At 36.5% G+C, this 72,089-nt stretch overlaps 1 non-coding gene and 1 pseudogene across 1 annotated transcript; both read left to right on the top strand.

Annotated features, from left to right (window-relative positions):
- Positions 1 to 16,647: 16,647 nt before the first annotated feature.
- LOC129026030 (U1 spliceosomal RNA) lies at positions 16,648 to 16,807 on the top strand. Its single transcript, XR_008497412.1, has one exon. It is a non-coding gene; the product is annotated as a U1 spliceosomal RNA (small nuclear RNA).
- Positions 16,808 to 46,119: 29,312 nt separating this feature from the next.
- On the top strand, positions 46,120 to 47,171 carry LOC129025969 (actin, cytoplasmic 1-like; annotated as a pseudogene).
- Positions 47,172 to 72,089: the final 24,918 nt, after the last annotated feature.

Genomic DNA, 72,089 nt, shown 5'->3' with positions numbered 1-72,089 from the left:
AAAACCCCATTGTCTCAGTCCAAAATCTCCTCAAGCTGATAAGCAACTTCAGCAAAGTCTCAGGATACAACATCAATGTACAAAAATCACAAGCATTCTTATACACAATAACAGACAGACAGCCAAATCATGAGTGAACTCCCATTCATAATTGCTTCAAAGAGAATAAAATACCTAGGAATCCAAATTACAAGGGACATGAAGGGCTTCTTCAAGGAGAACTACAAACCAATGCTCAATGAAATGAAAGAGGGTACAAACAAATGGAAGAATATTCCATGCTCATGGGTAGGAAGAATCAATATCATGAACATGGCCATACTGCCCAAGGTAATTTACAGATTCAATGCCATCCCAATGAAGCTACCAATGAACTTTCTTCACAGAATTTGGAAAAAGTACTTTAAAGTTCATATGGAACCAAAAAAGAATCCACAATGACAAGTCAATCCTAAGCCAAAAGAACAAAGCTGGAGGCATCATGCTACCTGACTTTGAACTATACTACAAAGCTACAGGAACCAAAACAGCATGGTACTGGTACCAAAACAGAGATATAGACCAATGGAACAGAACAGAGCCCTCAGAAAAAAATGCTGCATATCTAAAACTATCTGATCATTGACAAACCAGACAAAAACAAACAATGGGGAAAGTATTCCCTATTTAATAAATGGTGCTGGGAAAACTGGCTAGCCATATGGAGAAAGCTGAAAATTTATCCCTTCCTTAAACCTTATACAAAAATTAATTCAAGATGGATTAAAGACTTAATTGTTAAACCGAAAACCATAAAACCCTAGAAGAAAACCTAGGCAATACCATTCAGGACATAGCCATGAGTAAGAACTTCATGTCTAAAACACCAAAAGCAATGGCAGTAAAAGCCAAAATTGACAAATGAGATCTAATTAAACCATAAGCTTCTGCACAGCAAAAGAAACTACCATCAGAGTGAGCAGACAACCTACAGACTGGGAAACAATTTTTGCAACCTACTCATTTGACAAAAGGCTAATATCCAGAATCTACAATGAACTCAAACAAATTTACAAGAAAAAAACAAACAAACCCCATCAAAAAGTGGGTGGAGGATATGAACAGACACTTCTCAAAAGAAGACATTTATGCAGCCAAAACATTCATGAAAAAAGGCTCACCATCACTGGCCATCAGAGAAATGCAAATCAAAACCACAATGAGATACCATCTCACACCAGTTAGAATGGCAATCATTAAAAAGTCAGGAAACAACAGGTGCTGGAGAGGATGTGGAGAAATAGGAACACTTTTACACTGTTGGTGGGACTGTAAACTAGTTCAACCCTTGTGGAAGTCAGTGTGGCGATTCCTCAGGGATCTAGAACTAGAAATTCCATTCGACCCAACCATCCCATTACTGTGTATATACCCAAAGGATTATAAATCATACTGCTATAAAGACAAATGCACACGTGTTTTTTATAGTGGCACTATTCACAATAGCAAAGACTTGCAACCAATCTAAATGTCCAAATATGATAGACTGGATTAAGAAAATGTGGCACATATACACCATGGAGTAATATGCAGCCATAAAAAAAGATGAGTTGATATTCTTTGTAGGAACATGGATGTAACTGGAAACCATCATTCTCTGCAAGCTATCTCAAGGACAAAAAACCAAACACCGCATGTTTTCACTCATAAGTGGGAATTGAACAATGAGAACACAGGGACACAGTAAGGGAAGCATCACATGCCGGGGACAGTTGTGGGGTGGGGGGAGGAGGGAGGGAAAGCATTAAGAGTTATAACTAATGCTAAATGACGAGTTAATGGGTGCAGCTCAACAACATGGCTCACGTATACATACGTAACAAACCTGAACATTGTTCATATGTACCCTAAATCTTAAAATATAATAGTAATATAAAAAAAACTATCAGAGGGGTAACAATAGGCACTGTAACAAATTATTACAAATTTAGTGGCTTAATGCAAGACAAGTGTATCATCTTGCAATTCTGTAGCATTGGAGTCCAATTCAGGTCTTGTTTGGCTAAGATTGATGTGTGCACCGAACTGTGCTCCTCTTGGAGGCTCTGGAGCATAATTTGATTCCTTGTAAGTTCTAGCTTCTAGGGGCCTCCTGCATTCCTTAGCTAGAACCCCTTCCTCCATTTTCTAAGCCATCAACATCACATTGCTTTTAGCGTTCTTCTGTATTTTCCCTCTGACTTTTCTCTTTTCCTTCCATCTTCTACATTTAAGGCCGTTGTAACGGCATTAATCAAGCTGTATCATCCTGGGCCATCTTCCTACCTTAAGGTCAACTGCTGAACCACCTTAATTTCTCTTTGCCATGAGCCCTCAAATGCTCACAAGGTTTAGAGATTTGGATGAGGACATCTTAGAAGAGGTCATATTCTGTTTTGTCCCCTCAGCTGGACATTTGGAAACTATCCCAGATTCTCCTCTTGTCCTTATCTTCCCAATTTTATCTGTTATCTAACTCTGTGTAGCTACCTCATCAGGGCATCTGGCACAAGTGTTCCTTGGAGATTCTTCAAAAGCCCCTATTTAAAGCAATGGAAAAATCAAGCAGACCATGATTACACATTGATGCCAATGCAGGTATGTCAGTCATGGCAGTTGCTTTATTTGCATTATATATTGGAATACTAAGTAATACATGTTTTGTTGGTGAAGGGAAGTTGGAGGATGTCACAGAAATATTATATAAAAAAGTTGAAATTAGGTTGGGCATGGTGGCTCATGACTCTAATCTCAGTACTTTTGGGGCTCTAATCTCAGCACTTTACGATCTCATGACTCTAATCTCAGCACTGCTGGGGTCTGCTGATTCCTTGAGGCCAGGATTTCAAGACCAGCTTGGGCAATATGGCAAAACCCTGTCTCTACTAAAATTACAAAATTTACCGTGGCATAATGGTGCATGCCCTTAATCCCAGCTACTCAGGAGGCTGAGGCAGGAGAATCTCCTGATCCTGGGAGGTGGAGTTTGCAGTGAGCCAAGATCATGCCACTGGCTGGGAATCTTTGATCTAGACCTGTGCTGTCTATTACATAGCCAGCATCCACATGAGCCTATTTTTGTTTAATTAAAAATCAGTTCTATAATTACAGTAGCCACATCTCTAATACTCACTGGCTTTCATATTGGACAGCACAGAGGTAAAACATTTGCATCCTTGGAGAAAGTTCCACAGATTGCAAAGTGCAGAATAGTAATGTGTGTCTCACCTTTACCCAATACTCTCAACTGTTTGCTAAGTGATTGCAGCTATTGCCTTCCCTTCCTGTGGCAACGGGGCCATTTTCTCCCAGGGTTTCCAATTCTTCCACTTCACCTGTCAGTTTTCCTTTGTCAAAATTGAATGAAAAATTACAGCCTTCTTGCTTCTTCAGCTGTTTACAAAAGGAAAACAAAATTAGCAACTCACAATAAGTATGGAATGAATATAAAGTAAGCTCTGTCTTATCTTCTGCCCTTCTGTGTAGTTGGTAACAGCAACCTCATGTAATTTTTCTTTGAGTTCCCTTCTGTCTGTCCTCCTGCTGAGTTAGCACCATGCTGCTCACACATTTGTGGCTTTTCATATAGGGATTAGTGTGGGGATGCATGTTATCTCCCTTACACACACACTGACACAACCACACTAAACCACACACACCCAATCACACACACATTTGCCCACGCTTTTTCGGTGCTGTTGCTGCTTCAATGTTTGCACTGCTTTTGGATCTAAAATTTAGCCCAGCAATAATTCAAGACATCATTGTTTACTTTATTCAGTTTTCTACTGCCCATCTTTTCTCCCATCACATTCTCTGGAGAATTATTGCCAGTTCCTGTAGTTTTTCATGGCTTTTGTATCATTCCTTTGTTCCTTTTCTATCTTATCTGTTTTTCATCTCTTTTCTAAAGCAGGAGCTGAGGTTTTCTTGGGAAGACCACAGAGTGAATATTGTTGGCTCTGTGGGTAACCCTGATTGCAGATACTTAACTGTGCCATTGAAGGGTGAGTGCAGCTTAGATGGTAGTGAGGAAGTGGACAAGGCTATAGTCCCCCACATCTCAGTGTGCATTTGGCCTTTCCATGTTATTCTAGATAATATTAATTGAGCACATCCTGTGAGTCAGACATTGTGCTGGGTAATTTACCATGAAGTGATACAAAATTACTTCATAAAGGAAAAGACCAACAGTAGATTAAAGACTACCTCTGTGCACATTGCAGGTAAGTAGCAGAGGTAGACAGAACCCTACTTCGTTTGATTTCAAATCCCTTGTTAAGAATACACACAGTGGGGTTCCCATTGTGTATATCCAGCTATGTTCCCACTCATCAGTCATTCATCTGTATTTTAATTATCTGTGCTAGAAGCCATGGAATTGCTTATGTTTTTTCCCCAGTTTCTCATATGTTCATTTCTTTTGTGAATCTGTTGAAGTTTTTGTTTTTTTGTTTTGTTTTGTTTCGAGTCAGAATATTTCAGCTTACTGCCATGTCAGGTAATTCTCTCCTGTCAGCCTCCAATGTAGCTGGGACTACAGGCACACACCAACATGTTCAGAAAGGATTAGTATTTCTGTAGAGATGTATTTTTTGTAGAGAAGTATTTCTTTTTCCATGTTGTTGCCTTGGCTGGTCTCAAACTCCCAGGCTGAAGCAGGCTGCCTGCCTCAGCCCTCCAAAGTTCTGGCATTACAGGCCTGAGCCATTACACTTGCCCCAATCTGTGAAACTTCATTGTAAGGTCTCTCAGTACCTCAAAATGTCTTCCTTTACAGAATATTTCTTTCATCTCTTATAGCATACAAAACTTCCTTTCTTATAAATTGGTGTGTCTAAAGACATATCATAGTCTCTTTTATTTGCAAGGGCATATATTATAGCTCACATAGTTCAGGGAGAAAGAAGAAAAATAGAGCACAAAGTGCTACATTGCTTCTCTTTTCTAAGTGACATGAGGGAGACTTGGTTTTAGCTTCCCCCAATGGATACCTAATGGACATTTCTAAGGCAAGCTAATTAATTCCCTGATCTTCTCACCACTGTCTATGGTCCTTAACTTACTGTCTACCTCTGTTAAATCTTCTAAGTTTCAGTGCTGGTGCTAACTGCTCCAGTCCAACTAAAGCCTAGCTTACTCCACCAGACATTCAGGGCCCCGTGGGCTGAATGTGCCATACTTGCAAATCATGAGAATGTTGTCTGGGATTTTATGTTAGAGGTCTTCTAGTTTTCTTACAGAAATACATAGGATTCTACAAGAAATATCACAGTTATATCATTTGTTTATTCCAGAGGTCATTCATCTTCACTAGTATGTGGGAAATGGTGACAAGCTTACTGGCATCTTCCAAGTTTAAGTTAGAAAGCAAAACAAAAGAAGAATTATACACCTCTCATTAGTCATCTTTGAATTTCAATATTGACTGCTAAAAATATGCATTATTTTTTACTTCATCAGTAGGCACACATTTAAGACCATGTCTAGGAGCTTCTACTTTGTAATTGTTGGCCACCATGATAATCCAGTTTTTGAAATGGAGTTTTTGCCAGCTGGGAAAGCAGAATCCGAAGTGTATGTAGAAGCTTACATTTAATAAGAATTTTTATTATATTGTAACAATATAGTGTAATGTGATTTTAGAACTGGAAGATTGGAACAGAGGAGGTAAATGAAATCCAACACAATTAAATGAGGTTTCCTCTGGAGTTTCAGAGACTGATAAAAGCCAGCCAGTGAATATCCTGGGAGTTGTTTATTTATGCTTTAACTCAGCACAGACTAGCATAACCTCTGACTTTCCTATGATATTCAGTTCACTATGTCATCCACCCTGAAGTGTTGCCGCTTGAGCACTTAAAAGCCTAGTTCACCTGTAACAAGTTGGGGCCTTGAAATGTCATCCATGAGTGTTCAGGCAGTTTTCATGAATCACATTTTTCATCAGGACCTACTGGGGTTCATCCATTAAAATTCAGACAGTTTCCATGAATCATGTGTTTGATGAGGACCTACGGGGTTGAAAAAGACCCTCAGTGACCCCTATTGGCACTTCCTGGCTGGGACATACATGCATGCTTTCCTCCCCAGTGACCACCTTGGCCATGCACAGGAAGCTCAAAGCAACACCAAAGATGATGCCACCTGACTTTCTTGTCAAGAATGTTTCCAGAAACCAGGCTTGGCTCGAGAACATGTTGTCATTCAGAGTAAACAGGCCCATAGATTTTTGTCATAAGAAGAGCCCAGTCCTTTCCAATTTATGTTTCTAATACATTTCTGGAACATTTGCACTGTTTTCCTCAAGCATCCAAGTCAGCTTTAATGACTTTTGAGGAATTCATTTTGCAAGTTGCTTGTAATGTATAATGTTTAATTGTGTGATACTTTTCAACTATTCAGGACTTGTCACCAAAATATGATAGACAGGATTATGTGACAGGTGTTGTTTTGACATTATTTTCTCATATTATGAGAACAATACTCATTAAAAATTGTTTTGAGTACTTGTAGCAGTATTGCTTCCTGGGATGCAGCTAGTTGTGTATAGTTTCTGTGCACTCCACTGGCCCTGTGGTGGACAAAGGAGCACACATAAAAATAATTTGTTGCATACGTTGATTTTAATTCTTTCTCCTGCTACCATTCACCTTGTTAAGGCACTTTCACAATTTGTTCCTAAGCTTTCAGGATTGATCATCATTGTAAAAGAAACTACTGCTTGACTAGACACAAAAACATCCATTTATCTAAAGATTCACCTAGGTTTTTCATGACAACATGAGTGAAGTAAGAATGCTTTAGATGTCAGAGACATTTTGGGACAATGGGCCACCCTCCTCCAGCCCAGGATTGGGAACAGCTTCTTCAACAAAGAGGCTGTCTCTGTTTCCTGTGGCTGTTGTAACAAAGTACCAAAAATTTAGTGGCTTTGGATAGCAGAAATGTATTGCCTCATTTCTGAGAGCCACTGTCTACAATCAAGGTGTCAGTGGTGCCATGCTTCCTATGCAGGTCTTAAGGTAAGAACCTTTTTGGTTAATCTCCCAGCTTCTGGAAGTTCCCTGGCTTGCAGCCGTGTAACTCCTGTCTTCCTGTGTCATTTCTCTCCCTGTATGTATCTCCAAATGATCTTTTTTTCTAAATACACATGTGGTTTTGTTAGGGGCCCACCCTACTGTAAAATGAGATCATCTGGAATAACCATGTCTACATGTAACCTCTCCTTCCAAATGAAGACACATTCTGTGGCACTGTTCACTTGGGATGTCAACAAAGGAATTTTGGAGAGAACACACTTCAACCCATAACTGAGGTGTCATTTTAAAATGATATTTTGAAAGAAAGAATTAGATATAATGAGAAAACAGACCTCTTGTATGTCTCTTGAAAATAATAAAAAAAGCAAAGTCAAACTTTCCTTTTTCTGCACAAGAAAACCATCCATAGAATTTACAGAACTTATTGTTTACTTTCTTTATTCCTTGTGGGTAAGTTAATCTGTTGTTGCTCACACAGTCATTTATGAGTATCATCATCTGCACCAGTTCATAGCTCATGTTGCTCTTGACCGCATAGATGAGAACATGTGGCTTTTGATCAACATGTTCTTGAAAAGTAGGGGCAACACCAGCAAGTGGTTTGTGTCAGCATTCATTGCTTCAGGACATAACTTTACCAATTTAGTAAAGTTAAATAACTAATGTTTGGGTTCACAAACTAGAACATGATGGAAGACAGATGCCAGGCTCTGGGATTGTACACTACACAATATGTATGAATTTAAAAGTTTCCATTCATGGGACTACTTTTGTTTTGTTAAGGGAGAAAATATTTTGTTGGACAGCTAATTTTAAAACTAAGTCTCACATCAACCAAAAACTTTATCTGAATAATATCAAGGGTGATGCTACTTTATTTTGTAGTTATTTTCTCACTTACAATGCTTATGTTCTCTTTCTGGTAAAAGTAAGCTAATTTTAAACCCAGTTAATGTATTCAAATCTTCCATCATAAATACATGGCCTTTGACTAATTTGAGGAATATTGTATCAATGACCTGGTTGCTTTTTTAAATTATTATTTCTAAGAAAAGCATTGCCTTAAATATGTCACATATGAGAATTATTATTCTTCATGGCATAAGGCAAGAAGATGGAATAAATCACTTCTTTGCTGTTGTTGATGATTTACATATGAAAGTAAGGCATGTTCTATAATTTTAAAAATCTGATGATAGAAAAAATGATTTGATCTTTGTCAGGAAACTAGCCTTTTAAAGTAACTCCCTTAGGCTTCACAGCTTGACTTTCAGACCGCCTTTTCTCATCATGCAAGTAAACAGCCTATATAATAGAAAAGTAAATAAAAATGTCATCTGAAATGTTTCCATCTACTTTCAAATAAGTTGCTGTGCTACTACTAGAGATCGCGACCTGTCAGGAATTGAGTATTCTGTGATCAAATAGTCATTCAAGAAGAATGTTGCCAGTTGTTTATTTAGTATGGTTTTTTCTTTGTGATTTTATTGTTGTTGTTATGAAGTCTCACTCTGTTGTCCAGACGAGTTCAGTGGCATGATCCTGGCTCACTGCAACATTTTCCTCCAGGGATCAAGTGACTCTCCTGCCTCAGTCCCTGGAGTACCTGGGACTACAGGCCCAAACACCATGTGTGATGTGTTTCTGTATTTTTAGTAGAGACGGGGTCTCACTGTTTTCATGTTAGCCAGACGGGTCTCAAACTCCTGACCTTAGGTGATTTACCTGCCTTTGCTTTCCAAAGCCCTCAGATTACAGGCATGAGCCACAGCGACTGTCCCAGGTACTTGATTTTAAGGTAACAATCCAAAAATAAATGTCAGAGTCAAGATATGGCAGATAGATTTAAAACTAACATATTCTGCAGTTGGAAATGATATGTGATAGCACATACATTCACATTAATTCTTTTATACATTTAGAGATATTATAAAAATGTATAGGCCATGTACACAGGAGTACTCAAGAAGCCAAGGAAACACATGTGTGGTGCTAAGTGTTGCATATATGCTTCTGCCAGTGGCTAGGAATAGTGGTCCTGCTGATTAGTTCCTTTCCCTCAGAGAGTAAACCGCTGATACATATACTTGGAAAAAGTTGTAAGTCAGTTTTTAGGAGAGTTGTCAGAGAAAATCCAGGATTACATTAACATTTGTACTCATCTTTTTAGATGCATCAAAGGTCTCTGTTAAAGCAATAAAAAAATTGAACAGAGCATGGATACACACTCATATCAATGTAGTACTTTGGTCATGGCAGTGCTTTATTTGTATTATATATTGGAATTCTTAGTATTGCTTGTTTTGTGGGTGAAGGCAAGGTGGAGGAAGTCACAGAACTTTTATAATTCTAAGCTTTTGTCTTTTGTCCTTGTGTGAAATAGCTACCATCAATTTACCCCACTTATTTGATATTTACAATAAAGATATTTGTTCAAGATTGTGGTAATTTAATATTCATTTTTAAAGTGCTGTCAACCACAGCTTTTTTTGTTCTATTTCCCCTATAGGTAGTGTCCAAACTAATATGATGTCTTAACCTGTTAGGTAGCACTCATATTAAAACAAACTAAATCCCAGAGCTATGGGTGCAGAAAAAGGTAAAACTCATCTAGAATTCTGGGAGTAATTTCTGCAAGCACATATTTTTTAATATGGTTGTTCCTGCCCTCAATGAGCATACAATCCTGAGGATTATGATGAAATCCAACCAAGAGCAGCAGGGTGAGTGACAGCAGGAAGATATGGCCGAGCTGCATGACAGTGGCACTCTGAAAATAACCTTTCCTCCAGGCTAATGAACGTGAGGTAGGAACTAGTAATCCACCTCCGGGGTGTAAATTAGTAAAGTTAAGGGCCAAATTTCTTTGTGGCCAATTCTTTGAAGGAGCTGGAAGGAAAGTGGAGCATTAAGTGGGACCTCGTATGTTGGCTGCAGAGAACAGTATTACAGGTGTGAAGCTGTGAAGAAGAGCACTGGTGCACATGGGTAGAAATATCAGCTGATAGATAGGAGCTGATCATGAGGAAAAATAAGCTGGCAAAGCTTGGATCTAGTAGGCAATGTCCCGTGAAGGCTCTTGAACATGAGGAAAGAATGAAGTCAGTCTTAAAATCAGCCTCCCCTTAGCATATGTACATTAGCACTAAGTTTGTTTTCTGCTTCAGTGCTCCAAAAGTGATCCAGAAGAAATGTGCATATGGAGTTTCATTCTCTTGTCATAGCCAAAATTTCCTAGGATACTTCTTTTGGCATGGACATAGATACTGTTGATCTCTGTTTTCCTCATGCTGTACTTGTGATCTTTAACTTTTCAGTCACTTCAACACTTCCTGGTTGTTGGTCCAGAGTTCTAGAAAGCACTGACTGTCCAGACACCACCTTTCACTGGGAACCACATTGGGGCATTTCTCTAATTATCAATTTACTACTCGGTATGACATGTTTGGTGTAATAAAAGTTACATGGTGGTGTGTTCATATAAAAGTGAAAACTTAGGTTTATACAGAAACCTAAGTAGTTTTGTTCTAAGATAAGAAATGTGGGAATGTTTTGTCTTCAACTAGGAAACTTTCCCCAAAGATGAAAGTTAACAAAATTATTTATTTCATTGGAAAGCAATTGTTATATTTTATCCTCTACTCAGAACACTGTAATTATTAGTTATGTTATTAAATGCACATTTGTCTATTCTTCAATTTCTGTAGTTAGCCTTTTTCAATAAACTGAACACTCTCTATGGAAAATCTTTCCATTCTTAGCTTGCATCTAGCTGGAGATATGACAGACTGTATGGACCAACTTCTGTACCACCAGGAACCACACTTTGTTCAAACTGTGGAGCATCATCTATGGTTCTTCTGCCCAGGGTTGCTCTGCAGCTGCTTCTGACTGCTCCTGCTGCCACACTCACTGCCTGCTTTGTTCTGCCACCATTTTCTATTGTATTTTTTATCAAATGTTTCCAGATGGCAATATTGGGTGGGGCCAGGAAGAGAAATATTTGATGTAAGTTTTCAAATCTCCACTCCCTATGTGACAGCCAACTCCCCTCACCCATCATGTCCCTTGATACTTCCATCACTCCCCAGTGGTGGGTCTCATCCACATTCAGTCCAAGCTTCGATTAGCTTTCACAGAATCAGACAGTTACCGACTGCACAGAATGTGAACATCCACAAGAGGCCACCATTTGCTTTATCAAGTCTCATCATTGTGGCAAGGATTTTTTTTTGAAACAAACACAAAAATCCTTGAAAGCAAATCACTAAACAATGTTCAGTAATAGAGGAGACACTAAGTAAATAGGTGGCCTAATAAAGATGTCTTGATTTACCCTCTGACAAAGTACAATCCTTCTTAGTATTTCCTCTGAGAGTGATAAGGTTACCTTCTGTCTTGTGTGAAAAAGAAATGGTTTAACTTCAACTAGTAGACTTTCCACAAGGATGAAGAAAGTAGCACAAATATTAACTATCACATTAGTGGAATTGTAATTTTGTATCCTCTACACACACATTATATTTCTTAAATCAGCTATCAGAGGCAGATTTGTCTTTTCTCCAAGTTCAGTAGTTAACCTTTTTCTTAAAGCTGAATGCTGGCTATGGAAAGGCTTTTTATTCATGGTGAACTTGAATTTAGCAGGATGTGTGACACACTGTATGAAGCAACCCTTGTGCCACTGTTGGCCCTTCCTCATCCTGGGGCAGTGAAACATGATATATGTTGGAAGAAGTTCATTAATGGCATACAAATGATGGAGTAATTGCTAGTGAGAATAATTCTAATGCTATGTAGAATGAAAATAAAAAAGGTTAAGTCATTTTGAAAAGAACAATGAAGTAAATTAAATAAGAATGCATTGCAAAGGCAGTAGATTCTAATCTTTCATATCTAACATTATTGTTTTAGGAAATCATTTTCTTTCACCCAGAATACAATACTAATTGCATAAAAATCATGTACATATAAATAGTAGTATCTGATTTTTCCAGGAAAAAAATCCAAGTGTGAATTCTATAGGAGTCAAGTTTCTTATTTTAATTGTGATTAAAGTCTTGGTCATCTCATTTATTAGCTCTCTAATTTACATATGAAAATCAAAGAAACATTTTCAGAAAACCATTACAGTTTATAAATGTAAGGTGCCATTATTGAGCAAATATTTCCTCTATGAGTGGATTTGTCCCATCTCCCATCAACTAATGACGCAGCTATATACACTTGTTGCATTTTATTAGTAAGTAATACACTGTTACAAGCACTAATTCTCTTCTCCATGTCCATGTTGATTTTGTGTATACATGTGAGTTGGTTAGAATGTGTCTGCCTTATCTCTCACATTCAACAGAAAGATGAGCTAGAGGTCACATTTATATGAATGATTGACTCAGACATTTAGCAGATCATTTTAAGTAACTTGTTAAAATCACAAATATTTTACTACCTAAAATGAAGTTCTATGGTCACACATTTCTGTAATGAAAGTGTTTTTTGTATTATTAATATACACCTTCAGGAGAAAATAAATTTTACCATTTACTCTTCCTGCTCTGACCACCTCTGTACTTTCTTTTTCTCAGCCTAGCCTGACTACATCTAAGATGCTGGAATAATTTTAGTAGAGTAGGAGCATATATTATACAAACACAAACACAATATTTATTTTAAATGTAAACGTATCTAACTTAAGAACTCACAAAAACTTTGTTTTGCACAATTTAACTTGAGATTTTAGTTGCTCATACACAACATATGGTCGGTTTATGATATAACCTAAGTTTAATTTTAATTGCCAAGGTTCAGTATACATTTATACATCTTGAGGCATTTAAGTAGTGTGTTTTAGGTTTTAGGAATTCTTGCATTTGAGAAAACTGAGTCAACACATTTGCATCACTTTGTGTACCATTACCTGTAAGGTTCCCAAAAGTACTCAAGAATCAATCTTGCTAATGTCTCTATGAAGAGAAATGGATATTCTCTTTAAGGGTGAAGGATACATGAATGCAGACTGAAATAGCTTCCCTCAATTAAGTCTTTATTGCATCAGAAATTGAGTTACATACCAATCTTATTTTAAAAACTCTTGCTTAATTGAGCTTTTTCAATTTCAGATAAAGTATTTTGAATCTGTCTTAATTATGATATTGAAAATACAGTACTGAATAAACAGCTCAGGTGGGATACAAAGCATCATAACAAAAAAATACAATACAAAGAGATTTGCCTATTATAGGGTGTATGTGACTTAGATTTGGAGAGTAAAAAGCATCTTGCAGTTGAAAAGGGTTGCTTTGTTAAGTTGATTTTTTAAAGTATACAGTGGGTACAGACTTATTATTGACATAACTTGGCTTTTTAGCAATGTGAGATATTCAGTGTGACTTGATAAACCATCAGAGGACAACAAAGGGCATATATTAGTAACATCTCACTGGCTATAGCATAGAAAATTTCACAGTAGACCACAGTAAGGAAGTATTAAAAATTATCTGTAGAAAAAAATTGTGGGTGCTCTATATTGGAAAAGCTGGCAATGTAGAACATACGTGTGGACAGATTTATGAGCTCGTAATGAGTTAGAATAGGCAGTTGTTAGCAATTGGATATTTGAGAAAGTGGGGTAGGATAGAGATGTTAACACCTATGTCCTGGGTGTGATTTGATAAGCTGAGAGAATAGTAATGCAATTTACTGATAGAAAAAGTGAACCTCATTGAGCAGATTGCATTTTAGAAACATATGGGACACCAAATTAAAAATTGTAATGGGGAGTTGGATACATATGTCCAGAATTTGGAATCATCTAAAAGCATACATGTGTTACTACAGAAGTAACAATGAAAAACAGTCATAGAAAGTAATGTCCTAGAATGGAAACATTTTTGGAAAAGTTAATGTTATCATGGCAGACAACATTAATTTATCCAAAAGCAATCTGTAGCCTCTAAGTAGTTAGACTATCAGGATGTAAGAAAAAGAGCTTTTTTCCTTTTTTTATTTTTTATTACTATTATTTGTGTGTGTGTGTGTGTGCATGTATGTGTAAAAGGAATTCTCACTGTCTCACCCAGGCAGGAGTGCAGGAGTGGAATCTCAGCTCACTGAAACCTCTGCCTCCTGGGTTCAAGCAATTCTCTGCATCAGCCTCCTGAGCAGCTGGGATTACAAGTGCTTGCCACCATGCCTGGCTAATTTTTGTGTTTTTAGAAGAGATGGGGTTTCACAATAGTGGCCAGACTGGTTTGGAGAAAAATTATAATTTTAAAGAACTATGTTAATGCTCAACACAAATCTTTAGCATTCTTCTAGAATTCTTAGTTGTGTCATCTGCAATAAAATAAGCCAAAGAATTGCACCAGAATTAGTTGCCCAACTCTGCCAAGAGATTCGAAGTTTTATTGTTATAGGTTTCTAGAAACAATCAGACTATATACCTGGAAACCCTATACACACATGCCCACACACAAACACACAATTTTCACTCAATAGACCTTATAATAAGCACACTGAAAACCTGATAATAAAATAATTATAAAGCTGTAGAACACAATAATTAAAGGCAAAAGTTAATTTTAAATTTTAAACAACAGAAATATTAGATTTTAGCAATTAAAATTTTCTAATTGTTCTTTGGTACACCATCGTAGATTTCAAGGAGATAATTACTGTTGTACGAATGACACTGAGTTCCCTATCAATGGAATTTAATTTATACCATTTTAAAAATTGTTTGTAGTCATATATTGTTTATTAAGTAACTTCTTGTATTTGCTCTACAGTAAGGCTAGATCACATCTTAGCCTCATCTCATCCAAGGAGGTGTTTACAGTAAAGGTATACATGTTGACATAATGTGGAAATTATTTGCTGTGGATTAATGTGGGTTTCATGTATAAATTTATTATTCTCTTTATTAAGATAAGCTTGAAATGTTTTGTCTAACGAACATTTAGTCTATTCAATAGGCAGTATTCAACAGATATATATCAGCATCTGCTGAGTACCAACACTGTTCATGGCAGCACATAACAATATAGGCAAAGATAATATTAATCCAAATTTCACTTGAAAACTTTTGATACTATTAATAATGTGGCAAATGACATGATTTTCACTTTATTATAATTTTTAAGAGAATAAGATAATGAAATGTGTATTGTTTAAGTGTTAGAAGAAGCCTATCCATGTTATCCTTTACCTGAAATTAGATTATAAAAATTACTTTTTTCAAAATAAATATATATCATAAATGTTCCTATGGCAAAAAGAAAAAAAACCTGGCCTCTGACTTGGAATATAATATCATTTTACTAATTAAGATACATGGTAGAGAGAAAAAAACTATTTTATTTATCTGTCATTGTGATGACAAAACAGACAGGTCTTCTTTTTGTGATTTTTAATATTGACTCCTAAGAACATAAAACAGTTGGCAGTGTAAATATATTGCAATTTAGCCAGCTGTGAAAGAAAATGACTGATCATTAGTAAATCAGGCAATTTTTATTTTTGTTGTTGAAAATTGTTTTACTCATCATGTGTGTTCTTTTACTGTCAGAATTGAAATCAATTTTGTGCTGCCAATTAATATCACTGTTTTATTATCATGAGATTCTTGCTTTACATTCTAAAATGTTGTCTCTGAAAAATGAGTAAAAACCAAGTAAGTTTTGTTTTTTCTTTAAAAAGGTAGTCATAAAATGCTACTCATATTTAGTAAAAATAATGAGGTGAGTGGGACATGGTGGTGCATTTGTCTAATCCCAAGTAGTTGGAAGGCTGAGGCAGGAGTGTTCCTTGAACCCTGGAGTATGAAGACTCATTGAGCTGTGAGCTATCATCTTGTCCCTGTAGTCCAGCCTGGGCCATGGAGCATAATCCTAAGTATAGAATAAAAAATAGAACTATGAAAAGTAATATAACATTACAGTTTTTAATTCACTTGTAGTAATGCATGGATAGTATACTTAACCAAAATATTTTAAATTGGTAATACACAAAAAGGTCAGATGTTTGGGTCAGATTGCTAACTAGCTCCTCAACTGGCTAAATCTGTATTAATTGGTGAAGTATTTATTCTAACTGTAATTGATTTTTTATTGGTTAAATGGATTTACTAATGCTACCCGCTTAGGAAACTAACTGATATTAATTAGATTACCTCAAAAACTTGTTCTGAATGACACATATTAGGCAGTAAAATATTAGCTACTACATATTGTAAATTGTTTTCATCTGCTTATTTTTAAAGCTCATAATGCACATGATAAAATTCCAGAAGACCGAGAATGGCTGTTAGATACAATAGAACACTCTAAGAGTTAGTATCAAAAATGAGTATAGCAGTGCATAAAATGTATGGTAGTTTTATTTGGCAGTCATTTCATTGTTTATCATACTGTTTTTCCTTACAATTTTGTAGAAGCCTGTGTCAGAATTAAGAACTCTTTAAGAAAAGAATAATCACGGATGATTGAAATTAACATTTTCAGCTGATACTGAAAATTATTCTGAATTCTACTGCATTTATATTTGTATTTTCTTTCGAAGGCTAATGGAACTCTTAAAAAGGAAATGGATACTTCCCTGCCAGGGGAGACACCATGATCATGAATGTGGCTTTCCCAAGGAAAGGTGGATCTATTGCACTCTAGATGTGTTGACCCATGAGATTTCCCCAAATGTGGGAAACTCGACTGCATAATTTGTGGAAGTGAAGGACAGTGTTTGTGCTTTCACATGGGAAAAAAAGAAAGAAAATTGAGTCATTTAGTGTATATAGAAAATTGAAAGAAAACAATAAACTGGAAAGAATTAAATATGCCTACAAAAATTGTTGTCCGCCAGTAAAAAACAATAAAACATCAAATTGTTATTTATTAGAAAAATCAAATAGTGCTAGGATGACACTTGCAAATGCTTGAGAACTTTGTCTAGATGAGGTGGCTGAGGGAAGCCTCCAAAGGGCAGCAGATATATCTGGGAAAAAAGAGAAGTAATTTTTAAATGCATAAGCCAATGTTTATGTATTAATATTGCCCTTAAAAATATTTATTTTGTGAAATGATTAGCATTGGTTTGTTTGTTCTTAAAAAGTAGTTTCCTTTTGGAAGCAACTTGTGTGAAATGTCCTAAAAATTATGTAGCTAAAATAATTCAGAATTTTTCCCTAAATTATAAATCATTTGCAGGAATTGTAAAGATGTTATAGCTGTCAGCTTTCTTGCATTCCTTAAAAGTTTATTCTAATGAAGAAAATAAAATATAAGGTATAAAGTTACTTTTATAATCAAATTGTTAATATTTAAATATTTAGAATTTAGAGCCAGTTGACCATGATGCTTTAGATGGGCATAAGACCTCTCCAACAGAAGATGCTCCATTATATCCTCATTCAACAGGCTCTATGTATCAGCAGGTTAAATAATAATAATAATAATAATTTTCTTTTTCAAAACTCATTTTGATGATTTACTTATATGGTCTTCAATTATTATTTTATAACATATTTTGTAACTTATCTGCTGTGACTGCAAATTAAAAAAAAAATTTCTAGGACAGCTTTGGCAAGATGATCGGAGGAAGAATAGTTTAAGTGGGATCATGTTTTATTTTACCCTTGTGATATTTTCTTTGTAATTAGGTGCTACCTTGTCCTAGTTCATAAAAATGTGTGGTATTTCAATGAGTATAAAGTAATTTATTTAGTCTTTCTCAAATCCAGTGGCAGTAAAACTTAACAATTTTGCCAGCTTTAATATGAAATTTACTATAAAGAACAAATACTGACCAAAAATATAAATAAAATCCATTTATGAGCACTTCTATGTTAAAACAAATATTTGTGTTAAAATATTCTGGGAAGATTAGCCACAATGTGAGTAATGCAGATTTCTTTTCTCTTTTCTCTTTTCTTCCCTCTTTTCTCTTTTCTTCCCTTCCTTCCCTTTCCATTTCTTTTCCTTCCTACCTTCCTTCCTTTCTTTATTTCTTTCCTTTCCTTCTCCCTTTCTTCTTTTCTTTTATTTTTTCTTTCGATAGTTTCACTCTTGTTGCCTAGGCTGAAATGCAATGATTGTGATCTTGGCTCACTACAACTTCCACCTCCTGAGTTCAAGCGATTCTCCTGTATCATCCTCTGAAGTAGCTGGGATTACAGGCATGCATCTGGCTAATTTTGTATTTTTGGTAGAGACAGTGTTTCACTGTGTTAGTTAGGGTGGTCTGTATCTCCTGAGTTCACAATCCACCCACCTCCGCCTCGGTCTCTCACTTGTAATCCTGGGATTACAAGTGGTGGGTCATTGCACCCGGCCAGGTTAATCATTTAAAGTAACATTCAGCATGACTTCTCATCAAGTTCATGTAGCCAAGGGATGGAATTACCTAAATTACAACAGTTGCCCAGAATAACAGCTGTATTGCTCAGAAACCTTATTTTTTATCACCAGAAAAAATATAAAATGGGGAAAAATGTAAAAAACAAGAAGATTTTAATTATACACGTTCTTCACATTTAATGTTTGATAGTTTAATTTCTTGTTGAGATAAAGAATATGGATATATTTTAATAGAAATTCTAAAATATTAAAACTAATATGCACAATTTTCATATGTCACAATATGTGAAGCATAGTAGATTATATTTTTGTGCTTGGGGCACTTTTGTGGTAGAATTTATTAAGTGATGCTTCTAAAATTTGGTTTCATCTAATCCCAATGAAGTGCATATTATCAGAATCCACAGTACCTTGAATCACCATTGTGCCAAGATTTCTGACTGCTTTGCTAGCCAGTCACAATTTTCCTTGAAAGCAGTAAGTCTCCTAGTTTATTTCTATATTATTTTAAAGCTTTTGTTGTTAGATGTAGGGTTTACTGTGGATATAAGCGCCTTCTGATTCTAAATAATTCATATAATTTTTTATTTGATGTAATATCTCAATACCCATTGTTGGAAACTATAGGATATGAAGTGTGTTGCGTAGCTTGAGGAACAGCAATTTGTTTGTTCAAATTGGTTAGAATATACTATGTTTTTATCTTTTTATAGTACATAAGCAGTAGCATCAACCACTATGAATGCAACATGCAGTCTACCTTAGTCGAGACTTATAAATACACCATCAGGTCTACTGATATTTGTGCATTGTAATCCAACTATTTTATGGCCCTTCCTAGTTGGCCTATTGTTATTTGCCGTCTGTTTCTCTTGTGGCCTAGACTTAGATTTTGGAATTTCTGTTCCTTAGAGAGTGTAAGAGAAATATGTGTAGATTAATCTTATCTCTGTATTACTGCTGCATCTCTATAAGTTTGCTACCTCAAGTGAATGCATCATGTTGTCCTGGTTCTAATCACCTCCCAATCATCCTGGAGAGGATTCTTCAAATGGAAATCAACATGTCCTTCTTTAATGCACCCCTTAAATTATTACTGACATATTTGTGTAAACAGCTTTCCACATCTAAACTTCTATTTATTTTGAAATCTATAACAAATTATTCATACCTATATTCTCCCTCCTATACAACCAAACTTTAGAAACTATTCCTTCTAACTGTATTTTTTACCCATCAACTAACTCACTTATTTGTTTGCTCAATATCTTTCACAGCCTATAATAATCTGTCATTCTATTTTCTACCTCCATGAGATCAACTTTGTTATTTCTCACATATAAATAAAAAGATGCAATCTTTGTCTTTTATATTTCCTGGCTAATTTCACTTAACATAATGTCCTTTGTATGAAGCCTTTTTCTGAGTAATGTTTAGTCAATGTATTGAGGTTTTTATGAAACTGAAATAATCACTTACATGAAATTTACCTTAACTGTGACCAAAATTCCTTGGGTACATAGGACTGTAGTTTGGAAACAGCTAAATGAACAAAGATGTCTTGAAGCTGTCTTAGGACACTAATATTGTACCCTTTTCTATCTCTTGTCTTACTTAACTTTGGTTTGTCTTCAAATTAATAAAACAATTCTAGTAAATTATCTTGAGTACTAACATTAAAGATCAAAAGAAATCAGTAATGCACTAATTTAACTTCATAAATACAAGGAAAGTAGTTACAACAAATACCAAAAGTTACTGAATAAGGTGATATACTGATTATGCTCCTAATTTTCAAAACACTTAATTTATTTTTAAGTTTTATGATTATTGCTTATTTCAAACATGGACTGTTATAACTGAGTTCACAGAGAAGTTATCATTAAAGAGCAATAAAATAATAATATACACTGGACGTAATACAGTAAAGTTTGCTCAAGTAGGCAGGAGTAAAGACAAGTGAGTCCTCTGCCTTGAGTAACTTTGGGGGAATAAGTACAGTTTGGGGAGTAAGTTAATTAGTCTTTCTAGGATTCAGAATCTTCTTTTGAGAATAATGCATTTTCCAAATTACATAAGATTATTTACATGATTAAATCAGAATTATTAACACTCAATAAATATGCGTATTAACCATAGTTGTGGAAGGAAGGGGAGCATAGACAGAAGCTCCAAATGTCAAAACATGTCAGTAGCCATATAGCAAAATACTCTTTGTTTACAAGTATCTAAGAAATTTCTGTATGCTTTTAATTGTGTCTTAGGTTTGTGACAAAGAAAGAAACAATATCCACGTCCTGCCCTGGAGAAGCTGATTGCATAGAAAAAGAAACAAGGCAGACATATGTGCCACAGTATGTTGCTGAGACAACATAAAGCCAAAGCAACCAAGTACAAAGGTGAGATATCTAATTTGCAATTTTATATTTTGTCTGTTTCATTTGCTTCTTGCTGGTATGATTAACCATCACTATATGTGTTAAATTCCACACCCTAGGGGGCATACGGGCTATAGTATCGGAACTTACATTACAATTTTTCTTCCAATAGTGGCTGTTAAAGAAGTATTGGTGAACATCCCATATGAAGACTCTACTAAAAGTAAAGCTACCACGACTGCGATGTTTGGATGATATAATTTACTGGATCTAGCAAAGAGAAAGAAAGTGTGTGTTTTGTAATCCTTTATATGATAAGTGCCGAGAAGCTAGTAGCTAAAAGACAAACTATTTCTGCCCACTGAAAGGAAAAAAAGAAGAAATTGTAGAACCATTTACTACAGTTAAAATATTCTAATTTTTAAATTTAGTTTCTATCAATATCTGTACAGAAAGGTAAAAAAATTAACAATAATAAAGATCTTGAGTATAGACATTACCAAAATTTAGGTATCCCATATTCTCTTATTTGGAGATGTATCCTAAATAGGTGACCTACCACTATGATCTAACTTTTTTACCACTTTATATTCAGATGAATACCTTTCATAGGCAGTTTCATGATAATTCTTAACTAATATTTTTTACAAGTTCACATAACATAATTTGAAGAAGAAATTTGTTTCTTTAGCAGAAAAAGCTCTCACTTGAGAAAAATATAGAGAGAATTTTAGAAAAAGCACAGCTTATGAAACAGATAACATAAATATATCAGTCATAGTATCTCAGAGATTTTAGCCATATTATGAAGAAGATCTTCCCTCATAATTCTTTTAAAGTACCGTAATTTCTGAGAGAAAAACAGTAGCTGCTATCAGAATCTTCAAAGTAATAATTTATAATTAGAATTTACCTAACTGTTCTGCTTCTCGTCTTTGAAAACTCATTGTCTATATTTTCACCTATGCATTCAATTGCAAGAATACTGTTCCTGGTGGAAACTATACATATATATATATATATATACACACATAAATTATATATATATTATATATAGTTTATACTATATAAAAACTATATATAATATATAATTATATAATACTATATATAGATTTATATATAATATATGGATTTACATAACAATATATTATATAATTATATATTATAAATAAATTATATATAATGTATATATAGTATATTATATGTGGCTGTTGGATCACAGAATTCATGTGACAAGTAGCACCAGTATTTTTGAGTCCCACAAGTTTTCTGGTGGGTGAGATCTAACAGAGAGCAGATATTCCCACTCAAAAGTGCTCACAACCTGAGATAAGAAGAAAAAATAATGCTTGTAGTATGAAAATAATTCTATCCACTTGTCTGTTCATCAAGTGACAAATTAATATCAACAACAATTCATTTATCAATACAGCCATCTTTGAAGGAGTATTTTAAATTTTGATATTAACAACAAATCCAGTAGCTATACAGATTTTTAACTACAGATCCCTTAGGTCCATATTTTAATGACATTATCTGTTTGTTTTTTTAAAAAAAAATTGTTTGTTTAAAAAAAATCTTCTGAATATATACATTTTCTATGTCAATGCAACTGTAGATAAATTAACAAAAAAAAGTGTTTTTATGGAGGAAACTCTTCTTTCTACATAGATCCTACAAGACAAATAAAGATCTGACCTTTTAAGCAGTGAGTTTAGCTAGAAAATTCTGCAATGTGCTAGAAAATACACTCACACAGATAAAAACATAAACAAATATAACTTCACATTTTCCAATTAAAGATCTGTAAAGAATGTGTTGTGAACTGTATTCTTAAACCTCAGTTTTCTCTTGAAATGAACTAAATTTTGTTATCATTTGTTAATTTACTTATATGACTTCCCACCCTGAGTTTCAGTTCTGTGTAAGATTTGAACATTACTACTTACTTTGTTGGACAGAGGTGGATATTTAGAAGTAATACAGTGCACTAAAAATTTTTCGTCTCACATTATGATTTTTAAAGCCATACCTCTCTTAGAATTTAAATAAAATAACATTAAGCAACTTCAAGGCTTGGTTTATTAAAATATTTCTCATGAACACATTTTAAATACAAACATTTTGTACCATTAAATGTGGCTTCTTTTTACACTAAGGTTTCAGTGTTTTTTAACATATGATTCAATAAAACTCAGTTTAGTTATCAACACCAAGTATAGGGGAACACTTAAGAAATACATAAATTTTTAATTTAATATTGTCTGACATAAATTATTTTAAATATATAGCTAATAAAATGTTAAACTAGTTGATCAAAAACAAACTAAAAAAAGAGTTATTTTTTTTTCTAAATGAAAATACACTTTCAAAGTCAACTCCTATTAATGATCAAAAACAGCTTTATAATTTAAAAACTCCCTAGGTATTCCTTTGTCTATATAATATATTGCATTTAAATTCAGGAGTTTGAGATCAGCCTAGCCAACATGGCAAAACTCAGTCTGTACTAAAAATGTCAAAAAAAAAAAAAAAACTGCCATTTAAGCTGGCAGGTGCCTGAGGTACCAGCTACTCAGGAGGCTGACTCAGGAGAATTGCTTGAACCTGAGAGGCAGAGGTTGCAGTGAACTGAGATCCTGCCACTCCAGGTTGAGCAGCAGAGAAAGATTTAATCACACCCCACTCACATGCCAAAAATAAAAAATAAATAAATAAGAAAAGATCAAATTAACTGTGAATACATCAGGTATTGTTTATGTCAGTTCACCTGAGCAAAGACAAAAATCCATTTACTGATGGAACTTATATTTTTGCTTTAGTGGAAAGTAGTAACAATATCTAATGATTTTATTTTTATGTAAGAAAGATAAGGATTTTGGGTTCATTTATAAGCAGGTGAATAGCATAAGCTCAAAGGAGATTTGAGCAAACTTCTTGAAACCAAAAGGAGTGCAAAACCTCTGAAATCACAGTGTATACTGAGGCTCTGAACAAGAAAGAGGATGGTAGAAGAAGATATGCAAAAGAGAATAATAAGAAAATAATATATGGTTTTTTGTGACATTATAGAGACCATGGTTTTAGCTTAGGAAAAAGGGAAGCTGGTATTGAATGTTCATAGGTAGAGTTACTTTTTAAAGTAAGGGCAACATTCTATACTTAAATAATAGTGATGGTTTCATAACATTGGGAATATCCTGCAAATCACTGAACGTGTACTTTAAAATGGTTAATTTTATAGTATCTGAGATATAATTCACCTAGTTGTAATAGTAGTGATAGTGTAATACTTGTAATAGTGGAAGGTAGGAGATCAGTAAAGAGGCTGAGTTAATCAGATGAGAAATGTGGATAACCTGTATCTGGGTGACAGCAAGAAAAATAGGGAAAAGTGGTTAGATTCTGGACCTGTTTTAAAAGGAAAACATGCAGAATTTGAGGATTAATAGAAATAAGGAGATGTAAAGAAAAGCATCAAGGATGACCTTACAGTTTTAGGCCTGTGCAACAGGATGTAATTACTGTCAGGTGAAACGGGATACACTTGGGGGAAGTTGTTTGGAAGGAGCACCAGAATTCAGTGTATAGCCTTGAGATCAAATTGCCTGTTAAACATGAGTATGTGCAATAGAGCCCTATATGATTTGGTCTTTGGTAAGAGACTGGCAGGAGATTACCATTTGGGACTCATAGTACCATTCAGAAATCCATCGTACAGGAAGAGATAACTGGGAGATTGAGAGCAAATTTATCAGGAATAGTTCAAGGAAGAGGGTGAATAAGAAGTAACTTATATTTGGCCAGGCCTGGTGGCTTGCATCTCCAATGCTAGCACTTTGAGAGCTTGAGGCAGGAAGATGGCTTGATCCTAGAAACTCAAGTCCAGGCTGCGATGCATGGGAGAGACACCATTTCTACCAAAATTAGCTAGTCTGTGTGCCTGTAGTCACAGTCACCCAGGAGGCTGATGTGGAAATATCACCTGAGCATGGGAGTTTGAGGCTGCAGTGAGTTCTTGATGGCACCACTGCACTCCAGCTTGGACAACAGAGACAGACCCTGTCTCAGTAAACAAACAAACAACAAAGACAAGAAATTAAAAAATATATATATATATTATATTTGGCAAAAAAAAATGGTGATTATTTTAATTATAGTATATTTGGTAGACTGTTGGGGATGAGTGCCTGACTGGTAAGGTAAGTCTAATTTTCAAGTGAGAGCACATTATCAATAGAAAAAAAATTCACCTGAAATTCAAGATAACATTTTAAATTTAGCAATTAGGGTGTCACTGATGGTCTTTGAGAAAAGACTGTGACTTCATTGTTGTGGGATAAAACGTGAGACAGAACATGAACTGATGGAAAGAAAATACCTAATAGAAATTCTCTGTTGAAATTAAAAGCAGAGAAAAGTGTCAGTACCAAAAGAGACAGTTTCTGTTGTGGATCGTAAAATATGGAGTTTTTATATATGTGTGATAAGAAAATCAGGGCAGTGAAGAAGAGAATAAAAGAAATTACGTGAAAGAGGAAAAGATCAATCACATTGATGGGTTGGGTCCAGGAGGATGTATTTTAAAATGTGATAAAGCTTTTTGTCTTTGAATAAACACATGCATATAGTTAAAGGTGTGATTTAGATCAGAATAATAAACAACAGAAGTTGAGGAATTTAATACTCTACAGTAAAACCTTAACAAATTGAAGGAAACGATGTTTATGATAAGTTATGAGAATAAAAGCAATGCAAGGAAAGTTCAGGAAATGAACTTCTTATCAAATAAAAATAAAATAGGTAATTTCTTGATTCTTCCCTCCCCCTTTTTTAAACTACTACTTCTATTTTTCCCATTGATATATTTTAACAAATGACCAACATCTTCTGGGGAAATATTATGTTCTGTCTCTGCTAATTTGCATTATATTCTTACACATTTCATGTCTTTTTATTATATTAATAGAATTTTTAGTCAGAAAAGTTTTCTGTCTAAATTCCATTCCAATATTTATTTGACTTAAAAGTAAGTCAAGGAGTTTACTTTTAAAAGTACTGTTGCCTTTTATCTTCCTTTCTATTCACTTTTGTTGAATATTGCTTCCCACCCATAATGACTAATTGATCTTCACAATGTATCATTAATTTCTCTTATAGTTTGTCCAGAAAGAACCTAATATGAGCTTCTTCATACCCTGCCCCAACAAAATAGAATTTACACCTTCTATAACCATGCGAAGTCTGGATTTCCTTTCTATTTAAAGTGAAGCTTTACTTGATTAATAACTTCATAGCATCAAGCCAAGAAATAGTATTTTAAATGCAAAATGACCAACATCTAACAATAAGCGGAACTTAAAGGGCCCACTGTTTTTTAGTCCTTTCCAAATTAGAAATACCTGCTAGATAGTTTTCTTAGTGTCATCACGGTTGGATTGGCTTAGACCTTGTACGGTTTTGTTTTAGTCAATGTCAGCGGCAGACACTGGCTGCAGAGCACAAAAAGAAAACTTCTGAGAAATATATCCCTTTCTTCTTACTACTTGAAGACAGGACAATCATCTTGATGTTAAGAGGTAGTTAAGTCCTCATAGTACTTTTGTTGTCTATTTCCTTGAAACAATGTTTGCTGAGGAAATAGTATGTCAAGTTATTTGACATATTGACTAAATTATGTCAAATGCTTTAATTGACTGCTTTATGTCAAATGGTGGTTCAATATTTCCTAAACCAGATATATATATTTTTATTGTGATTAGTGATCCATATTTACCTTTTTACATTTTCCATGAATAGTGAATTATACGGAATCTTGTTTTCTTCTATTTGGATTTGATACGGAACTATACTGGATTCACTGAAAAGAAGAGTTTGAATTAGCAGCATGCTAAGAATGGACACCGTGTTTGAAGAGACTGATAAAGAAATTACAAGAGGAGTTTCATGTTTGGAAGAAAAAATGGTCCTTGGGCACACACACCATATGAGCTTTACTTTCAGTATTCTCTGCACAACTGTTCGGTGCTATGGTGAGGCACCTATGCATTGTATATATTTGAAATTAATTGAAAAGCCATTGACAGATTCTGATGTCATTTGCCATGAACTTTATTACTGTGTAAGTACTTTTGGATCAAATTACCCTAAAGTTTTTCAAAAAAGACTTTAGAAGAAATAAAGTTGCATTACTTTTTTTGGCACGTTTTTCCTTTAGGATCTACAGTGAGGTAAGTGACACAAATCTCTCTCATTCTGTTTCCAACAAGTAAATAGAATACAAATAGTTCACTAACAAGATTAAGGATCAGGTAATCATTGTTCCTCTAAGTGAAATGCATCCCTGTTTAGTTTTATTTAGTTTTCACAATTTTGAAAGTTTTCCTATTCAATTTTTATCAGTCATAAGATAATGATAGTTTTTAAAAAATGAAAATGGGATTTAGTTAGTGGTTTTTTCTGCTCCCTTTAATATTATTCTCATTCAACCTAACAGGCATTCTAAATAGCAATGAGGGATATGAATATAACCTTAAATTAAGGAATGAGGGTAGAGTGAGAGAGAAGAGAGTATGGCTCAAAAATAATCTCACAAGATTTATTTGTCAACTCATGTGATTTAACATGTTAGTAGTAGATTTTCTACTCATCCTTAAATTCAGAGCTGTGACTTAGAATATAAAAATGTAGCTAAACTATTCATTCCCATATGACTTCTGTCTGCTACTATACTGATTTTCACGAGTTCTATAAATTTTGTAAGAACTAATTTCATTCAGATCTGCATTTAGACTTCCAAGATAGTAAAATGTATAAAAAATATATACATTTTATAGAATTAGGAGTCATTGGGGATAAGTATTACCTTTCTTTAAAAGGTAAGTGCAGAAGTTTATAAACACATGCAAAAATGTGCAATCTCACGATTTAATCTATTCAAATAAAAATTAGTAATAGCTAGACCATTAGTGACACTAGCAGGGCGATAAACCCTCCTGCAAAGCCAAAGCATTAATACCAGCGATAATACATTAAGTGGTTTTGGGCCATAATCTGGAGAAAATTTAAGTTTAATTGACTGAATCTCCTGAAAGTGAAGGACTTAGGCAGAAACAAAAAAAAATGAACAATACATTAGCCAGAAAACTCAACAAATAAATAAGACACCTGAAAATATTAGAACCAATAAATCTCCATGTAGTAAAAACACACCTAGTTTTGTTGCTGTAGTTGTCGTTGTTTAGAGACAGTGTCTGTCACCCAGGCTGTGGGGCAATGGTGTGATCTCACCTCCCTGCAACCTCCAACTCCCAGGTTCAAGGGATTCTCCTGCCTGAGCCTCCCAAATAGCTGGGACTACAGGCACACACCACCAAGCCCAGCTCATTTTTTTGTTTTTAGTAGAGATGGCGTTTCACTATATTGGCCTGGATAGTCTCAAGCTCCTGACCTCGTGTTCCACCGAACTTGGCCTCCCAAAGTGTTGGGATTACAGGCATGTGCAATCATGCCTGGCAAGTGTTTTCTTTGTTACAATGTTTATTTAAGAAACTTTATACATTTCTTAAATTTCTTGCAATAGGCTGAGCATGGTGGCTCACACCTCTAGTCCCAGCACATTTAAAGGCCAAGGCATACAGATCATCTGAGGGTGGCAGTTTGAGGCCAGCTTAGATGACATGGTGAAACCACCCCTACCACAAATACAAAAGTAGCTGGGTGTGGTGGCATGCCCTTGTAATCCCAGATACTTAGGAGGTTGAGGCAGTAGAATCACTTGAACCTGGAAGGTAGAGGTTGCAATTCTGTGATGATGAGAAATGTTGAAATATTTATATATATTATGTGTGTGTATATATATATATACACACAGCCACAGAACACACACACACACTACACCTGTTAGCTGTGTATATGTATTCTTTGGTAAACAGAAGATACATATTTTTAATTGGGTTATTATTTTCTTGTTCTTTTGAATCTGTTTTTATTTCCTTGTACATTTTGATTAACCCCTCATCTAATGGACAGTTTGCAAATATTTGCTCTCATTATATTAGTCTGGTGATTTATTTTATTTTATTATTTTTTCTGTAAAGAATTTTTCTTGTATGATGTAACCTCACTTTTCTGTTTGTGCATTTTTTTTTGTTTGCGTTGTTGAAGTCTTATCCAAAAAATATTCTTGCCCAGACCAAGGTCATTAAATGTGTTTTGTGATTTATTCTACTAGTTTCACAGCTTGGTGTTGTCATTACATCTTTAATTTTAAATATTTTTAAATATATATTCTTATAGGTCAGGTCTCACTATATTACCTAGTGTAGAGCTCAGTGGCGTAAGTGTTTCATGCTATAGCTTTGAAAAGTTAGGCTCAGGTGATCCTCCCTGCTGGAACCCCTGAGTAGCTAAAATTATAGGGACACTCCACTGTACTAGGCTTTTTAATCCATTTGAGTTAATTTTTGTATTTGGTGAGAGATAGGGTTCTAATTATGTTCTTCTGCATATAGCTGTCTTGTTTTCCCAGCACCACTTATTGAAGAGACTGACATTTCCTCATTTTGTTTTCTTGGCACCTCTGCAGAATATCAGTTGGCTATACTGGTGTAGATTTATTTTTGCTCGGTGTGTTCTATTGTATTGGTTTATAACATTGTGACATCCCCAGTTCTGTGGATTCAATCCCCAACCCCATTGAGATCTTCAGGATAGCTCTGGCTATTCACAATTTTTGTGGTTTCATATTTACTTAGGATTTGTTTTCAATTTCTGTGAAAAATGCCATTGGTGTTTTGATAGAGACTGCATTCAACTTGTGCACTTCTTTGGATCATATAAACATTTTAACCACATTACTTTTGCCAATCAATGAACATAAATATCTTTCCATTTATGTATGTCATTTTAACATTTTATTAGTGTTTCATAGGTTTCAGAAAGCAGATTTTTTTTATCTCTTTGGTTAAATTTACTCCCTTTTATCCCCCATACCTATTGTGAATGACACTGTGTTCTTAAACTTTTGGTTTTTTTTTTTTTTTTGTTATTTTGCTGTTAGTGAATGGAAATGCTGTGCAATTTTATATGTTGATTTTGTAAACTGAAATTTTACTGACCTTCTGTATTAGTTCTGACTACTTTTTACTTGTGTTTTTAAGCATTTCCATAGTATTTCATTAGCATATATGTACAATTTCACTCCTTTCTTTCTAATTTGGGTAGCTTTTCTTACTTTCTCTTGTCTAATTGTTCTGGCTAAGGACTTTTATTATTACATTAATAGAAGTAGTGAAAATGAACATCCTGGTCTTCCTTCAGATCTTCACAGAAATGCTTTCAACTTTTAATTCCCTTTGAGTGTGATATTAGATAAAGGTTTGTATACATGGCGTTATCTGGTTATTTGGGTCTATGTCTTTTGTTGTGTTGAGTTACAGTTGTTCCATGCAAAATTTGTTAAGAAATTTTATTGTGAAAATGTTGAATTTTGTCAAAAAGTTTTTTAACTTATTGAAATGACCACACAGAACTCGTTCTTTATTTTGTTGATATGATGTATGACATTTAATGATTCCAGTATATTAAACCATTCCTTCATCCCTGTAATGTCACTTGATCACGGTGAATGATTTTCTAAGTGGTCATTATAAGTCATTTTCCCAGTATTTTATTGAGGATTTTTACAGTACGTTTAACAGATATATTAGCCCATAGTTTTTCTCTTTTTTCTTGAATCCTTGCCTGGTTTTGTAATCAGCATAATGCCATCCCAATGGAATGAGTTGGAACAGTTCCCATATCTTCCTTTTTGTTTTATGTTTTGACTAGGTTAAAAAAAAGTGGCAGTAGTTTCTTTTTTGTGGCAGATGGAATGCAGCAGTGAATACATCAGGTCCTGGGCTTTTCTTTAATAGGTGACCTTTTATTGCTGATTTGATTTCTTAACATTAATTTGTTTCTGGGTATCAATGATGGTATCTGTTTTATGACCCTGATTTCCTTTATTAGGGGCTTTGTTGTTTTTTTTTGTTTGTTTTTTGTTTTTTGTTTTTTACTTTTGAGTTTAGATTTTTGTTTTTCTGACTCCTTCATTGAAACATCAAGTTGTGTATTTGATATCTTCTTGTAGTTGAGGGCATTTATTGCCATAACTTCCCTCTTAAAACTGCTTTGGTTGAACGTCATAGGTTTTGGTGTGTTATGTTTCTATTTTAGCCTCAAAAATATGGTGATTTCTCTTTAATGTCTTCACTGACTCATTGGTTATTCAGAAGCATGTTGTTTAATTTTGATGTAATTATGAATTAGTGATTTCAGAAGAGATACTTGATATGACTTTGATCTTTCCAAATTCATTAAGATGTGATTTTTTACCTAATGTATGACATATCCTGGAAGATGTCTCATGTATGCAGTGGAGAAGAATGTTGATTCTATAGCTCTTGGATGGATAGTTCAGTAACTGTTTTTAGCATTTTTCCTACCCGGCATTTTCATCCAATGTTTACTTATTAATTCTGTCTGCATTATCTATTCATTGCTGAAAGTAAGATGCTGAAGTTTTCTAGTATTATCTTGCATTTTTTTCTTCCTTTGGATGTATTAACATTTGTATTATATATATGCATATATTACTTGTACAGATATATTCCTGTTACAATATGTTTTTTTTTTCTGCTGGTTAATTCTGTATCCTCTCTTTGTCTTTGATGTTTGGTGGTTTGATTATATTAAGTCATAGGGATATTTTTATTGAAGTTGAATGTGATTGTAAGCCTTTGATATTCCTATAGCAGAATATTTATATTTTATTTAAGTTTGAAAAGGCTTCTGTTATTATTTCTCTAAATAAGCTTTCTACTCTTTTTTTATACATTTTTTTGAGATGGAGTTTGCTCTTTTCTCTCAGGTTGCAGTGCAATGGTGTGATTGTGGCTCACTGCAACACCCACTTTCTGGATTCCAGTGATTCTCCTGAGTTCCAGTGATTCTCCTGACTCAGCTTTCTGAGTGGCTGGGATTACAGATGTCCAACAATACACACAGCTTATTTTTGTATTATAATAGATAAACTGTTTCACCATATTGTCCAGGCTACTCTCAAGCTCCTGACAACATATGATCCACCTGCCTTGGCCTGCCAAAGTGCTAAGGATACAGTCATGAGCCATCACACCCAGCTCTACCACACTCTTAAATGCCAGTGTCTGATACATTTGCTCTTTGGATGTTATCCCATTAATCTCATGAATCTTATTTATGTTTTCTCCCCTGACTGTATATTTTGAATTGACTTGTCTTTGAGTTTTGCTGCTTGACCACTTCTATTGTCACTTCTGTCAATTGTATTTTTTATTTTGTTGTGTTTTTTCTTCAAGATTTCTGTTTGTTTTTTCCTCCCATTTTTTAATCTCTTGTGTAAGTTCTCTGTGTAAATTCTCTGTGTAAAATCTCTTATGTAAATTCTCTGATAAATTTCAGAATTCTTTGTGTTTTGCTGAAGTTCACTGCATTGTCTTAAAACAACTATTTTGAATTCCTTGTCAGGCCATGTGTCCATGCCCATCTCTTTTGGGTCAGTCACCACCACCGCTTTATTTTAACCACTTGATGCCATCATGTTTCTCTCATCGATCCTAATGCTTGTGACTGCATCAATATCTGTGCAGTGATGTATGTGACTAATTCAGTGTTTGTAGTTTGTCTTTGTTTGGAAGCTTTCTTCCACAGTAAGACTGTTCAGAGATTCAGGGCAATGAGAAGAAGGAAATTAAGGCCTTTAAGCCTACTATAGCTTCAGCCCTGGTAGCATGAGGGCAAACATTAATGAGCAGACTTTCATGGCAGGAGTAATTTGACCGACAATGTTGACTCAGTGCCAGGTTGCACCTGCATCACACAGTTAAGCACTGGGTGCACTCAAGGCCTGTAGCTTCCATGGTCTGCCCTCTGAACTTTATTCAGTGCCTGAGGTTACTGTAGTCAATCAGCAGGAATATTGACTGGAACTCAGCTACATTCAGCTGAGGTCATAGTTTCTAATCTGTTGCCGGGGTTGGTCTACATGATTACCCCTGAGTTTCAACCTCCCAAAATGCTGGGGTAAGGGGACAGGCAAATAAAAGTACTATGCATACTTCCTTTGCCCAAGCAAGCCTCCCGCCTCCGCCTCCAGAATAGTTAACACTACAGGAATGTGCCACCATGTTTGGCTAAAATTTTGGTGTTTTGTGGTTGTTTTTGTTGGGCTCAAGTGATCTACTCACCTCAGTCTGCTAAAGTGCTAGGGTTACAGGTATGAGTCACTGCACCCAGCTAAAATTTACTTTCTGAAATTTAACTTTTAGGTCATTTCCTTTTATTCAGTCTTATTCCTCATAAATGCAGTTAAGAATGTTATTGCTTTAGAGTTTCTCTTTGGGTATTCCTGAAGGAATAAATGGACTCGATAGTAATTTTCTAAATGGTGTTAGAAAATGAATAATTACTTTAGTTGAGTAAAGTCTATTTGGCCTTTTTTTGTTATCTGTCTTCATTTCATTGTGTATAAAGATTGTATTATTTTAACCCTCCTGTATATGTGAAATGAATTTTTACTCTTTCAACTGAATGTAGTAGAAGATTGTTTAAACTGATTATTCAACTACTATATAATTTTGGTTTTCTTCTTTGTGCATATTAGTCTAATTATTGGGATAACAATGTCAAAATTAAATTAATTTTCTTCTTAAAACTTTCTGATAAAATTACCTAAATACACACAAACAAAAATGTGCCCACACATATCACTTAATTTCTAAAACTTTTAATTTTTCTGCTTCTCTAGTACCTTGTATTCCATCACTCAGCAAAATCTGGCAGCTCCACTTCCAGAATTTACTTGAACTTCACAGCTTATTTCTGATTTCCTGTTATCACCATAGTCTAAAACACAGTTTATATTGCATTTGCCTCCTACTTTACACTGTAATTTCCTACTTTACAGTCTAACTTTCTATAAAAAAGAAACTACTTTTTCAAGATCTAATTCAGGTAATTCTATTTGTTCTTAATTGAGACTTCTTTCTAGGTGCTGTCACACTTTATAGCATCAGACATGAATGTCTCCATCCAATTTCATGTGTTCCAGTTATTTTATTTTGAGGGAATGTGTATGTACGTTTATAAATTTGGGTATGTATGTGTTCACTTATTATTTGTTTTTCCCAGGTGTAATATATGTTTTGCATGCAGATATTTACTAAATCCCTGATAATGGAAAAATAACAAATCTTTTTTTTTTCTTTCTTGTAAGTAAATTATTTTCTGAAGGAGGTGGGTTGGGAGAAATATATCTTAACATGGCAAGTTTAAAAGAGAAAGTGGCCATTGCTAATGAAAATTATTCTCTAACATTTTCATGTTTATCTTTAATAGCATTGCTGATGATTGCTGATGACATAGTCCCTCTTCTCAGTTGTGTAGGTGCCATTCACTGCAATATACTGGCCATCCACACTGGCAACGACTTTGCTGCCATTAAGCTACAGGTGATAAAATTCATCTATGTCATGATATGGCATTCCTTGGTGATTATCTCACATGTAGTGACTCTGGCATTTTTCCCTGCATCTCTGAAACAGGGGAGATTACACTTTCTATTAATCATATATTTTGTATTATTGTTGACACCATGGCTGGAGTTTTGGAAAAGTGGAGCTCATCTTCCTCCCAACACAGAAAATAATTCCAGTTTGGTGTGTAACTATGGATGCTTATCTTAATCATGCTAGTTATATGCTGCCATCAATTCTCCTGCTGGTTAGCGGTGAAACTGCAGCTGTCAAATGAGGAATTTAGTGATAAGAGACAGAGGTGGGCCATAAAATGTACACTACAGCTTTCAGTTTTTAGAAAATGTGATAATAATATTGATATATAGTTTCTTTGGAGGGAACATTTTACTGAAGTCTTGTTACTCAATAATTGCCATGTAGCTCATCGTAACCTGCATATTGGCTTTATGCTCATCTTCTGTCAGTATTTGCAATCAAGGTGGTCAGGCAAAGTATTGCCAGGAGATGCTGAAAATCATCCAGAAGCACAGTGATATTGTGTAAGCATCTGGAGAAAATTCAATTAAAAGTTTAACAGTAAGCAGCTGAGGAATTACTATCACTCATGGAGAAGGGTTGGATATTTTCAATAAATGAGTATGCAATATCCATATATACTTTCACAGAACAAAGAGTAAAGAGGGTGAGTGTTACTTTATAAAGATACTCATAAAATATTATAAACAACAAAATCTTGGAAGTAGTTTCTAATAAATTTGATTTTTCTAATGTAACTATGCATTAGTAATTTTTATTTTCTTAAATATAATTCTACAACTTTTTAAACAAATCAAAAATTGATCTGACTCCAAAAACTAAGCAGAAAAAATAACCATAATACACTTTTCACCTAGTACATTTTTGTAACCTATACCTTTAATTTAGTAAGTGTTTGTAATATAGCATATACATTATCAGTGAACATTTTCTTTTCACCCATTTCCCTCTGCAGTGCAGAAACATTTTAGTTTGATGTAATGTGATCCAATTGTTTTTTGTTGTGTTTTTATAGTCTGTGCTTTTGGGGTCATAGAATTGTGTTTTCAGAAACACAATTAAATTAAAAATAAGAATTACCACATAATCCAGCTACTTTACTTCCAAATATGTACACAAAGGATATAAAATTAGCATGCCAATGATATATCTGCACTTCTATATTCATCTCAGCATTATTCATTACAGCCAAGATATGGTAACAACCCAAGTGCTCATCAACACATCAACAGATAAAGGGTGGCACATATACAGAAGGAGATATACTATAGAGCCTTAAAAAAAGGAGGATGATCTTTTATTTATTTGTGACCAAATGAATGGAATTGGAAGATATTATGCTTAGTGTAATAAGAGAGGCACAGAAAGACAAGTATAGAATGATCACAATTATATGTAAAATCTAAAAATGTTGAACTCATTCAAACTGTGAATATGTCAGATGTGGTGGTTCATGCCTGTCACTACAGCACTATGGAAGGATGAGGTGGTTGGATCACTTCAGGTCAGAAGTTTGAGGCCATAGTTGTGTCACTGTACTCCAGTCTAGGCAATGCAGCAAGGCCCTGACTCTCTACAAACACAAAAAATTAGTCAGAGATTGGAGTGTGGGGTGGTGATGGGAGTGGATTGAGAAAGAAGAGGTGTTCATCAAAGGGTAACAAATTTCAGTGAGACAGGAAGAATTTCTGGTTATCCTTTGCATTGAATGGTGATCACAGTTAATAAATATCAACTTCAAAATTGTTTAATAAATAAAAGGACAGGCATGATGGCTCATGTCTGAAATCCCAGCACTTTGGGTGGCCATGGAGGGAGGATCAGTAGAGGTCAGGAGTTCAAGACCAGCCTGGCCAACACGATGAAACATTGTCTCTACTGAAAATAAAAGAATTAGCCAGCTTTGGTGGCATGCTTATCTCACCCCAGCTACTCGAGTGGCTGAAGCAAGGCAATAACTTGAACTTGGGAAGTGGCAGTTGAAATGAGCTGAGTTTGCACCAGTGCACTCAAGTCTGGGCACAGAAGCAAAACTCTATCTCAAAAATACAGATTGTTTAAAAGGTAGAGTTTATATATTCTTACCACAAAGAAAGAAATGGTATGTATGTGAGGTAATGGATATGGTAACTAGCACAATATGATTATTTTGCAATATACACATGCATTATAAAAGCACTTTGTGTCCCATATTTATATTTGTTTATTTAAAATACAAATTTTAATAGAATGAATTACAGTTAAAATAAACTTGGCTTATTATACATAGACAGTAATATATGCTAAAGTTTTCTTCTATTTTGAATATTTGGCTTCTATTATTTCTTGAGGAAACAATCACCATGGGAAGGGATGAAGAACACTAAAGCTTAACGTTGTATGATTTACATTATTTTGTTGTGGTTGGTCTTTCTCCTTTTTTTCTTTCTACCAAAGCATTGGTGACAACTTTCTTATTCACACTTTCTTCTGAGTTTCTTTCTCCTGAGAAATCACCACCAAAAATAAAACTTGTGTAGATTTGTGTATATATTTTACTGCTGCTTGTTATGACTCTGTTTGCCTTTGCTTTGGATTTCCCAGCTTCTTAAAACACTGATTTGCTTATTATTTTTTGTCTCTTTGTACCATTACTTCTTCACTCTACCTGCAGGATCATTTCTTTTTATTTTAGTTTAGTTTAATTTTTTTGAGAGAGAGTCTCTGGCACAATCTTGGCTCAGTGCAACCTTAGCCTCTCGGATTCAGGTGATTCACCTGCCTCAGTCTCCTGAGTATCTGATATTATAGGCATGCACTACCACGCTTGGCTAGTTTTAGAATTTTTAATTGTGATGGGGTTTCACCGTGTTTCCAAGGCTGGTATTGAACTGACCTCAAATTATCTGCCCCCACAGCCTCCCAAAGTGCTGCAATTACAGGTGTGAGATGCCACACCCGGTTTGATCATTTTCTTTACTAGATCTACATGCTGCTTCTCTTAGTCCTACATATGCCACTATCAACTCATTTATTTATTTTCTGTGATAGGAAGACTCATGGAAAGAGTTGGTCCTGAAAAGGATTAATTTTATTTTTCTTAACTCTCCTTTCTTAAGGCATTTACCCTGTTTTTAGAATCATGTTTTATACTTGTCACTAAATCCCATATATCACTTGTCTCTTGCATATTACACAAACAGTCATTTGTATCTGTAAAACTGATTCACACCAGTATTCTTGAAATACTATTTTGCTTTGGATTACACGACTCAACTTTCATCTGATTTCTCTATTTAATTGTCAGTGTGTTTTGCTTCATTTTATCTAATAGATGTCTGTTCCTTAGATCATTAATGGAACTACATAGAATACCTGTTTCTCCTTCCCTTTCTCCTTCCCCTTTTCCCTTCCCTTTTTCTTTTCTTTCCTTTTCTTTTATTAAGAAAGTGTTCTGTTACCCAATCTGGAGTGCAATAGTGAGAACTTGACTGACTACAGCCTCAAATTGCTGGGCTTAAGCAATTTTCCTCCATTGTTCTCCTCAGTAGCTGAGACTACAGATGCACACCACCACCCCTGGCATTTTATTGATGTTGTTTTGAGACAAAAGCCTCTTAAGTTTTAAAGCTGTAGTTCTAAGGAATTCAATCAGTGATATGATCTCTGAATTTCTATACATTATGCTTTTCTTTTTTTTTTCTTATGAGTGCCCCAAAATTAAGACAGCTAAATTTAAAACTTCCCCTGAACTTCTTTACACTTTCTACATGCCTCTCTCCCATCATTTTTTGTCCAAAAGTACATCACCTATATAACATAAAAACTGGGGATATTCCAAATACAATTATTTTCCCTCATCTCTTTCATATTTTATCTTTAACAACTTATTTCTTATCTACCACATACAAATTTTTTTTCTGGTTGCTGTTTATGCATTAAAGGTGAGGTCATCATTTATTGTTCCCTAAATGATAGTATCAACATCTTAATTTACATCCTTCTTCTGTGTTACCCTGTTCAATTTATTTTTCATTGAGGGTCTAGAATTATTCTACTTTTCAACGAATAAAACACATCTCTTTTCTTTTCCTTTCTGTTCTTGTTCCTTTCTGCTTTACTATTAACTGTCACTTTATGAAGTGAGGAGCCATTTCAGTGTTATTTACTATTATATCCACCACTTTAGGAGCAATTTCAGTGTTATTTGCTATTATATCAACCATTTTAAGCTAGAATTCTGAGCTATAATAATGTCTCTCTAAGTGTTTAATATTATAATAAATAATACAACTTTGTAATTTCAATATTAAATTTTTGAATACTGTCTATATAGTATTTATGAAACAATATTTTAGTTGACTTGCAGATAAGCTTATGCTATTTTTTCACTCACTCCTTCCATTTCTATCCTTCCTAGCTATAAGACATTTAGAGGTGTGAACTTGACATATTCTTCTCTATACTTGAGAGCCTGTTGAAGTGATGTGAATAAAGAAATGTACACTGACCATTTAATTCATGTTAATAAATATAAATGTTTAAAATTTAAAGTTTATTTAAATGTTTTTATTACTGAAATGTATTATTACAGTTATTTTTTTTATTATTCAAAACTCACTATGGGAAACAAACATGGAAAAATCTCAAGTAATTCATTATTTATTGTTCCTTTTATCATAGAGGTCACAAGCCTTCTCCTTACTGGTTAGGGCCATATTTCCACAACAGTCATAACATTTCACTTTTCATTTCTCAGGGAAATCTCAGGAGTGTCTTTTGAACTCTATATTGATATGCCTACAACTGCCCAGTGTAATTCTATCTTCTTAGGAAGGTATGACTCTGCAAGATGAATATGATAATGTCTTAAAATATCACACTTGCATTTAATTGTACAAAACACCACTAATGTAATAATAATATATGAGCTGCACATTATGTAGTCTTTATAGAGAGTTAATTTTTACACTCAAATACTTTAGTTAGAGACTGTGAGATTAAACTGGCCCAAGATGGAATTTAATTATTTGTAACAACTACCATGCTGTGGTGAAATGAAGTAACTGAACTCTTAATAATTTGGAAAACAATAAAGTCATATCACTTAAAATTTGCTAAAAGAAACATATATTTCTTAACTATTTCTTATTACATGAAAGACAGAATGGCTTTCATGATAATGATGGAAGCAGTGTCAAATAAAATCTTACAAGACAGTCTGGACATGATGTCTCCATGACTGGAATCTCAGCACTATGGGAGGCTGAGGCAGGTGAATTACTTGAAGTCAAGTGTTTGAGATGAACGTGGCCAACATGGTGAAACCACCTCTCTACTAAAAATAAGAACATTATCTAGGCATGGGGGTGCATGCCTGTAATCCCAGCTACTCAGGAAGCTGAGAGAAGAGAATCCCTTGAACCTGGAAGGCAGAAGCTGCAGGGAGCTGAGATTGAACCACTGCCCTCTGGCCTGGGTGAGAGAGTGACTCCATCTCAAAAAAAGACCTCTCTGAACATTAAAAAGCAAGGTAGATTTAATGAAGTTTCTATTTTATGTTGTCATTAAAGTTAACTGGGTTTAAAGTGAAGAGATATAAGAAAGAGAAAACAACCTCAGACTTGATTTTTGGAGCTCTGGAATCTAATGTAACTATAGGGAGTGTTAATGAAGAAAGACCTGACCTCTAAGTTTGGGCAAGACAGTATGTGGCATTGTAACTGACCATCATCACCCACTCCATGGCTTCATGGCAACTGTGAGGAATATTATATTCTAGATGCAGATTTTGATGCACGTGTGGAAATACGGAGCTTTTCTCAAATAATTGTGGTTGTGTGATTTAAAATGTCTGAGGCTCCCTTAGAGATTATTAGCTTGGAGGCTTTTCTTTAGCCCACCTCAGAGCTTTCTTGGGGACAGAAGTTGACTCCCAGGAGGCATTTGTGGAAAGGAAATATACTAGTCGGAGCCACCAGTAGCAAGGAATAAGAGTCAGATCAAGCAGTACACAAAAAAAATGCCTGGAAAGAAGAGGCTGGTGGAGAAAATTAATGTGGAAAATCAGCTTTGAAAAACTCTCACAGTTTGTTGCTGTTTATTTTGGATTGGGTTTTAAATAGTCACAGAACTTGCCCTGTGGCCCACATTGGAGTCCTGTGGCATGATCATGGCCTACTGCAGCGGCAACCTCCCTGGGTTCAAATGATCTTGCCACCTCAGCCTCCTGAGCATCTCACCTCTCTGGACTCCACCAATCCTCCCCCCCTCAGCATTTCACAGTACAGGCATGGGCCTCCAAAACTAGCTTATTTTTGTATTTTTTTATACAGAAGAGATCTTGTCATGTTGTCAAGGCTGGTCTCATACTTCTGGCCTCAAGTGATTTGTTCTCCTAAGCCTTCCAAATTGGGGGGATTACAAATATAAACCACCATACCCAGACTCCTACTGGTATATTTAGAAGGATATAAGAATGTCCATTTTGGATGCATGCATGGAGAAGACCCCAAAACTTTTCACTTTTCGCTGTCTTTGGACTAAACACTAGAGTTCCTGAAGGAGTCCATATGCAAATTCTGGACAGTTTTTCCTTTCTTTCTTTTCCTCTTCTTCTTTTCCCTCCTTGGATTGTTTTTTTTTTGTTTGTTTTTTTTTTTTTTTTTTTTTTTTTAAGTGTGTCAAGGACAGCAGATGATGAAAAGGATGACAGAACACAGATTAAATGTTCATACATGACAAATAATACAGACTGCAAAACTAGCTTTAAAGAGTTGTGAAACAAGTACACAACCCACAAACTAAGCAATTGTGGAGGTCAAGAATTTGTTATCTGAATAGGATGAATAATATTCAAAGTGTTCAACATTCAACAATAAAATAAAAGACATTCAAAGATAAACGCAAAAAAAGCACATTCAAAGAAAACGTAATTAAAAGAAACTCTTTCAGAAAGCCCAGGCATGGTACTAACTAGGGAAATCTTTCAATTCTCTTCAATTTAATGTTCTCAAAGACCTAAAGGAACCCAGTAGAACAGTGACTTAAAATTGAAAATACCAATAAAGACATTTACATTATTTAAAAAAATGAAATCAATAATCTGTAACTAGAAAGATTGACTAGCTTGTGAGGGCATGCAAAAAGTGTAATGAGGCAACTTGAAGATTGATTGTTTGATATTATTCAGTGTATGAAACAAAAAGAGAAACAAGAATAATGAAAAAAACTAAGGTTGCCATGGAATTCCATCAAGAATATCAACATATTCATAATGGGAGTTCCACTGAAAAAAGAGAAATAGGGGGGGTAAAAATATTTGAATGAACCCTAGCTGAAACTTCACAAATGTGTTGATAGATGGAAATCTACTGATCCAAGTATCTCCATAGAAAAAAAAAATACTCCAGGAAGAATAAACTCAAAGATATCCACAATGAAACACATGAACTGAAATTGACAGAAGACAAATAAATAGAGAACTTTAAAAGAAGCAAGACAGAAGTAACTGATCACATGCAAGTTATCATTCATGACATTAGCAGCCAATTTCTCATTATAAATTATGGAGGAAATAGGTCATGGTGATGAGATCTTCAAAGTGCTGAAGTAAAAAAATTAAGTCAATCATAAACTCAATATCTGTCCAAACCAAAATTTAAATTTTTGAGCAAGTAATTCATTTCTAAGCAAACAGAATTAAAGAGAGTACATTCCTACTAGATCAGCCTTACAAAACATGATAAAAACATATAAGGCATGAAAGTAAAGTAGTATCTCATGTGAAAATAAAGAAATAAAGAACATCAATAAAGTAATTACACCAGGAAATAGAAAAGCCAATATTATTGTATACGGGGTTCCTGTGACTTTATTTTTCTACTGTATTTAAATGACAAGAGGAAAGTCACAGCATCTTACAACTGTAATCCCAACCAAGGATGGGGATTTCTTGAGCCCAGGAGTTTGAGACCAGTCAGGGCAACAAAGTGTGACCCTGTCTCTACAGAAAATCAACAAAAATAGCCAGCTGTGGTGGCATACACTTCTGTCCCAGGTACATGAGGATTTGAAGTGGAAGGATCCCTTGAGCCCAGGAGCTGGAGGCTGTAGTGAACCATGTTTATCCTATGTGACTGAAACCCTGTCTCAATGAAGTAAAATAAAATTCAATAATAACATAAAGAAATGACAGAGAATAAAACAATAATTACATATCTGGGTTGTTGGTAGAAAAATATGTAATATTTTTGTATAAAAATTTTTGTTTGTTATACAAAATTTGTATAACAAAAATCATACAAAATTTGTATATGAAATTTTGTATAACAAACAATTTTTGACAAAAAATAGAAAGGTAGGGAGAGCAATATGAGAAAATGATTTTTGTGTAATGTCAATAGTCAGTTATTGTAATTCACACTATATTATTATAAATTTAAGATATTAATTATAATACCATTAATAGACCATAAGAAAATAACTGTTCAAATATACTGAAGAGAAATGAAGGAGTCAAAATGGTACCCTAGAAAAACAAATGCAAATATAAGCAGTTTTGGAGGAATGAAATACAACAACACCAATAACAAAACTTGTAGAAAAAAAGGACAAAAATAGGAAAATAAATTCTTGTCAGAAATTAATTTCCATCCAAATAAACTCCAGTTAAACATCAAAGACTGGCAGAATAACTTTTTAAATATTCTAAAATTGGGGGAAAATATAAAGCAAACTGTAACCAAAATAGAGGTAGAATTACTAGACAAATATCAAAATTGTTTAATTGATCAAGAAGGTATAACACTTACATATATACCTATTAACAGATCCTCAGGATATATGAAACAATAATAAATTGATTTCAGGAGCTAGACAGTCCTGCAATAATAGTAATAGTGGGAGATTTCAACACCTCACTTTCAACAATGTATGAAATGACCAAATCCAAATTCAATAAGAAAACAAAGGTCTTGAAAAGCAGCATAAACCAAATAAGTCTATGTGACACATACAAAACACTCTACTCCACAAGCTGACTACACATTCTTCTAAAGTGCATGTTTGTTATTCTCTGTGCTATCCTCGGAATAGACTTTATGGTAGGCCACAAAGGAAGTCTATTATATTTAATATTACTGAAATCACATATAATGTTTTCTCCAACCACAAGGTAATAAAACTAAAGACCCATTTTCTTTTTTTTCTTTTATCTCTTTTTTTCTTTCTTTCTTTAAAATAAATAAATAAATAAATAAATAAGTTGGAGTCTCACTCTGTCACCCAGGCTGGAATTCAGTGGTGTGATCTCGACTCATCACAACCTTTCATGTTCAAGCAATTCTCCTGCCTCATACTCCTGAGTAGCTGGGACTATAGGCACACACCACCATGCTAGGCTAATTTTTGTAGTTTTAGTGGAGACGGAGTTTCACTGTATTGATGAGGCTAGCCTCAAACTCCTGACCTCAGGGGATCCACCCACTTCAGCCTTTCAAAGTGCTCGGATTATATGCATGACCACCATGCCTGACTGAGACTCATTTTCTAAAACCTGAAAAATATATATTATTTGGAAATTAATAAATACACTCTTCAACAACCTATGGTTAACTGAAGAATCTGCAAGGAATTGAATAATTTTCACAAACAAAAGAAAAATTAAAACATACTAAAGCTTCTGAAATGCAGCTAAATCAAAGTTGAGAAATATATATGTGTAAACATATAGATATATAAGAAGAAATGTAAAATTTATAACATAAATTTACACACAAGGAAGCAGAAAAAATGTAAACTAGAGGACAGTACTTTTGTAAAAAATATGGCATAGTAAAGGAAGCTGCCATCAATTGCCCCCAACCCTAACCCCCCAAGAACACCCACAGAAAAACCAAAACCAAGTATACAGTGCCGAGATTATCAACATCAATAACGCAGAGCTCAAAACTGAGAATGAGGCTGTTTCTAGGGTGACAGAGAAGTGAAGAAACCAGGCAGAGGGCAAAAATTTGGCCTTTTATATTCATGACACTAGTCCTCTAGTCTGCTGACAAACAAGTGTTAAAAAATAGAAAAAGAAAAACTCCTCTGACTCTTGGTTACTACATTGAATAAAATAAAGTTGAAGTGGATGGACAGCTTCCCCATCACTTTGGATTTCCTGGCAGCAAAACTATTCATGCCTTAGCCCAAGGAAGCCTTGTGAGCACCTGAAAAGTGAAAAATAACCTGGGGACAACAAGGGATGAAGTAGCAAGACAGGACTACCATCTCCAGCCTGGATAGCTCAGTCACAGGAGATGCCAAACCTGAATACCTCTACAGCATTACCATAAGGTATGAGGTATATCATATAATTTCCTTGATGACAAACCTGTAGAGAGCCTTCTCACAGGCTTAGGATATCCCCTTCAAAATCTCTCAGACAGGAGACTGTCAGTGTTTCAAAGTTTGTTAGAGCTGAGATAAACCTGGGCTAAAGGCACCATCTACTGCCAAACAGAGGAACTGACCTAGCCAAAATCAAGCAAACCATGTCCCACCATACTTTTGTCTTAAAGAAAACCCAAAGCAATTATATACAACAAAATGCAAAATAAGACAGAGAAAACAATAAACTAAATAACTAGTCCTTCAATAAAAAGATATATATGTATAACCACAAGAAATAATACCAAACAGGTAATTATAACATCCCTAAATGGACAAAGCATAAACCATTGACCAATGCTAATTAATGAGAATGGCTATCAGTGGTTATCGGATCAAGAATTCAAAATATCAGTTTCCAGGAAACTCAGATCTCTAAAACAACACAGAAAAGGAACTGATACAATTCTGAGAGAAACTTTTAAAAATGGACTGAAAGTATTTAAAAATAAAAAGAGTCCCAGAACTGAGAAATATACTGGTTGAAGTGGAAAATTCAGAAGGCTTTCAACGGCAGAAGAGAACAAACAGAATGAAGAATCAGTGAGCTCTAAAATGAGTTAGGACCAGGTGTGCAGGCTCAGGCCTGTAATCACAGCATTTTGAGAGGCTGAGACTGGTTGATCAGTTGAGGTTGGCAGTTCAAGACCAGTCAGGACACCATGGTGAAACCCCATCACTACTAAGAATACAAAAAATTCTCTGGGCATAGTGGTGCACACCTGGAATCCCAGCTATTCAGGAGGTTAAGAGAGGAGAATCACTCGAACCTGGGAGGCAGACATTGCAGTGAGTCAGTGTTGTGCCATTGAACTCCAGCCTGGGCAACACAGAGAGACTTTGTCCAAAAAAAAAAAAAAAGTAACATAAAAAAGAAAAGAAATGAAAATTAACATAGGTTATTAAGAAATGAACAAAGAACAAAACAGAAAAACAATAAAAAAGAATGAACGACATTTACCAGATATACAAAATTCTCTTGAATAAGCAAATCTAATATTTAGCAATATTCATGAAAGAGTTCAGCAAATGGAAGGTATATACAGCATATTCAAATGAATAATAACAACTTTCAAAAATTTGAGAGATATAAATATATAGGTTCAGAAAGATCAGAGACTACAAAATGATTAATACGCCATAAAACTACCCCACAACAAACAAGAATCAAGCACTCACTCTCAGTCACCACTGCAAGCTCACTCACCTTGTTCTTCTACCACTCTACTATCCCACTCCTCCGCCCATCGCAATAGAAAAAGATATAGCCATACTGGTCATTGACAATGGCTCTGGTGTGTGCAAAGCTGGCTTTGCTGGGGACGACGGTCTCCGAGCCATGTTTCCCTCCATTGTGGGGCACCCCCAACACCAGGGAGTGATGGTGGACATGGGTCAGAAGGACATCTATGTGAGAATGAAGCCCACAGCAAGCACAGCATCCTGACCCTAGAGTACCCCATCGAAAATGGCATCATCACCAATTGGGACAACATGGAGAAGATCTGGCACCATTTCTACAATGAGCTGCATGGGGCCCCAGAGAAGCAGCCAGTGCTGCTGACCAAGGAACCCCTGAACCCCAAGGCCAACAGAGAGAACATGACTCAGATTATGTTTGAGACCTTCAACAACCCAGCCATGTATGTGGCCATCAGGGATGTGCTGTCCCTCTATGCCTTTGGGCACAGCACTGGCATTGCCATGGACACCGGAGACAGGGTCACCCACACAGTGACCATCTAGGAGGGCTACTCCCTTCCCCATGCCATCCTACTTCTGGAGCTGGCTGGTTGGGACTTGACTGAGTAACTCATGAAGATCCTCAATGAGCGAGGCTACAACTTCACCATCGCAGCTGAGTGGGAAATCATGTGCGACATCAAGGAGAAGCTGTGCTAGGTCTACCTGGACTTCAAGCAGGAGATGGCCACTGCCACATCCTCCACTTCTCTGGAGAAGAGCTACAAACTGCTCGCTGGCCAGATCATCACCATTGGCAATGAGCGGTTCTGGTGTCCAGAGATGCTGTTACAACCTTCCTTCCTGGGTATGGAATCTTGCGGCAACCACTAGACCACCTTCAACTCCATCGTGAAGTGTGACGTGGACATCTGCAAAGACCTGTACACCAACACGGTACTATCCGGCGGCACCAACATGTACCCAGGCATTGCTGACAAGGTGCAGATGGCGATCACTGCCCTGGCTCCTAGCATCATGAAGATTAAGATCATTGCACCCCCAGAGAACAAGTACTCAGTGTGGATTGGCGGCTCCATCCTGGCCTCACTGTCCACCTTCCAGCAGATGAGTATTAGCAAGCAGGAGTATGACGATTCAGGCCCCTCCATCGTCCACCACAAATGCTTCTAAATGAACTGAGCAGATGTGTAGAATTTGCTGCATGGGTTAATACAGAAGTATAAATTTGCCCTTGGCAAATGCGTACACCTCATGCTAGCCTCATGAAACTGGAATAAGCATTTGAAAAGAAATTGTCCTTGAAGCTTTTATCTGGTATCAGCACTGGATTGTAGAACTTGTTGCCGGTTTTGACCTTGTATTCAAGTCAACTGTTCCCCTTGGTATTTGTTTAATACTGTGTACATATCTTTGAGTTCAAACTTTAGTGCATGTGGCTTGGTCACTTCATGACTGCTGAGGTAAGAACGTGCTTGTGGAAGACAAGTCTGTGGCTTGGTGAGTCTGCGTGGCCAGTAGTCTCTTATCTGTGCAGGGTATTAATGTGTCAGGACTGAGTGTTCTGGGATTTCTCTAGAGGCTGGCAAGGGCTCCTGAAACAGTTGCTTCCAACCTGCCTGTCTGTCAGGGTTGGGAAGTCCAAGCCATAGGATCGTTTCCTTTCTTAGCTGATGTTTTCTCCCAGAACACCATGGGCTGTCACTTGCCTTGAGTTGGAAGCAGTTTGCATTTACACCTGTAAATGTATTCATCCTTTTAATTTATGTAAGGGTTTTTGTATGAAATTCTCGATTCTTTAAAGAGATGACAACAAATTTTTGTTTTCAACGGTTATGTGAGAACATTAGGCCTCAGCAACACATCATTGTGTAAGGAAAAATAAAAGTGTTGCCAAAAAAAAAAGAATCAAGCTCTCAAAGTCTGAGAAATAAAGAAAATTCTAAAAGCACTAAGGGAAAATAAACAAAAAAATAGAGGAACTTGAAATCATTCGGCAAAAGACTTGTCAATAATAGGCTTTTAAGGAATACACAGTATTAAAAGATATAAATTGTGATGTCAAAAATGTAATTGGAACAGAGGGTAAATGTCTAGAGTTTTTATGTGACAAATGTTTTCAGCTTAAGCTAGTTGATTATTAACTAAGATGTTTTCTCTGAGCCTTTGATGACCATCAAAAGCTATAGCAGCAACACTAACAATAAAAACAAAGCAGTCAAAGCTTACCACTACTGAAAATAATTAAATGCTAAATATTTAAAAGCAGACATGGGAGGAAGAAAGGAAAAAATGATGTATGACTCAATCAGAAACAACTAACAAGATAACAGTAGTAAGAACTTACCTATCAATGATTATCTTGAATGTAAATGAATTGAAACCAGGTATCTGAGGCTCAGGACAGGCCCAAGCAGTGTTGTGGCTGCCTGTCTGCATTTCAAGGTCACTGTATGGTAGGGTCAGTTCTTTGGCTAGAGAAAAGGCTTTTGTGTCACCAGAGGAGGGCTTATTGAGTTGATTTGAGAGACAATACAAGCACCAAGATTTGGAATGTCACAGGTTTGTGTTTGGGAAACCAGCCCAACACCCAGTGGGTACCCTGAGTCTGGAGGAGAAAAAGGAATTAGAAAGAGACACAATAAACATTTAAAATGTGTGTCCAGGAGACCAGCACATTGAAAGCTTGCTCAAGGCCCATTGCTCCTGGATTTCACCCAATTTATTGGTTTACAAGTTTTTGTTCTCAGGGCAGCTGGGAGGGGGAGGAAGGGATGAGGAAAAGGATTAATCAGTGAAGGAGAAATCCTGAGCCATTCAATAAGATGTTTGGCACTGGCAGTTTCTGTGCATTTCCTTAAGCAAAACTGTGTGTCAAACTTACTTAAGATCTGTAACTTATCAGGACTGAAATGGGTGGGAGCTGGTTTCAGAAGGAGCCAAGATGTTTGGATATACTCCACTGCTTCAAGGGAGAGTTATCTCCCTGAGCAACATGTGGAATGCTGTTGAGCATTTATGCACTCGGGGCATAAATACATGAGGGCAATAAGGAGACTTTTCTCCTCAGGGGCTGCCCATGGCTCCCCATGGGTTTCTTACACAGGGTAGACCAACTCAACTGGCACCCCAGAAACTCTCTTTTCCACAGTTAGTAGTTATCAGTTTTTGTTTTGGACAAAAGACAGGACAAGAGATAAACAAATAATATTGGTTTCGCCCTGTGGTGACAGCATTTTCCAGCCAGCAGGCCTGCTTTACCTTCTGGAAAGAAGGCTGGGCCTCAGAGTCCCACAAAACTTCTTCTTCCATCTGATCTCTTTTAGAGGGCCATGAACAAAATGGGCCTCCACAGTCCCAAGAAAGCACTCAATGACTTGGGCTTGGACTTTTCTGGAGACAAGACAATTTGAATGCCACGGACTGCCAGGTACTCTCATCCCATGGGCCATGAGACCATTTCTCCTATTCAGTTCCCCTCTACTCTTTATTGGGGACTAGGGCATGGAATGGCTGTAGGGATGACTGGCCCTGTCTCTGGGACAAGGACAGACCCCAGCGAAGGGGAAGCCACCAGCCAGGAGCCAAGGTCTGGGGCCAGGTTTGAGGAGAAGTTTCCTCTGACCCTACGCTTACTCCTGCAGCCTGACTCATCACCTGAATTTATGTCTATTTTGGAGAATGGGGAAAACATACTTAGGAAAAGACACTTGCAGGCTTGTCACCTAAAGACAAACCCAGCGTACTTCTGGTGTGTTTATTTTTAGCATTTTGTTTGTTTCTCTTTTATCATGTTTCTGCTACATATCAGTGCTTCTTTGAGCACACTCCCTGCACTCTGTGATCTTCCTTTGATGAGGAGGATCCTTTAAGATAAGAAAAGTGCAGGCTGGCCAGCTGTCGATCTGGTCTACATTTGAGGCTGGCCTATGTCTTGTCTGGCCTTCACACCATCTGCACTTTTTCTCCTCCTTTCCACATACCATTTGGATATTATCATATTTCTTGGCACCTCTTTTACCTGCTTATATTTAGATCCTCCACAGCCGAGGTTTGTGACCCTGGTCGGGTTCATGTGACTTCTCACTTCTAAAATAGGGATGTTGCCAGGACCTGCCATGGGGATTGTCGCAGAGATTAAGTGGGGGTGGTTATCAAAAGCCTAAGAGTACCATTGAGACACAGTGCACATTCATTAAATATGAAATCTTTATTATCAAGTGCTGCCTAATTGTTCTTTAGGATCAACCATCCTTTATTTGCATAACTATCAAGCTCTTGTTAATCATTTTCCCATTTTCAACACTGGAGAACAATACTTCATTGAAGTCATTGTAAATAAAGTGTTAACGTATTAACAGTTTCAAGTAATAGGCTTTAAGTGCCTCAAGAGTGCCAGGTCAATCAGAGCCTGACCCAAGTCTTTGCAGCCACAGAGAAAATGGAAAAGGCATTGCCATTTGTGATATCATGGGACCCACAGCCACAGGTAGCCAAATTGAAACAGGAAACCATATTCCTCAGCTTGGCTTCAGTTTCTTCCCAAGCCTTACTGCTCTGACCTGAGAGAGCCTCTTCCCACCAAAATATGGTGTTCTTTGTGTCTCCCAGGCCACTGCAACGTAGTGAGATATACCAGTAGGGGTCCAAACATGAGGTTGCCACTCTCCCTTTCATCTTTCCTGCTCCTTTCCTCTGCCCTCTGGCTGCTTACAGTAACATGCTGGACCACTCTATGGCTGTACCTGAGTGGCGGCTGATGCCATTAGCACTGGCATCCTCTAAGGAAATTTCCTTCCAGAATGGGAAGTTGGTCTACACTTAGGGGCTGCACTTCATGATGCATACTGCAGACACCTCTGTGGTTGTGTCTACTGATACCCTTGGTGATGCCTACATGTGGATCTGCTTTGGCCAGATCTTGAGTTTTTGAGCTGCATCTGGTGATTACTTGGGTCTTGTTTCAGGGAGTGGAAGTGTGGGTAGAAACAGGATTTTCTGCTGGAATCTGTGGTGTTTAATTAGACTTGGAACCAGTACAGCTGGAACGGAGACTCTTCCTTGAGTCTCTGACACCACATATTATTTCTCATATATTTTATTTTGAAAATAAAAATATATGCACATGACTGAAAAATACAGAGGTGAGGCAAGAGTTACACAGAAGGAGCTGCTACCATGTACACCTCACCCTAGTCCCCTGAACAACCCGTTAACAACCAGGTACCACAGAGGAAGACTGAGTTTCTTAGACTCCCACCTTTTCTCCACCCTCAGCCAATGATAGGAATATCTTGATTTTAGTTTCTTTCTTACTTATCATTGAAGTTGCAAGTAACTGTAGAGTATAAATAGTTAGATATATATTTTGTTGATCAAATACAATAGAATCTTGTGACTTTCCTCTTGCAGGAAGTATATTAGCACTGTCAATTCACATATATGTCTTGGTATTCTATGGGTGTATACAAATTTTTTCTTTAGGTTTCTATTTTCATAGAGTTTCTATTGCCTTTTCTTTTCTCTTTCTATTTAAAATTAAATTGTCTCCTTTTATCACATCCTTAACATCTTCCCTCATTTCTAACCTCCCACCTGAAAAGTCACTGCTGGATGCCTTCCTTTTTCCTGTTCCCACCCAACCAACATCTCTCTAGGCCTGGGATTGAGCTGTCATTCCAAGGGCTTTCATAACTGCCTCCCTTGGTTTTTACATGTCAAATGCTATTTCACTACTGCAACTCAGGGACTCATCTGCCAGAGGGCTAACCACATTTCTTATGTGTTTTTCTTTAATTGTCTGTGGTTTTGAAATATTTTTTAAGTTCTGTCTTCCAATTTTGAGAGTTACACATTTTAAGAGAATTTCAAGCTGTCTTTCCTGGTCTCTGAATTTTCCTATTATCTTCCTAAATTTTGTTACTTTCTATGGATGCAATATTTTATACTTCTTTGAGACTATAGGGAGCATTCATTCTGAACTTTCCTTGATCAGAGGTCATGGGGCCAGAAGGAAAAAGGAACTTAAAAACTCATTTCTCTTGAGGTGAGTTGTCTGTTTGATCATATTTGTCCTGGTTTTTTTTTTTTTTTTTTGCATTTTTTAAAACTGTTGAACACTTATGTTTGCCTGTGCAATTAGTAATAAGGCTGAAATGGGGATGGTGACAGGCTCATTTCACATTGAGACAATAGGAACTGGGCTTCAAACCAGGGGTATACACATGGGAAGGATGATTTCCTCTGGGAATCCCTAAGCTTCCTTGTTTCCTCTGCAGAAATCTTCACCTTCGGTTGTCCTGCTGCTGCTTTGGCACGGCGATGCTCTTCCTCCACTTGCAACCTGACTGCACAACTGTGGACATTGTGCTCATGGTTTTTCACTTTTCTTTGTCTTGAAGAGAGAGAAGGCAACCCATTTCTCTACTGTGATGGAACCAGAATGTTCGTATTAGAACTTGAACATTATTCGCTCTACATCAGAGGGCAGGCAAGCTTCTGCAGGAAAGAGGAAATACCAGAAAATAGACATGAGGACAGGAGGTCACTTTGACCTATAAAGGTCCTCAGGGACAGCTTGGTACTGTGTTAGATGGTCACTCTTCTGTGCAGAAGGAAGGACTGTGTGAGGCTTTCCCTCAGGCCTGTTCTGTGTCTGAGCTCAGGACCAACTTAATTCTCATTGTACAACCTCATAGATTAGGAAAAGAAAAGAATCTTGCCTTCTCAGGCCTCCTGCCCATCCATATTCTAAGCTGCAGATAGTGATTCCTTATTTAAAAACAGCTTCGTTGAAGTGTGATTGGCATATGGTAAACTGCACATGTGCAGACAGAAGAACCGATGATTTTCTCCATGTGAGTATTTCATTCACTGTAAGGCCAGAAGTGCGATGAAGGTGATGAAAACGTACTTTCCTCCCGGTGATAACGATCTCTCCTTGGCCTATCTAGGACCACAGATCTGCTTCTTTCACTAAAATTTCGCGGGTATTTTATAGAATTACATGTAAATACAGTATGTATTTGGGTCTTTGTGCATCGTTCTGATCTGGCTTCTTTTATTCAGCAGAACCACTTTCAGAGTCACTCTGTTCTGATTGCATCAACAGTCCATTCCTTTTCATGCTGACCCACATGCCCTGGTGTGGATGTGCCACAGCCTGTTCACCCTTATTCTGTGTGTGGGCATTTGGGGGGCCCCTGGTTTGGGAACATTGCATATAAGGATGTTGTGAATATTTATTTATGTATGTAGCCTGTAAACTTGCCTTCATTTCTCATCGTTCATTCCTAGGAGGGCAGTGGCCACATCATGTCATGGTAGATCTTCATCGACCTTGCTAAGGAACCACTGGCCCTTATGCTAAGTGTCTGGTCCATTCCCTACTTTCCGTCTTGCTCCATCTGATTTAGTCATACTAACCTCTTGTTTCTTTCACCCTCCAGGGCAATAACTTCTTAGCATACCACACTTCCTTTACAATTGGAATCACCAGCTCCTTCTCCATGTGCTGGTTTTGATTCCCTCACTAATGTTTGCCTTCTGTGACCCATGTGTAACACATTGCCCTCGAAACATCCTATGTATGAGAGGGTTTTGGGATAAGAGACTGTTCCTGATGAGTTTCAAGTACCTGCAGTGCCTCTGAATGGAAGAAAGATGACTGGCTGTGTCTTGTCACCCATTGTCCCTGGAGCTCACCTTGGTTGATAGAAAGAAGACTGGGTGTTGCCTGGACATATGTTCAACTGACTCACAAACATTTTCTAAATGACAACGGGAGACCTGGCCAGGGGCTGGACCTGGAGTTCCTTGGAAGCTGTGTGATCGAAAGTGAGTCACTCAATCACCTGATCCTGACTTTTTTCTCTACATGTGGGATGAACCATATCTGGCAGAGTTACTTTGAGTTCACTTGAGCAAGTCACCTGCATGTGGTGGTGCTCAGAAAATGTTAATTTCCCTTTATTTACGTGGAACAATGCATGGATATCATATGCTGAGGTCTGAATTATAATAGAGCAAAATGCAGAAGACCTTCTAAACCCTGAGGAGACATCACTGATCACTGGGCGTCTGGATAGGCAGCATAGAAAAAGTGACCTGGAGCTGGAAATGGCCAGTGGGTCTGCTACGGATATTTAAACAGGCATGAGTGGGACAGGAGAGGGATTACCACCTTATACCCACTAGAATTTCTTTTTTTTTTTTTTTTGAAAAAGGGAGAGTTGGAGAGTTTCTGCAGAAAATGGTACCCTTGTGCATTGATGGTGGGAATGTGAAATGGCGGTGATGGTTGAACAATAACATAAGCATACTTAATGCCACTTACCTGTACATGTACAAATATTTAGATTGGTAAATTTTATGTTACATTTCTTTTAACGCATACAATAAAGGCTTCCTGAGACCTGGTCCTGAAATAGTTCCATGTGGAACAAAGGAAGACCCTTCTTTCCTAGAGTGAGTAGGAGCTTTTTATTTTTCTGAAACAGAATCTTGCTCTGTGGCCCAGGCTGGAGTGCAGTGGTGTGGTCTGTGCTCACTGCAGAGCTTTGACTGTGGCCCCAACAAGCTAGTGAGACTCACATTAATTCAGTAAAGACTAATTGACCAAGGCTCAAGTTGACACCACTAAAGGGTAATTGACAGTGTGGACTTCCCAATTAGAAGGCAATTTAGCACTGTACTAAGTCAAAGATTAAACTTGGGACCACATGAGCAAGCAAGCTAGTTAGATAAACACCCACATTCATTTGTTTCTACTCTAACTTACTTGACGAAAGGGAAAAGGCCATTTTCAGCCAAGTTAATTCCTGGAGCTTATGCCAACCCCCTAGCCTAGCAAAAAAGTTTGCATCTGCTAATTTTCCCAACATCTTGACTGAATCCCCACAGATATCAAAGCAACAACAGGAGTTTCTAGAGTACAAATTTATTTCTGTCAAAATTGAAGAAATAATTGATTTCAATTTCTGTACATACTTTGCAATGCTTAATACTTGATACAGATTAGAAACCTGGAGGTTTACCTTCTTAAATCTGCTTTTTCAAAAGTGAACCAAAATGTGAAATCACATGTTTTTGGATTGTTCATTCTCCTTCACCTTTTGCAACATGGCACTCCTTTTGATTGACATTGAAAGACAGGGATCAATTTATTAAATCATTTCTCACTGTTCTTTTGCCTTTTGCTTTGAGACATTACAAGTGAAACTTCTGGTAATTTCAACAGTGCACACTATAAATAAGGGGAAAAGCTTGTGGACATCTGGCAATATGGTTGAAAAGTAACAACTCTGTTCTGCAGCTCCAAGCGAGATGAACACAAAAGACAGGTGATTTCTGCATTTCTAGCTAAGTTACCTGGTTCCTCTCACTGGAAGTGGTTAGATATTGAGTTCCAGCCACAAAAGGCAAGCAGAAGTACGGTGAGTGTTACCTCACTCAAGAAGTGCAAGAAGCTGAAAACTTACTCCCTTAACCAAGGAAAGCCATCAGGGGCTGTGCTATCAAGACCATAACCTGCAGTTTTGAATGGTTTTAACAATGCACAGAACAGGAGATTCCCTAGTGTGCCTGCATAACCAGAGACCTGAGTTTTCAAGCACACAACTAGGTGACTGCTTTCACAAATGCTGAGCTAGCTGCAAAATAATTTTTATACCCCAGTGGCACCTGGAACACCAGTGACACAGAACCATTCACCCCCCTGGAAAGCGGCTGAAGCCAGGGAGCTAAGTGGTCTCACTGAGCAGGCCCCACTCCCATGGACAACAGCAAGCTGAGATCCACTGACTTCACGTTCTCACTACCCACATAGAAGCCTGAAGTCAATCTAGAATGATCAAGCTTGGTTGGGAGAGGGTCAACCACCATTACTGAGACCTGAGCATAAGGATTTCCCCTCAGAGTGTTAAGAAAACTGCCAGGAAGTTTGGACTGCAAGGAACTCACAGAAGCGTGCAAAGCAGCTGTGGCCACATTCGCTCTCTAGGTTCCTCCTAACTGGATAGGGCATCTCTGAAAGAAATGCAGCAGTCTGAGTCAGGGGCTTATATATAAAACTCCCATCTCCCTGGGAAAAGGGATGGCTGTGAGTGCAACTTTAGCAGACTTAAATATTCTTGCCTGCTTGCTCTGAAGAGAGCAGTGTATCTCCCAGGACAGTGCTCAAGCTCTGCTGAGGGACAGGCTGGCTTTTCAAGTTTGTCCCTGACCAATGTGCTTCCTGACTAGGAGACCCCTTCCAGCAGGGGTAAACAGACACTTCATACAGAAGAGCTGTGGCTGGTACCAGCCAGGTATCACTCTGGGACAAATCTTCCAATCATTGCTGTTGTGCAACTTCATATGGTGATACCCAGGCAAACAGCAGCTAAAGTAGACCAGTAAACTGCAGCAGACCTGCAGAAGAGAGGCCTGACTGTTAGAAGAAAAACTAACCAACAGGAAACAGTAACATCAACATCAACATTAACAAAAAGGACACTCACACAAAATCCCAATCCAAAGACATTCAGGATCAAGGACCATATGTAGATAAATCCATGAAAAATGAGGAATAGCCGGCACAAAAGAGCTGAAAATTCAAAAAACTAGAATGACTCTTCTCCTTCAAATGATTGCAACTCCTCTCCAGCAAGGGCACAAAAGTGGATGGAGAATGAGGTTGATGAGTTGGCAGAAGTAGGTTTCAGAAAATCAGTAATAATAAAATTCTTTGAGCTAAAGGAGTATGTTCTAAACCAATGCAAGGAAGGTAAGAACCTTGATAAAACGTTACAGGAGCTGCTAACTAAAATAACCAGTTAAGAGAAGAACATATGTGACCTCATAGTGCTGAAAAACACAGTGCAAGAAACATTGTGAAGCAAAAACAAGTATTAATAGCTGAATCAATGAAGAGGAAAAAACAGTATCAGAGATTCAAGATCAACTTGATGAAATAAAGCATGAAGACAAGATTAGAGAAAAATGAAAGAAAAGCAACAAACAAAGGCTCCAAGAAATATGGGACTATGTCAAAAGACCAAACCTATAATTGATTGGTGTACCTGAAAGTGATGGGTAAAAATGGAACCAAGTTTGAAAACACACTTTAAGACATTATCCAGGAGAACTTCACAAATGGAACAAGACAGGTCAACATTCAAGTTCAGGAAACATGGATAACACCACTAACATAATCCTCAAGAACAGCAATAGACAAATAACTGTCAGATTCTCCAAGGTTGAACAAAAGAAAAACGTTAAGGACAGCCAGAGAGACAGGTCAGGTTACCTGCAAAGATAAATCCATCAGACTAACAGAGGATCTCTCTGCAGAAACCCTACAAGCCAAAAGAGAGTGGAATACAATATAAAACAACCATTTAAAAAAAGCAATTTCAACCTATAATTTTACATTGAGTGAAACTAAGCTTTATAAGAAAAGAAAAATAAAATTGTTACAGACAGCAAAATGTATATGGTTTTGTCACCACCATGTCTGTCTTCGAAGAGCTCCTGAAGAAAGCACTAAATACTGAAAGAAAATACTGGTACTCACCTGGTGCAGTGGCTCATGCCTGTAATCCCAGCACTTTGGGAGGCAGAGGTGGGCGGATCATGAGGTCAGGAGATGGAGACCATCCTGGCTAACACAGTGAAACCCCATCACTACTAAAAATACAAAAAAATTGCCGGCCATGTTGGTGGGTGCCTGTAGTCCCAGCTACTCAGACTCAGGAGGCTGAGGCACAATGTTAGGAGCACAGGAGGTGGAGCTTGCACTGAGCCGAGATCATGCCACTGCACTCCAGCCTGGCCAACAGAGTGAGACTCTGTCTCAAAAAACAAAAAAAACAAAAAAAAAAAAAAGAAAACTGGTACTCACCATTGAAAAAAATAGCAAAATATAAAGAACAACAAAACTATGAAGAAAGTGTATCAACTAATGTGCAAAACAACCAGATACCATTGCCATGCCAGGGTCAAATTGACACATAAGAATATTAACCTTAAATGTAAATGAAATAAATTTGCCAATTAGAGTACCAAGACTGGCAAATTGGATAAAGAATCAAGACTCTTCGTTGTGCTATATTCAGGAGAAGCATCTCATGGGTGAAGACACACATTGGCTCAAAATAAAGGGATGGAGGAATATTTACCAAGCAAATGGAAAGTTAAAAAAAAAAAAATGCAGGAGTTGAAATTGTAGTCTATCCTAAGACAAACTTCAAGCCAACATAGATCATAAAAGACAAAGAAGGGAATTGCATAATGGTAAAGGAATCAATGCAAAAAGCAGAGCTAACGATCCTAAATATATATGAACCTAATACAGGAGCACTTAGATTAAAAAGCAAGTTCTTAGGGACTTACACAGACTTAGACTCATGCACAATTCTAACAGGAGACTTCAACACCCCACTATCAATATTACACAGATAAATGAGACAGAATTTTAACAAGAATACTCAGGAAGGGAACTCAGCCTTGATCAAGCAGAGCTAACAGACATCTACAGAAGTCCCCACTCCAAATCAACAGAATACACCTTCTTCTCATCACCACATAGCACTTATTGTAAAATTGACCACATAATTGGAGGTAAAACACTCCTCAGCAAATGCAAAAGAACGGAAATCAAAATAAACTGTCTCTCACACCAGAGTGGAATAAAATTAGAACTCAGATAAAGAAACTTTTTCAAAACTGCACAATTACACGGGAACTGGAAAACCTGCTTCTGATTGACCACTGGGTAAATAACAAAATTAAGAAAGAAAGAAAGAAGTTGTTGAAATCAATGAGAACAAGACACAACCTACTACAATCTCTAGAACACAGTTAAAACAGCGTTAAGAGAGAAATTTATAGCACTAAATGCCCACATCAAAAGTGGGAAAGATCTAAAATCAACACCCTAAAATCACAATGAAAAAAACTAGAGGGACAGACATAGTGGCTCATGCCTGATATTTCAGCACGTTGGGAAGTTGTGCCAGGCAGGTGACCTGAGCTCAAGTGTTCAAGACCAGCTTAGTCAACCAACGTTGTGAAACTCCATGTCCACAGAAAATACAACAACAACAACAAAAAAAAATTAGCCCGGCTTGGGGGCACACACCTGTAATCTAGGATTCTCAGTAAGCTGAGTTGAGATAATTTCTTGAACCCAAAAGATAAAAGCCACAGTGAGCTGAGGTAGCACGACTCCACTCCAGTGTGTGTGGCAGAGCAAGACACCTTCTCAAAAAAAAAAAAAAAAAAAAAAAGAAGAAAGAGAGAAAAAGAGCTGAAGAAACAAGAACAAACAAATCCAAAAGCTGAGACAAAAAAAGATATATCTGAGTTCAGAACATAACTGAAGGTGACAGAGACAGGAAAATCCTTCAAAAAATTCATGAATCCAGGAGCATTTTTTGTTTTATTTTGTAGAAATTAACAAAAAAGATACACTGCTAGCCAGACTAATAAAGAATAAAAGGAGAAGAATAAATTAGACATAGTAAAAAAGGATAATGGGGATGTAACCACTGATCCCGCATAAATGCAAACTACCATCAGAGAATACTGTAAACACCTCTATGTAAATAAAGCAAAAAATCTAGAAGAAATAAATAAACTCCTGGACACACACAATTCTACAAGACTAAACCAGGAAAAATTAGAATCCCTGAAGAGACCAACAGATACTAAAGTTGAGGCAGTACTTAATAGCCTACCAACCAAAAAATGTCCAGAGTAGACAGATTCACAGCCGACTTCTACCAGAAGTACAAAGAAAAGCTAGTGCCATTTACTTCTGAAACTATTCCAAACAATATAAAAAGAGGGACTCTTCTTGAACTAATTTTATGAGGCCAGCATCATCTTAATACCAAAACCTGTCAGAGACAAAAAAAAAAATAAAGGCAAATATCCCCTATGAACATCAATGTGAATATTCACAATAAAATACTGGCAAACTGAATCCAGCAACACATCAAATAGCTTATCCATCACAATCAGATCAGCTCCAACCAGCAAGGCTGGTTTCAACATACACAAATTAACAAAAGTAATTCCTCACATAAAAAGAACCAATGACAAAAACCACATAATTTTCTCTATTGATGCAGAAAAGGCCTTTGTAAAATTCAATATCCCTTCCTACTAAAAACACTCAATATACTAGGTATTGATGGAATGTATCAGAAACTAAAGAGAACTATTTGTGACAAACCCATAGGCAATATTATACTGAATGGGCAAAAGCTGGAAATATTTCCTTTGAAAACACAAAACACAAGGCACAAGACAAGGATGGCTTCTCTCACTACTCCTATTCAACATCAGATTGAAAGTTCTGCCCAGGGCAATTGGGAAGAGAAACAAATAAAGGACATTCAGATAAAAATAAAATAAGTCAAATTTACCCTGTTTTTAGAGGGCATAGTTGTATATTTAGAATACTCCATTATTTCACCTCTAAAACTCCTTAACAGTAGACAAGGGACTTGTCTTTTGTATGAGTTTGCTTAAGCTTATAAGCAACTTCAGCAATCTCAGGCTACAAAATCAATGTGCAAAAATCACAAGCATTTCTATAAATGAATAATTGACAAATAGAGACTCAAATCGTGAATGAACTCAAATTCATAATTGCTCCAAAGAAAATAAAATAACTAAGAATAAAAATTACAAGGAACATGAAGGACTTCTTTATGGAGAACTACAAACCACTGTCCAAAGAAATAAGAGAGGACAACAAAATTTGGAAAAAAAAATATCATGTTCATGGATAAGAATAAATATCATGAAAATGACCATACTGCTTAAAGTAATTCACACATCTACAATGATCTGATCTTTGACAAGCCTGACAAAAACAAGCAACTGGGGAAGAATTCCCTGATATGCGAAAACTGGCTTAGCATATGCAGAAACCTGAAACTAGATCCCTTTCTCACACCACATAATTAACTCAAGATGAATTAACAGACTTAAACGTAAAACCTAAAACCCTAAACACCCTAGAAGAAAATCAAGACAATACCATTCAGGGTATAGGCATGGGCAAAGCCTTCATGACAAAAAGACCAAAAAAAAATTGCAACACAATCCAAAATTGACAAATGGGATGTAATTAATCTAAACAGCTTCTTCACAGCAAAAGAAAATATCATCAGAGTGAACAGGTGACATACAAAATGTGAGAACATTTTTTCAACCTATCTATCTGAAACAGGTCTGCTATTCAAAACCTACAAGAAATTTTTAAAAATATACAACAAAATAAAAAAACCCATCAAAAAGTGGGCAAAGGATATGAAGAAACAATTCTGAAAAGAAGACATTTAATCAGCCAACAAACACGTATAAAAAAAGTTCAACATCACTGGTCATTAGAGAAATGCACATCAAAAGCACAATGAGATACCATCTCACACCAGTCAGAATGGTGACCATTAAAAAGTCAGGAAACAACAGATGCTGGTGAAGATGTGGAGAAAAAGGAATGCTCTATACTGCTGGGTGGGAGTGTAAGTTAGTTCAATCATTGGGGAAGACAGTGTGGCAATTCTTCAATGATCTATAACCAGAAATACCATTTGACCCAGAAATCCCATTATGTGGTATACCGCCAGAGGATTTTAAATCATTCTACATAAGGAAACATGCACACGTATGTTTATTGCAGCACTATTCAGACCCAAAAAAGCATGGAACAAACCCAAATGCCCATCAATTATGGACTGGATAAAGAAAATGTGGAACATATATACCATGGGATACTGTGCAGTCATGAGTAAGTTCGTGTCCTTTTCAGGGACATGAATGAAGCTGGAAACAATCATTCTCAGCAAGCTAACACAGGAACAGAAAAGCAAACACAACCTGTTCTCACTCATAAATGGGAATGGAACAATGAGGACACAATGGGGCCTCTCAGGGAGTAGGGGGTAAGTGGAAGGAGATCATTAGGACAAATACCCAATGCATGCAGGACTTAAATCTTAGATGATGGGTTGATGGGTGCAGCAAACCACCGTGTCACATGTACACCAATGTAACAAATCTGCCTGATCTGCACATGTATCCTAGAAGTTAAACTGTAATAAAAAAGAAAGTCAGGTTAAATGATGGACTAAATAGAATCCATGAATTTATGATTACTCCCTATTTGGTTTTTACTTAATAATTTGTCTCTGCTTTGTGTCTCCAGGAAAGCAAAATAAAAATATATTGTACCAAACATTTTAAAAGAATTTACTAAAAAGCAGTTGGAGCCAATTGTTTTATCTCTTTATGAAGACAAGTGTAGATTAAAAACCAACTCTCCTAATGCTTGTCAGTGCTGCAAGGTGCTTATGATAAAAATGAAACTTCCAACCTAAGGATACTTAGCAGCCTCCAGAGCTTTAAGGAAAGCGGAGAAACAAAATATCCAACTTCAGGCTCTTTCTGGGAGAGCATGCCCCGTTCCTTGGGGACTCTTGGACCCTGGAGGAAGGGCGGAAGTGGGGTAGGTGGGAGCGGCCTTTGGAGCCACTGCTGCTCCCCATGGATAACTTGGAGTCTCAGCCTTCAGCAGAAATAGCAGGCTTTCCGCAAGCAGTGTTTGGTGTGTCTGCCTGTTTTCCATCTCTGTATCTTCCTTAGTGAGGTATCTACTCAGGTTTTTACCTTGGAATTGGGTTGCTTATCTTTTTGACTTTTAGGGTTTCCTCATATATTATACATTCAAGTCACTTTTCAGATGAGTTTGCTAAATTTTTCTATCTGTGGCTGGCTTTTTGGTTCTCTTTACCGGATTTTTTTTTTAGGTGGCGTCTCATTTTGTCACCAAGGCTGTAGTGCAATGACCCGATCTAGCCTCACTGCAATCCCCACCTCCTAAGTTCAAAGGATTCTCCTTGCTCAGACTCCTGAGCAGCTACGATTACCGGCGCACACCAGAAATCCCAGTTAAATTTTTGTATTTTTAGTGCAGACGTGATTTCACCATGTATACGATGCTGATCTGGAACTTCTGTCCTCAGGTGATCTGTCCGCTTTGACCTTCGAAGGTGCTGAGATTACAGGCTTGAACTGCCATGCCCAATGGTAACAGAGTGTTTTACAGAGTAGACATTTCAACTTCCAATAAAGTTCATATTATCCATTCTTTTTCTTTCATGGACTTGCTAATAACTCATTACCAAACCCACACCCATGAAGATATTTTCTAATTACAACTTTGTGTTGAAAAAATTCAATGTATGGGTACTTTTGACTAATTTTTTAACTGTAAAATTTTTGTCTATGTTCATTTGTTTCCATACAGTTTCCAGCAGTTTTCTTGCCACTTGTGAAATAGCTTTATCTTTTCCAAAGAATATGCTTTGCGTTTTTGACAAAATCAGTTGACTTGGGACACTTTTGGGGCTATTTATTCTCTTCCACTTATCTGCTTGTCTATTAAATTATGAATGCCACATTCTTCTTTATTACGTTAGCTTTAGTGTAAGTATTCCTGTCCAGATGTGTAAGTCCTTTAGCTTTGTTTTTCTTCAGTCTTATTTCATCTATTCTACATCTACGAAGAGTTTTTTGATATATTTACCTGGAATTTGATTGGGACAGGGCTGCCATAATCATAAATGTACTTCTCCAGAATGAGAAACATCTGTTTATTGATTGATTGATTGATTGAAAAAGAGTTGTGTCACCCATGTTGGAGTGCAGTGCTGCTATCTCAACTCACTGAGATTCTCCCACTTCAATGACTCAAGTAGCTGGGACTACAGGCATTGTATTTTTGGTAGAGATGGATTTCACCCTGTTCCCCAGGCTGGTCTCCAACTCTTAGGCTCAAGTGATCTGCCTGTGGCAGCCTCCCAAAGTGCTGGGATTACAGGCATCTGCCAACATGCCAGGCCTCTCTGCATTTACTAACATTTCTTTTGATTTCTCTCAAAGACTGCTCATTGTTTACTGAATGAATTTTGCATATTTAGTTACATTTGTACTTAATGGATTCAATTTTATGGGTAGTATTTTAAGTGGTGTTTTAATATTTCAAATTCCAATGATTTCTATTCATTATTGCTGATATACAAAAAATCAATTGAGTTTTATCTATTGACCCTCTTCTTTGCTTCTTTTTATCTCCATTCAGTTACAGGAAGGTTGGCTCTATTTCGCTTTCCCTTCCTGAGATTACCGCCTGGATTAACCCACCACGAATTTCAGAGATTTTCCCGGGCTACCACCGGAGGGTGGACAGAGCCTACGCACTGAGCCCGCAGAGCCCCCAAACGAAATTTCTGAGGAGCAGGGGGTCCTCACAGTGCCTCGGACAGTGCTTCCTTCTCCTCAGGACACACCAGAGACAGGCCGTGGTTGCAGGGTACCTGGGGACACCGGTGGCACGTTCATGGTGAAGACTAAGCCTACTTCATCTCAGGACCCGCCCGAGTGGTCGCGACTTTGGCACACCCGGGGTCGCGTCCACCATGAAGATGAAGCCTCTTTCTCTTCTGGACATGTCCAGGAGTGGCCGTTGCTACAAGAATTCTGGTGCTATGACCAGGTGACAACACAGACGTCTCCTCAGGACCTTCCCAGAAGAGGACATAGCATTCATACATCCGGGGGCCAGGTGAGAAAAACACACCTGGTCTGCAGCACCCAGAACTAAGGAGGGGCACTGCCCTGAGCCTTAATTCCCAGCCCTAGCCTCCAATTCTGACTATACGAAAGTGTCCCTTGAGTGAGTCAGTGACCACACATTGTCACAGCTACCAAATTGTGGTTTGCAGATCATCTGAGCTTGTTTCTGGGGGAGATTCTGGTACAGAGAAAGGAGAGGTGCTGAGTGGAACCACTATGACTGGCTGAGGACAGGGGAGAAATCACAACCTCCAACAACACTTTTTTTCATGCTTTAATGACTCATTTTTCTTAGAGAACTAAAGTAGTTCAAACAATATAGAAAAATTTTAAAGTAGGTATATGAGAACTTGAAGTATTATTTAAGTTTAAATATGTGATATATGAATGGTTAGCAACATTTTTTCTTTTCCTGAGACAGTCATAGTTCAGTTGAGAGTAGATTTCTAATGTTGATGAAAATGTCCACTTTATGAAGATTGAAATCCTACAGTAGGTGAGATGTACTAACAATATCAAATTTTGATACTGTACCATAAATTAATTGAAGAATTCTGAGCCAAATATGAGTGACAAATGGTTCATGACACAACCCTACTCAGGAAATCCTGAGAACACGTGCCCCAGGTGATGTGTACACAGCCTATATTTATGCATTTTAGGGAGACAGGAGACATCAATCAAACATATGTAAGAAGTACGTTGGTTTGGTCGAGAAAGGATGGGACACTTCGAAATAGCGATGGTGTGGGGCTGCACTTTCAAGTTACAGGTAGATTTAAATATGTTTTCATTGGCAGTTGTCTGAAAGAGTTAAGTTATTACCTAAAATACTAAAATCAACAGATGGGAATGATTGGGTTACAATGAATAGTAAGTGCTGTAGAGACCAAAGTTCCAAAGTTCTATCATGATGATGAAGACTCCATGTAGCAGGCTTGAGAGAATAAAGGTAAATATTCCTTATCAGACTTAAGGTATGTGTTGCTGTTAATGATGGTCAACTTTTTCTAAAGTTCAAAAGGGAGGAGCGTGGAATGAATCATGTGTGTCCCTCTTTCTTGTCAGGAACTGAATCACTTTCAGAATGCCCTTGGTCAAAAGGAGGGGTCCATTCAGATGACTGTGGTGGGTGGGGGGAAGTGAGAGTTAATTTTTTTTACAAGTGTTTCACTTCTATTTACAAAAGTGTAACCTATTAAATTGTTATACATTATAATTAGACTAACAGAAAAAAGAGATTTCTTAAATAATAAAAAAAAAAATCAAACACTAAAAAACCTAAGCCACCACGCCTTGCCAGATTTTTTATTCATTCTGTTTTTAAAGTTGTCAGGGATGCTTTCCTTGTAAGTCATATACTTGACTCGTTGACCATCTGGGTATACTTCTGTTGCTTCCTCAAATATTGTACCTAGTAACCTCCCAAAATTGTTTTTAAGTAAATTTCTTAAATTGTAGCAGTAAACAAAATGGAAAGACAATCCCAAAATTGTTTTTAAGTAAAGTTCTTAAATTGTAGCAGTAAACAAAATGAAAAGACAATATTAAACAATACTGAGTTTATCACAGGACATAAAATTTTCAACTTATTCCTTTCCTTTTCTTCTTCTTTTTTTTTTTTTTTTTTTTTTTTTTTTTTTTTTTTTTTTTTGAGACATGGTCTCATTCTTTTTCTCAGCCTGGAGTACAGAATTGCCATCATGGCTCACTGCAGCTCCTAACTGCCAAGATCAACTGATCCTCCACCTTAGACTCAGCTATCACCTCTGGCTAACTTTCTGTATTTTTTGGTAGAGACAAAGTTTTGCCATGTTGCCTGGACATGTCTCAAATGTCTGGACTCAAGTGATCTGCAGGCCTTGGCCTCAAAAAATGCTGAGTTATAGGCATTAATAAAATGTTTATGTTAGAGTTAGATAAAAATCAATCTTTAGGCTAAGTTATGAACATGTATATAATGCAATTTTTATTTATGCCTAATTTTCATCATTTTCTGTGTCAACATAAGTCATTTTAAAGTCACATTCAAAGGATAAGGTAAAATCACCTATGAATTGGCATGTTTGTTTATTTCTCTGTTTGTGAAAATGTCTTTAGATTTTTCACAATGCAAAAGAATTTCAACTCTGTTATGCAAAACACAGAAGAGAATCTTCTTTGCAATTAATTTTATAGTTACCTTGCATACAGAGAATGTGCTATCTATAAAAAATACTAACTGAACTACAGATCTTAAACACTGAAAAAAATTAAGTTTATTATAAATTATGTTATCCTATCAATCAATTGTATTTATATAGAATCTTGAAAGTTTACAGCCATCAACTGTTCTATGGCAGTTACAGGTGAAATGGGAATTAGGAATTTCTGTGCAGCTGTAGGTGTAGTGAAACAATTAGGTAAAATATGTCCATGCTTTTGGCAGCACTTGTGAAGGGATAACTCCAAATTAACCTCAGTGCTTTTCTTCTCAGCAAAATGACCTGAGCCACTCAACATGACTTTCATTGTTGCTGATGTTCACTCATGTTCTCTTTACCATAAATTTATGACTCTGAAGACATCCATTTGACACTGTGGCATTAGGGCTTTCAAAACCACTGTAGATTTTCTACTCTTCATCCATTATGTACTTAAGTGATTCTGCTTCGATTCCCCCAGAATTTGAGTTAGTCCCCCAGACAGTGCAGTACAGGTCCCAATATAGCAGTAGAGACTCCACTCCAAGGTCGTCCTTCACAATTAGCTGCATGATCCTGTGCATTCCAGGGAAGCTGGATGACGCAGAGCTTGTTGCTTTTTTTTTTTTTTATGATTCTTTTTTTTTTCTTTTATTATTATTATTATTATTATACTTTAGGTTTTATGGTACATGTGCGCAAAGTGCAGGTAAGTTACATATGTATACAAGTGCCATGCTGGTGCGCTGCACCCACCAACTTGTCATCTAGCATTAGGTATATTGCCCAATGCTATCCCTCCCCCCTCCCCCCACCCCACAATAGTCCCCAGAGTGTGATGTTCCCCTTCCTGTGTCCATGTGTTCTCATTGTTCAATTCCCACCTATGAGTGAGAATATGCGGTGTTTGGTTTTTTGTTCTTGCGATAGTTTACTGAGAATGATGATTTCCAATTTCATCCATGTCCCTACAAAGGACGTGAACTCATCATTTTTTATGGCTGCATAGTATTCCATGGTGTATATGTGCCACATTTTCTTAATCCAGTCTATCATTGTTGGACATTTGGGTTGGTTCCAAGTCTTTGCTATTGTGAATAATGCCACAATAAACATATGTGTGCAAGTGTCTTTATAGCAGCATGATTTATAGTCCTTTGGGTATATACCCAGTAATGGGATGGCTGGGTCGAATGGAATTTCTAGTTCTAGATCCCTGAGGAATCGCCACACTGACTTCCACAAGGGTTGAACTAGTTTACAGTCCCACCAACAGTGTAAAAGTGTTCCTATTTCTCCACATCCTCTCCAGCACCTGTTGTTTCCTGACTTTTTAATGATTGCCATTCTAACTGGTGTGAGATGGTATCTCATTGTGGTTTTGATTTGCATTTCTCTGATGGCCAGTGATGGTGAGCATTTTTTTACAAATAAAATTATTGTGTTAAATTCAGTTTCATATGGTTTATTTCTAGTGTACAGAAATAAATTTTAGTGTATTGATATTTTATACTGTATGTTTGCTTAATTTGTTTACTAGATTTTATTACTTCTTGTTTTCTTATGATTTTCTGTATATGAGATCATGAGATCCATGAGTAGATAGTTTTACTTTTATTTTTCCACATATGAATAACTTCACATATATTTTTCTTTTCCAATTATTTTGGATGGAACATCTACTACTGTATCAAATACAATGATGAAAGTGAGCATCAGTGCTGTGCTCCTCAACTTAAAGATTTTGTTCCCAACAATTCAGATGCTGATTGTTACAGGTTTTGCATGAAGACATTTTATCATGTGAAAGAAATTTGAAGCACAGTATATTGGATGTTGTTATTGTTAAATATGTTGACTAACTTTAGGTATTTTCTGTAACAATTGAGATAAACATGTAGTGTTTTACCATCATTTAGTTTACATGGTATATTGAAAAGGGATGGCTTCAGAATGTTAAAAAACAAACAAACAAACACATAAACAAAACCCGTAAATATTTTTCTTTTTTCATTTTGTTATTATTATACTTTAAGTTTTAGGGTACGTGTGCACAATTTGCAGGTTAGTTACATATGTATACGTGTGCCGTGCTGGTGTGTTGTACCCATTAACTCATAATTTAGCATTAGGTACATCTCCCAATGCAATCCCTCCCCCCTACCCCCACCCCACAATGGTCCCCAGTGTGTGATGTTCCCCTTTCTGTGTCCATGTGTTCTCATTGTTCAATTTCCACCTATGAGTGAGAATATGTGGTGTTTGGTTTTTTGTCCTTGCGATAGTTTACTGAGAATGATGATTTCCAATTTCATCCATGTCCCTACAAAGGACAGGAAATCATCATTTTTTATGGCTGCATAGTATTCCATGGTGTATATATGCCACATTTTCTTAATCCAGTCTAATGTTATTGGGAATTTGTGTTGGTTCTAAGTCTTTGCTAGTGTGAATAGTGCCGCAATAAACATATGTGTGCATGTGTCTTTATAGTAGCTTGATTTATAATCCTTTGGGTATATAACCAGTAATGGGACGGCTAGATCAAATGGTATTTCTAGTTCTAGATTCCTGAGGAATCACCACACTGACTTCCACAATGGTTGAAGTAGTTTACAGTCCCTCCAACAGGGTAAAAGTCTTCCTATTTCTCCTCATCCTTTCCAGCACCTGTTGTTTCCTGACTTTTTAATGATTGTCATTCTAACTGTTGTGAGATGGTATCTCATTGTGGTTTTGATTTGCATTTCTTTGATGGGCAGTGATGATGGGCATTTTTTCATGTGTTTTTTGGTGGCATAAATGTCTTCTTTTGAGAAGTGTCTGTTCATGTCCTTCACTCACTTTTTGATGTGGTTTTTTTCTTGTAAATTTGTTTGAGTTCATTGTAGATTCTGGATATTAGCCCTTTGTCAGATGAGTAGGTTGTGAAAATTTTCTCCCATTTTGTAGGTTGCCTGCTCACTTTGATGGTATTTTCTTTTGCTGTGCAGAAGCTGCTTAGTTTAATTAGATCCCATTTGTCAATTATAGCTTTTATTGCCACTGCTTTTGGTGTTTTAGACATGAAGTCCTTGCTCATGCCTATGTTCTGACTGGTAATGCCTAGGATTTCTTTGGGGGGTTTTTATGGTTTTAGATATAACACTTAAGTCTTTAATCCATCTTGAATTAATTTTTGTATAAGGTGTAAGGAAGGGATCCAGTTTCAGCTTTCTACATAGGGCTAGCCAGTTTTCCCAGCGCTATTTATTAAATAGGGAATCCTTTCCCCATTGCTTGTTTTTCTCAGGTTTGTCAAAGATCAGATAGTTGTAGATATGCGGCATTATTTCTGAGGGCTCTCTTCTGTTCCATTGATCTGTATCGTTTTGTACCAGTAACATGCTGTTTTGGTTACTGTAGCCTTGTAGTATAGTTTGAAGTCAGGTAGCATGAAGCCTCCAGCCTTGTTGTTTTGGCTAAGGATTGACTTGGTGATGCAGGCTCTTTTTTGGTTCCATATGAATTTAAACTTATTTTTTCCAATTCTCTAAAGAAAGTCATTGGTAGCTTGATGGGGATGGCATCGAATCTATAAAATATCCTGGACTGTATGACAATTTTCACAATATTGATTCTTCCTACCCGTGAGCATAGAATGTTCTTCCATTTGTTTTTATGCTCTTTTATTTCATTGAGCAGTGGTTTGTAGTTCTCCTTGAAGAGGTCCTTCACGTCTCTTGTAAGTTGGGTTCCTAGGTATTTTATTCTCTTTGAAGCAATTATGAATAGGAGTTCACTCATGATTTGGCTGTGTGTTTCTCTGTTTTTGGTGTATAAGAATGCTTGTGATTTTTGTATGTTGATTTTGTATCCTGAGACATTGCTGAAGTTGCTTATCAGCTTACGGATATTTTGGGCTGAGACAATGGGGTTTTCTAGATATAGTATCATGTCATCTGCAAACAGGGACAATTTGACTTCCTGTTTTCCTAATTGAATAACCTTTATGTCCTTCTCCTGCCTAATTGCCCTGGTCAGAACTTCCAATGCTATTTTGTATTGGAGTGGTGAGAGAGGGCATCCCTGTCTTGTGCCAGTTTTCAAAGGGAATGCTTCCAGTTTTTGCCCATTCAGTATGATATTGACTGTGAGTTTGTCATAGATATCTCTTATTATTTTGAGATATGTCCTATCAATACCTAATTTATTGAGAGTTTTTAGCACGAAGGGTTGTCGAATTTTGTCAAAGGCCTTTTCTGCATCTATTGAGATAATCATGTGGTTTTTTTCTTTGGTTCTATTTATATGCTGGATTATATTTTTTGATTTGCATATATTGAACCAGCCTTGCATCCCAGGGATGAAGCCCACTTGATCATGGAGGATAAGCTTTCTGATGTGCTGCTGGATTTGGTTTGCCAGTATTTTATTGAGGATTTATGCATCAATGTTCATCAAGGATTTTGAGCTAAAATTCTCTCTTTTGGTTGTGTCTCTGCCCTGCTTTGATATCAGGATGATGCTGGCCTCATAAAATGAGTTAGGGAGGATTCCCTCTTTTTCTATTGATTGGAATATTTTCAGAAGGAATGGTATCAGTTCCTCGTTGTACCTCTGGTAGAAATCGGCTGTGAATCCGTCTGGTTCTGGCTTTTTTTGGTTGGTAAGGTATTGATTATTGCCACAATTTCAGAGCTTGTTATTGGTGTATTCCAAGATTCACCTTCTTCCTGGTTTAGTCTTGGGATGGTGTATGTGTTGAGTAATTTATCCATTTCTTCTAGATTTTCAGTTTATTTGTGTAGAGGTGTTTGTAGTATTCTCTGATAGTAGTTTGTATTTCTCTGGGATCAGTGGTAATGTCCCCTTTATCATTTTTTATTGTATCCATTTGATTCTTCTCTCTTTTCTTCTTTATTAGTCTTCCTAGCAGCCTATCAATTTTGTTAGCGGTCTATATTTTCAAAAAGCCAGTTCCTGGATTCATTGGTTTTTTGAAGGGTTTTTTGTGTCTCTATTTCCTTCAGTTATGTTCTGATTTTAGTTATTTCTTGCCTTCTTCTAGCTTTTGAATATGTTTGTTCTTGCTTTTCTAGTTCTTTTAATTGTGATGTTATGGGGTCAATTTTGGATCTTTCCTGCTTTCTTTTGTGGGCATTTAGTGCTATAAATTTCCCTCTATACACAGCGTTGAATGTGTCCCAGAGATTTTTGTATGTTGTGTCTTTTTTCTCATTGGTTTCAAAAACATCTTTATTTCTACCTTCATTTCGTTATGTAACCAATAGTCATT

The sequence above is a fragment of the Pongo pygmaeus genome, chromosome Y (genome assembly GCF_028885625.2).
Source record: "Pongo pygmaeus isolate AG05252 chromosome Y, NHGRI_mPonPyg2-v2.0_pri, whole genome shotgun sequence".
In the NCBI taxonomy this organism is placed as follows: domain Eukaryota; kingdom Metazoa; phylum Chordata; class Mammalia; order Primates; family Hominidae; genus Pongo; species Pongo pygmaeus.
The sequence above is the reverse complement of the archived record's forward strand: the minus strand, read 5'-3'. Positions and strand labels throughout refer to the sequence as shown.